General features: G+C 39.7%; 3 protein-coding genes across 3 annotated transcripts; 1 reads left to right on the plus strand and 2 right to left on the minus strand.

The window, feature by feature from the left end:
• Positions 1 to 1,419: 1,419 nt before the first annotated feature.
• Positions 1,420 to 13,012, minus strand: cnot8 (CCR4-NOT transcription complex, subunit 8). Its single transcript, XM_072445976.1, has 7 exons — positions 12,906 to 13,012; positions 11,143 to 11,352; positions 7,419 to 7,612; positions 6,078 to 6,239; positions 5,450 to 5,594; positions 4,342 to 4,452; positions 1,420 to 1,929 (listed from the first exon to the last, which is right to left on the minus strand). The coding sequence occupies exons 2-7, from the start codon at positions 11,257 to 11,259 to the stop codon at positions 1,801 to 1,803; spliced, it is 858 nt and encodes a 285-aa protein (XP_072302077.1). The 5' UTR covers positions 11,260 to 11,352; positions 12,906 to 13,012; the 3' UTR covers positions 1,420 to 1,800.
• Positions 13,013 to 14,595: 1,583 nt separating this feature from the next.
• Positions 14,596 to 27,112, minus strand: fam114a2 (family with sequence similarity 114 member A2). Its single transcript, XM_072445972.1, has 14 exons — positions 26,894 to 27,112; positions 25,730 to 25,993; positions 23,973 to 24,066; positions 23,768 to 23,869; positions 22,744 to 22,847; positions 21,813 to 21,947; positions 20,518 to 20,679; positions 19,000 to 19,123; positions 18,656 to 18,741; positions 17,743 to 17,835; positions 16,824 to 16,948; positions 16,683 to 16,755; positions 16,213 to 16,266; positions 14,596 to 15,862 (listed from the first exon to the last, which is right to left on the minus strand). Exons 2-14 carry the CDS (start codon positions 25,970 to 25,972, stop codon positions 15,770 to 15,772), a joined length of 1,488 nt encoding a protein of 495 aa, XP_072302073.1. The 5' UTR covers positions 25,973 to 25,993; positions 26,894 to 27,112; the 3' UTR covers positions 14,596 to 15,769.
• A 1,866-nt stretch (positions 27,113 to 28,978) lies between these two features.
• LOC140360312 (microfibrillar-associated protein 3-like) lies at positions 28,979 to 30,666 on the plus strand. Its single transcript, XM_072445526.1, has 2 exons — positions 28,979 to 29,194; positions 30,032 to 30,666. The coding sequence occupies exons 1-2, from the start codon at positions 28,987 to 28,989 to the stop codon at positions 30,649 to 30,651; spliced, it is 828 nt and encodes a 275-aa protein (XP_072301627.1). The 5' UTR covers positions 28,979 to 28,986; the 3' UTR covers positions 30,652 to 30,666.
• The last annotated feature ends 41,423 nt before the right edge of the window (positions 30,667 to 72,089 follow it).

The following is a 72,089-nucleotide window of genomic DNA, read 5'->3' on the forward strand; positions in this document are numbered from 1 at the left end:
GATGGTCTGTAATATAGCTAAACACTGCGGGAATCAATCAAAAAAACACTCTGGGTACATATATGAAGCACAAATAGCAATGTAAGAAGGTTAAAAGCTCTGAAAAGTCGATTTTGCATGTTATGGGACCTTTAATCTGCGGATCTAGTAGATATTTATTTGATTCTGATTAGGCCCAAACCACCGCACAGAACCGCCTGATAACAGCTGTTTACAGTTTCACTTGAAACTTCTCTTCTTTGCATCCTATTGTTAGCTGGCTGTCGCTCCCTCATCACAGAGGACCTGATTGATTTGTGAAAAATATCCAATGTTCATCTGCACGTCAACAATACAGATTGGGCGGCCTGAAAACACCTTTTTGCTTTGTGTAGAACTTGTTTTTGCTCGAGGTCGGCAGCCCTATGTTAACTAAAACAACTGGAAAAAGGATTATGTTGAATGGCGGCACCCGGACGGGTTTCTGGAATAAATCGGTGGAATTCCGCATTCGTCCAGGAGTGTTCCATTGTAGAAAAAGATTCAGTTGTTTCATCTGGACTCTGTTTTAAGAAGAAAACAAGTTTCGTACTTGTTTAAAGTTTCAACTCTCATCAAAGAGTCATTCTCAATCTGTGAATAGCGTCTGGGAAGTCAGATATTTATCCTAATCTGACTAAGCACCGCCCTCTGGGCGGACACTCCTGATAAACGGAGTATTTGGTTTCACTTGAAAATAAATTTTTCTTTACTAACAGCCCTGTAATGGGCCATCTACATCCTATTGTACACTGACTTTTCGCTCCCTCCTCACCAGAATGCCCTGGGCGGAAGACACAACTGAATCTTTTTCCATTCTGGAATAAGGTGAATAATTAGAAGGGGGGAAAAAAAATCAAATACTTCCAGAAACACAGCAAACTTTAAAGTGACTGGTGAACTTCTCTAGCGCTCAAGTGCCTATGACCGACTCATGCAGTTAAGAGAAATATATTTAGAATTTTCAGAATAGCAAATTTTTAAAGGTTTACAATTTTACTCCTGTGAAAGCTCAGCAGACACTGTGCAATTAGATGAGTTTTTAGCCAATTTGTTTTAATTTGACAAATAAAAATATAGGCGAGCACTTTTTTGTTGAATTAACGTTTAGAATACAAGTTGTGTAAATTCTGCATAAACTTTGACTAGTGCAATTCCAGTAATTTTACAATACAATACAACAATTTATCCACAAATATCTACTTGGTCTAATACACACTTGTAGTGTTCCATCTACATTGAACTACACTGCAACATAGTGGTGAGGGTGTATATGGAGGGCTATAGTGGCTTTAATCAATATTTCTACCCGTTTTGTGCCGTTTGTTAGTTATTAGGGCTTGGCCGCCATATATTGCAGCTTCTCTTGCTCCAATCCCAAATAATGACACCGACTTCAGGTTGGCACATTGAAAAATACAAAACAATTTAATATACAGCTGTTTAAAACAATGGAATATGTAAAAACACTGGCTAATGGTATTCATGCAGAGACAACAGAGATGGTTGTCTGTTAAAAGTTTCTCAAGTTTCGGAAAGGAAATAAAGCGCTAAAACGGTTTATTCTCATCAAAATCATACAGTTCATTTACAGGCCGTTCAGCGTTTGAACTTAAAAATAAAGAAAAACGTCACATTTGTGCTGGTCCCACAGAGTAAAACTGAAATAAAAGATTTGCGGTGGTAGATTTGGGTAAAAGCGAATAAAAGAGGCGTTTGTCCGAAGGGTTTTGAAGACGCTGCTGGTTGGTTTAAAAATAAGTGCGTTTCCACAGACAGAGGTCAGTGTTTGTTGTTGGGATCATCCTGGTTTGTTGTCGAGAGGCCGTTTTGAGTCTGACTGGTGCCCGATCCCAAGCCATACAATCTCCCACAATACTTTGCGTCGTCGATGTTGTCCTCAAAGAAAAGCTGAAAGAGACGACAAATGTTTAGGCTACAAACAATTATTTCGCTAATGGACTTTGTTGTTTGGATAGTGAAAGGCCAGTGACTGAATGACATTTCCCCAGATGAAGCTAATGTGATGTCGCTTTAATGGGGTACAGCAAACACTTTACAACAAACACAATTTACACGTTTCCCCGAGTCATGAAACCCCTTCTCTGTTTAGTCCAACTAATGCAGTGATAAAATAATTGTTATCTGATCATAAGTTGCAATCAGCGCGTGGTAGAGCTAAGAGTTCACAGAGCTTTACGTCCTCCGGACAAAAAGCCGACTCGCTCGCACACATCACTGGGGAGTTGTGTCATATCTCGGTGGGAAAAGGGCTTGTTTGAACAAAATCCACGAGCAGGCGCATCAACATTTGATAGGAGAGCGAAATATGAACAGCTAAAGTAAGAATCAGATGTTTTAAGAACATGTCATTAACAGCCTTCCCAGGACAGGGAGTGTGTGAATAAAGCCACTGCTCGTTCCTTCGGTTACAAGCTTGGTTTCCATGGTTACGCTGTACAGGAAAGTTCCATTTTAATTTAACACTTGTATCGTCTTTGAGGGACGCGCGGGGGTTAAATGATGAATACAGAAACACAAATGCCAGGCTAAAGCAATTCTGTGTAACATTTCACATTATAATTCAAGAACTGGTTTTGTCTTGAGGCTGAGCATAATATTGTCCGTTTGCCGTAACCCGACCGACCCGGTATAAAACTAGCCGACTGAAAAAAAAAAAAAAAATCAGCAGTTTGTTAAAGAAAACACCAAATTTGTTTATTTTTCAAATATTTCAGACTCACCGACCGTTCTTTCCTAAAGCGCGGTGTAGAATAACTTTATAGCGCTGGTAAATCTATCTTTCATCCCAAGGGACAAATGACACACTGCGCAATGCATGTGCATCTTCATTTTCGGTCCTCCATATGCCTCTGTATTAAACAGATGATGCAGGAGGGAATCAATATTGTCTTTTAGTTGTTGATTTGACTCATGCCGTTCTATGTCAGAGTGTGGCTTCATTTAAATTTGACTTGTGCTTTGCATTCTGCTAGGGAAACACGCCTAGCAGCGTCATCACAACAAACATGGCGGTGCCTGTGTTCCCGCATGTTCCCTCCACTCGCCTACGCAACCAAAATAAAAGGATAACGGCGTACAAAAGGTCGATTGAAATATCTTAAAATCGGGAGATTTAGTCTCCCGATCGGGTTGATAGATACATTTTCCGTAATTGACTGTTGAAGCCTGACCCCTGGAGGTCACTAGGAGTCAAAAAATGGCAAAGTTTTGATCTTTTTTTTGCCTTTAAAGTAAAAAAAATAAGAATTTACCTACCGACTTGAAAAATGTTGGGTCGGGTTACAGCAAACATTTATTTCAGGTAGCTTGAGCTTTATTTAGGAGAAAGAACCTGAACACACTAAAGCATTCCTTTCCGCTTCTCAGGCTCGAGCGCTCCCATAGACAGTCCTTTTCTCCACTCTCCCCTGCTCTCGTGTTTCACCTGACCCAGTGTTTTACTGACCACCAGCTCCACACTCACTATGTTTTTTTTTGTTTTTTTTTAAGAAATCAAAGCCTAATTGTAAATGGCTGGAAAGGTAACGTTGCAGTGTCAAAATGTAGCGTTAGCGGACCAAAACCAACACACGTGGTCCACAAGAGGCAGAGCAGTGGTGTGTTTTGACAGTAACGATTTCATGCAGTTACCGTGGCGACAAGTAGATGGCGTGTGACCTGGAACTTGAACAGTCTTGCTTTAAATGTGAACAGAGCAAACCTGAAGCATGTGTGAACTACGGGAAGCAGTGGGGGCGTCATCCTTTCATCGTTTCAGTCAATTCATAAACAAGTTTGTGGATTTGGACACCATCGACCCATTAGTTGACTATTATTATTGTTCTTTTATTTTGATTCCAAGCATTAACTGAACAGCAGAAGAAAAGAGTAGACATGGAATGAGTTGGGTTAAACTCATGGTCCACTCCCACATCTTCAGCCGCCTTTTCACAGAAATACACTTACTTTGTGTCTAAATAGTTGTTTTGCATGAACTTGCGTGTACGCGTTTGGGTCAGATACTTCGTCAGAATATTGTGTAGTTCATAGATAGTTAGCAGGGTTTATACATAAGACACAATCATTTGTTGTTTGCAAAGAGCCCAAATAATGAAATCATGGTTGCATATTTCAAAGACGGCTGGACAAAGTTGCTCGACTCGCCCGTCAAATCTTAGTACATTTCCCCCCCAATATTTCCTTTGGTCAGGTCGACTGCCCAAACAAAACATTGTCCATCTGCCTAAAAGCTTCTTCTACGTCACCGTGTGCTGAACGTTCAGATGTAACGGTCCAGTTGCAGTTGTGTTCTTTTTTTACCTCCTTCATCCTGAAGAAGGCCATCCCTGTGAGCAGAGAGTCTGACCCGGCCTGATGCTGTCGGCCGATCCTCTTTAATTCCAGCTGATCGGCCACTTCCTGTAACCCGCCCTGAACACAGCAAACACCACATAACACGTTTTAACTGTACATAGTGTATCTGTGTTGAAACGTAAAACAAAAAGTGAAAACTTAAGATTATTATTGGTTGAATGAGGTGGGTGATTTGAGCGGCTGTTGATGGAAATGTGCCGTACTTTTCGGGATATAGAGCGCTCCTGATAAAAAGCATCACAGGTCTCATTAGACTCATTTCCTGATTGTAATTAAACACACAGCATTTTGAATATTACAATATAGTGACCTCTGTCCACTGACATCTTTTACCGTGTGTCAAATGCTTGAGCTTCCTGCTTGAGTGCCCCCCGGAGGCAGTTTGCCCGTAAAAATCTATTAAAAGGTTGAATGGACGATTTTTTTTTGGCCCAAATCTGAGTCTTATTTCCTCGTGGCGTGGACTGCCGATTAGTCCTTCCACGTATCAATCATAAAACGCACCTACCGCTCACTAACGGGACAAAATGTGAGAGTGAAATGAAGAGTTTTGGAATTATTTTAGAGCTTTTCCAGCACTAGTAAAAGACCAAATGGAAACATGAAGATAGCCTTGTTATTTTGTGCTGAAATGTTGAGTTCATTGTGCAAAGTAGTACAAGTTTCAACGGTCTGGACAGTGAGAACAATTAATGTATAACCTCGAACGGTCATCGTGTGAGGAAAGGCAGGGCAGTTTAAGGTTATAACTCCCTTTAAAGTTTAAAATAGCTCAGGGCAGTATCACATTCAAGCGGTTCAGTCCAGCAGACAATGTTTTTTGGTTTCTTTAAAATCATCATTACAGCGTAGAATTCAGTACTGGGCAAACTGTTTTAAACGTCACCAACAGACATTGTAAAAAAGCGTGATGCGTCTTGCCCAGGACGGTCAAACCTTTTGCGTTTGTGCTGAAAACAACTGCTAATTGGATGCTTAACGGGTTCGAAGCCGCATCAACGACAATCCCATAGTATCCTTGATCATTAAAAAATGTCAATATCCGTTTTAGCACCTTGAGGTTTTTGCAGCTCTTCATGAGATATTTCACGTCATAAATGGCAGGAAAAAACAGGTTCAAGATTTGGAAGAAGTCGTGCTCCTCCTCGGGCAGCCGGGCGTCCGTGAGCAGCTTCACCAGGTATCCGAAATCATAACCGCTGCAACAGAGACGCAAAGAGGAGACCACCACAGATAAATGGAGCAGTTTGCACATCGTTGTGTATAATACGGGGAGACGGCCCTCTATCTAAAAGCCTGCGTGCAGCTATAGAAGCAAATCTAAAAAAGGAGGTACAAACCTTTACATTAATAAAGTCTACCTGATTTTTTAACCCCCAGTAAAAATTGTTTTGTCACAGCACAGAAATCTTCTAAAAGAATCTATTCAGGTGAAAATGCGCCTACCGTGCGCCCTCTACAAGAAATTTAGCGATTGTTCACGATTGTTGACGCTATGACCGACTTGACATCCAAACGTCTGAATTTAAACTTCATCTGACATAAACAGACATCTGGGTTTACGCTTTCTCCGGGTGCGGATCCAAAGGACTCTGGGTTTGGTTCTCTTTTCACGATCATAAGGCGCGACCCGAATAAACACAATCAGCGACTAGTCCCGGCAGCGGCGGCAGAAAACCGACCTGTGGAACGAGAGCCACTTGACGTTTTCACACAGGACCAGCCCCGACGTCATGAGCAGCTCGGCGAAGTACAGCGTCTCGATTCCCTCCTCCTCGTGTTTCTTGAACTGCAGCCCGGAGTTCTGCAGCAGGTCGATGGAGTCCTGCGAGTACATGTCCTCTCTGCACAAACACGGGGACAAAGTAGACGTCAGTCGGGCCGCGTTCGTGTTTTTAGATCGAGATGGAGGCTGAAATTGTGACTTTGTGGTTTATAGGTTTATATTTCTGTTTACTGGACAACATCTTTTAGTGTAATATGAACACTGATGCATTAGTCAAACCTAGATGCACTGTAATCCATTCGAATACAGCAAATATCAAGACACTAGATGTTTGCTTTCTGTATTTTTAATGCAGGAAGTAGGAGATGTATTGAAAAATGTGTAGTATTGCAGTTGTTTTTCAGGAAATGTGCAAAATTGGGTATGAGTATGGAGTACATCATAAAACTATTCAAATGTTCCTCAAAAAGAGCAGATCACACTAGAGGTCTGTGTTCATATTGTTTGTACTCTTCCAAACACAAGACAACCACAACCGAGATTTGCCCTTGTGTGGTGAATATTATGGTCTGCTCATGTACTGTGCCATACTTGAACCTCAACCATTTATATGACATTTATATTTGAGCACATTCCTGATTCATTGTCTGAGTATCATCGAGATATTATTGTTTGTCAATATACCCCACCACTATTTTTAATCTTTTTTGGGGGTAATTAATGTGTCCAATGTAATGGCAACAGCGCAGTTCAAAACATGATCTCAACAATCCAGTTTAAAAATCGAGCTGGAGGTACGATAGTGTTTCGTTTGCAGCGGAGAAAAGCAAATACTCTAAAACTTGTCTGCGTTGACGAGCCACAGCCCCAGTCACAGTAAATACATTATTTCAGTCGAAAAAGTTTTCTTTCTTTGTTTAATCGCTGCAATAATGGGGCAAAGATAACAATTAGTATGCCTATTGTTTTAATATAAAACAGACAAATGCAGCGCCCTCGTACCCTTGGTCACGTGACGTTCCCATAACAACATGGCTTTACCGTCTCTGCAATTACAGAGCCGGCGCAAATTCACCGAAAAGTCGTGGATTCAATCAAGACACGCGGGGCTTGATTGGCACCGTGGCAGCGAATTTGTGGAAGGTTCCCTAGTGTGGCTTTTCAGTTTGGCGTTACAGAGGCCCTTGCCCGCCATTTTAAATCACAACATTAAATTCACACTTGGCGCTGGTCTGGTTCTGGTCCGATCCCGGTGTCGTGCGACGGTTGAGGTGATGTAACGGGGCCGTTTGCTCACGTGAGGTTGAATTTGAAGTTGAACTGCCAGGTGGTGGTTCCTGCCGGATAGTCCCCGTCCTCGTTCATGAAGGACAGGCCGAGCTGGATGATCTTGAGCAGGTCCACGTTGCAGCGCAGGAGCTGGTACTGATAGTCCACTGTGCTGCGGAACTCTCCGATCGGCCGCACCACCACGCCGGGAAACTCCGTGTCCTGAGGAAAGTGAAGACGGAACAACGATATTAAATACCCGCTTCTTAACCCTGAAAAAAACGAGGTCATTGTGCTTGGCCCTAAGCATCTACGAGACAATCTGAGCAGATAGTCACACTGGACAATGTTAGTGTAGCCTCTAGTTCTACTGTAAGAAATCTTGGAGTCTTATTTGACCAGGAGCTCTAATTCAAAGCTCATAAATCAAGCTTGTAAAACAGCCCATTTCCATTTGCGCAACATAGCCAAAATCAGAAGAATCCTGCCTAAAAGTGATGCCGAAAAACTTATCCATGCATTTGTAACGACTAGATTAGACTACTGTAACTCCCTGCTCGCAGCGTGTCCTAAAAGCTCCATAAAAAGTTTAACTGGTCCAAAATGCAGCAGCAAACATTAATATAAAGATGACTAACAGAAACAAAAAGAAGAGAGCACATTACGCCGGTGCTGGAGTCTCTTCACTGGCTCCCCGTCGAGTTTAGAATCAAATTTAAAATTCTACTCCTGACCTACAAAGCCATAAATGACATGGCCCCATCCTACCTCAAAGATGCTATAGAACCATATCATCCAAACAGAGCTCTTCGCTCTCAGAATGCCGGCCTTCTGGTGGTCCCAAGAGTCTCTAAAAGTACTGTAGGAGGTAGAGCGTTTAGCTACCAAGCTCCTGTGTTTAGGAATCAGCTCCCGACCCATGTTAAATATGCTGACACAATCTCTTCATTTAAGTCCAGGCTTAAAACGTTCCTCTTCGAAATCGCTTATGGTCAGACTAGTTAGGAACAGAAATATAAACCCACAGCTGCCTAGGAGCAACTATGCTGCGGGAAGTATGACAGCTTGAGCACTATCTTCTTCTTCTGACTAATTATTCTATCAAACAATATTTATCTTTTTAATTCCACTTGCAAACTATTCACCGCCTTCTTTTTCTTTCTCTCACTCTTGAGGACCTGTGGACCCAGATGCCCCTCTCCTGGTGAAGTGGTCCCTGCCCCGTGTGGACGGTCCCTCATCTGCCTGAAGAGTGGGTCCAGCTCCAGTCTCCCTCGTGTCTGTCTGTGAGTCGGATCTCTCCTTCACTGGAACTCCTCCAGGTTTCTACGCTTTTTCCCCAAAGAGGTTTTTTTTGTAGTTTTTCCTGGCCGAGAAGGAGACCCTGGGACATCGTCCCTCGCCACCACAGACATTGTTGATTCGGCCCTCAGGAGGCGACTGTTGTTGTGATTTTGGGCCTTACAAAAATAAATTGATTTGATTTGAAAAGTATTGTATTATTATTGTAAGAAAAGAAAGATTTAGGGCCATATTTAATCCAAGATTCTTCCATAGATAATCTAAATAGAATGTATTATTTTCTTATACTTTTTCTACTCTTTTGTGGGTTTTAAACAATGAACAGAGGGAAATTAAGGACCAAAAAAAAAAAGCAAACATCAATGCCAGTTACAGGCTAGAATGCGAACTCATTTCCACATCCAAGTGTAATGAGTTTGCATTATTCTTTAATGACAAAGTTCAGGGCATTAAAAATGCTATAATTCACCCCAAAACCACCTAGACACTTCATCTACATGCTGCCTCGATGTGCTACCCACCAGATTTCTAAAGTCTGTGCTGAACAGTTTGTTAGCACCACTCACTCACATAGTTAACATGTCGCTTCAATCTGGAACATTCCCAATGTCTTTGAAAACTGCGGTCATAAAGCCTCTCCTAAAGAAGAGCAGTCTTGATGCCGCAGTACTGAGTAATTACCAGCCCATCTCTAATCTGCCATTTTGGGGCAAAGTCCTTGAAAAGGTTGTTTACCAACAGCTCACAGATTTCCTCTTAATAAACAACTCATTTGATGTTTTTCAGTCAGGTTTTAGACCTCATCACAGCACTGAGACTGCTCTTGTCAAGGTGACAAATGACATCCGCCTGAACACTGACACGGGCAAAGCCTCAGTCTTAATTCTGTTAGATCTGAGTGCTGCTTTTGACACTGTCGATCATGGGATCCTCTTACAGAGACTAGAGGACTGGGTGGGCATCACTGGCACTGCCCTAAACTGGTTAAGGTCCTATCTGGAAGACAGGAAGTACTTTGTTGAAATTGGTAGCTGTGTCTCAGACCACATGACCCTGACCTGTGGAGTGCCCCAAGGGTCAGTCCTGGGTCCCCTTCTGTTCAACCTCTACATGCTGCCGTTAAGTCAGTTGATACGCAGTGAAAATGTGTTTAATCACAATTATGCAGACGACACTCTGATCTATGTTTCACTGTCGGCAGGTGACTATGGACCAGTAGATTCACTCTGTCACCGCATCCAACAGATCAGTGTGTGGATGCAAAGCAACTTTCTCCAGCTGAACTCAGACAAGACTGAAATAATCGTTTTTGGCCCACAGAAACAAAGAGAAAGTGTTAGCGGTCACCTCCAGAGTCTCGCTCTAAAACCTACAAATCAAGTTAGAAATGGGGGTAATAATGGACTCAGACTTGAATTTTAACAGCCACATCAAATCAATAACATCAGCAGCTTTTTACCATCTAAAAACATTGCCAAAATCAAAAATATAGTGTCAAAACCAGATTTAGAGAAACTTATCCATGCGTTTGTCTCCAGTAGATTAGACTACTGTAACGGCCGCTCACTGGTCTCTCCAAACGAGCTGTAAAACAGCTGCAGTACATCCAGAACGCTGTTGCTCGGGTCCTAACTAGAACCAGGAAGTACGATCACATTAGTCCTGTTCTCAGGTCTCTGCACTGGCTCCTGTGGCTCTGAGAATAGACTTTAAAGCAGCTCTGCTTGTGTACAAGTCTCTCCATGGCCTAGCACCAAAGTACATCTTGGGCATGTTAGTGCCATATGAACCATCTCGGACCCTGAGGACCTCAGGGACCGGCCTCCTGCTGGTGCCAGAGTCAGGACAAAACATGGAGAATCTGCTTTTCAGTTTTATGCAGCTAAAATCTGGAACAGTCTTCCTGAAGATGTGAGACAGGCTTCTACTCTAACAATGTTCAAATCTAAGCTAAAAACTGTTTTGTTTAGCTGTGCATATGACTGAAAGGATTTTCTTTGCACTCTTCTCTTTTATGACTTAAATTGTTTTTAATTAGTTAATTTTATTGTATCTGTAATTTCTTTGTGATTTTAATGCATTTTTCCTGCTGTGTGAAGCACTTTGAATTGCCTTGTGTATGAAATGTGCTCTACAAATAAACTTGCCTTGCCTAACGTTTATTAGCTTTACCAAGGAAGACAAAACTCACTCGGAGACTCGTGTAAAAGTGCTTATCAACTTACTGCAGCGAATATTTAGGATGATGATAAAGCACATAAATAAGCTAGTTCCATTTTTCACGTTTAAAAACAGTCAAATCAGGTGCAGCGTTTCCAGCAAAACATGTGGCGGGCGTGGTACCATGACATACAAAGTAGATGATAAAACTATAATGGTGACCCTGGTTCTACGAAAGCTGCATTATGACGTGATGCAGAGGTTGGTAGCTCCGTCGGGCACGGCGTTACCATGGCGATGAAGTTGTAGTTCTGGATGATGGCCCTGATCTTGCGCATCTCGTCCTCCACGTTGCAGGCCCAGACCTCACAGATGATCTGGCTCGAGTCGGTGAGCGCCGCCGGCATTCTGATGATGTCGCCTCAGAACACGAGCGTCACCGCGGAAACCACCCTCCGATCAGAGAGCGAGGGCGGGGGCCAGCACACCCAAACGATTAACTGTGACGGAGGAATAAACGCAGGGATTTACTTTAAAGCCACATACACACTCCGGCGTCAAATTCGCGCCCGACGCAGAAGTTGGACGCCTGTACATTTGAAGACAGACGCCCCGGACTCACGTCCGTAAAATACACTCGACAGCAGACGTGAGTTTAGTCAATATCATTATTTAGCCGCGTCTTAAGGATTTTTTTTTTTTTATCTTGCAGGGTTTGTTTTGGGTCTTCTTCCGGGTCGTGCGAAGCACGTCACTGGGGGCGTCATCTGTGATTGGCTGCTGCTGCTCAGTTTTAAGACAATTACTGCACAACTTGCTGTGTTTTTTTTCAAGATTTACTGCAAAACAAATTACCTTAATCAGTGCTGATGATTGGTTTGGAATTGTACAGTTCGTGTTGCGTTAGATGGCGTTTGAGCAATAATTATACAAAAATACATTCTACACTGTAATTATCAAAAGTGTGTTGGATCTGAAATGACTGAATGAATGATACATCTCATACAATTTTGTGTCTTTACATTAAATAAAGCATTAAAGAGTTAATATTGTGATAAAGGGTTTTAATATTCCTAAATATTTAATGTTTCCCTATTCAAGAAGACTCTCAAACCATTCATGTTCTCCTTTTATTTTATGATTGCATTGATAGTTTTATTACAATCATTTTCTGAATGTCCTCCCTTCTCTCTTCCCCATTTCAGCTACACCGTCTGAAAAAAACCATCAGCAACATTTGTTTGATTTTGACCGTGCTGCAAGGGATGTCACGAAAACAAATATCAACGTTACGATTGGTGAGAAAAAACATCGATTTAATGATTGTTAACGACTGCCGAGACCAAACGGTGAAATGTCTTTTTATCATTATTAAATTTATTTTCAATTTTACTAAATCAAACTTCCTGAAAGACTAAATAAATGTAATGTGCCTGATAACAAAATAAATACAAAAAAAGTAATAGTAAATACGTGTTTTTGTGAGTTCACGCTTAGGTTTATTTTACTTACTGTTAAACTTTACGCAGAAACGCGTAGAAACAGCATTACTGGACAAAAATCTTTCAATGGACATTATACAAATACAACTGCGTCATGTTTATTGAAGTCAGAGATTACCACGTAAATAAATTCACACTAGAGCTTTTGGTTGGAGCAGGTTTAAGGGAAAAAAATGAGGAAAACTGTGAACATTAACACAGTTTGCAATTATTAAAAACAATGATGCAAATATAGGCTTTAAAATAAGCTGCAGGTGAGCCACAAAAAGACAAAAAAAACAACTTAAAACTTCAGGCTTGGATAAAAACCCCGCTATAAACAGACACAACTGAGTGAACCTTAGCTCATACGTAAAGTACGTTAGCTTTATTAACGATCAAAAGTTAGCTTTAGCGGCTAAGTGCTAACTACATGCTCACACTTCCACAAAAAACAACCAGTTTCATTTTAACCGAGAGTCAAAACAACGTGTAATGTACAGGTTAAAACGTGTAGCTCACTAGTTGGTGTATGCAGTCGGATAAAAACATGAGAATATACAAGATTTTACCTTATTTTAGCCGAACACGAGCCGCAAAGCTAAAGCGCCCCGGTGCTTATTTCGTCTTTCATTCGCTTTTTCCGGTTCCGCTTAGAACAAAGAAAGTAGCAATAAATGCGCACACTGCCACCTGCTGCCGAAAACCCGCACAAAAAGACAAATCCCTGCATTTCATTTGATAATTTATTATTTATTGACATCAGATCTAAATCCTAATTATATCAAGCGCTTATCACAAATAGATACATAAATAAATAAAAAATATACTTTGCAACGATATAAATGTAAGTTGGTTTGCTTTTATATAGATAAAAAAAAAAGATGAACAAATGAATAACCATGAATTTCCGTCTTCAAAATTCTATTTGAGCTTCATAAAAAACGAATTAAGTTAATACTTGTATCGGGTCAACAGTTAATTTGTCTTTAGTCCGGTTAAAACCTAAAAATCATGATTTAAAAGCTAAGCGTCCATCATTATCTTCCATTAAACAAATATGTAAAACCCAATTGTAAATGTCTTTAAAGCAGGCTCTGATATCGTTTCCATTAGTCGAAACCACTTAGATTGTTCATATTTTGTGATGTGTATATCCCAGTTCCATTCCTCTTCCCTTCGGGATCGTTACGGAATTTCGAAAGTATTTGTTTACCATCTTAAAGGATCAATATCCAAAACATTCACATCCTGAAAGCAATATTCATGAATAGTAATTGCTCAAATCTCAACTTGTTCTATCTCTTCAAATTAAAAAAAAAATCCCTTAATACTTAAATCAAACTTCTTATATTTAAAGTATTCAATGTTGAACCTTACAATTTATATTACTACTACTGGTTCTAGAGGAAGTACCAGTGATGGAAAATCATGTTCTTGGCTTGCGAGACCTTTAGTTGCTTCTGAGTTGTTTGAATTTGTCATGATGTGGTTTTTTGTATGTGGTTTTCAGCCTAGTACTAGTTAAGCCTCGCTGTACAGCTGGGGTAGAGTTGTAAAAGTACTTGAGTTCTTCTAGCATCTTAGAGAATGGACATCCAAGTTGTCCTGTCCTGTCAGAACAGTTTCCATGTAAAAGAACAACTCCAGTCACACTGAGCCGGGTGAGCCCCGGGACACTCGCAGCTCATGCCAAATGGGGAAAGAAATATTTCAACAAAGTGAGAAAGATGAAAAGCTTGCTTCTTCTGTTGAGGACCAAGCCTTTCTACAGATCATGGAAAGAGACTTTAATCAAGACAACACAAACTTTTGGATAGCGACACTTCCTTTCCGCACGCCAAGGCCTCGTCTCCCAAACGACATAAATCTAGCTCTCAGCTGCTTAGAGTTCATTTTCCGCACACTTAAGAAACTTTCTGAAATGCAGAAACACTTCATGGACTTCATGCAGAGCTAGTGGCTCTGGGGGAGAAAGAGGAATGCTGGTATATGCCCTTCTTTGACGTCCATCACCCGCAGAAACTGGGGAACATCAGGGTCGTGACTCGTGTTTGACTCACGCCAAGTTGACCACAGAGCTATCGTTGAGTACAGGATGAAAGTGCAATAGTCCGTCCCCAGCATTTGCAATATTTGGCCTGAGAAATGCAGCACAACAGCCGGACACAGAGTACCCTCCAGAAGCCAAACAGTTTGTTCAGACATCTCTACGTTGACGATGGCTTGAAATCTGTCCCCACCGAGTCCAAAGCAGCAAGCTTCAAGGGCAGGACAATGAACTTTATTAAAATAATTATGCATATTTAATATGAATTAACTTAACTTTTTCATGGAATTTTCAATACAAAGTAATAATATTGCCATGTTTATGCAAAACGCAAAATATTCCAGGTAAAACCTCATCTGTATGGGACTATAACTTTGTCTTTGAGTGCCCTCTAGAGGCAGCACTGTGACAACCAAGCCTCTCGCTTTTCCAGAAATATCCTTTTGAAACATTGGTATTTAAACAGTAAGAACACTTTAGTTTAAGGGCTAAGAACAAAAGAGTAAGAGAGAATTTGGTAGACTTACAGGTGAGGCAAAAATAATAATATTGTACATACAAACAATGATGACGCATAGAAAAAGAAGCACAACACTGAACTGACTTTTCCTTAACAAATTTGTCCTTAAGGTTTAAACATTTTTACATCCATCTACAGCCCATTATTCACATGACAGTTACATGCACTTTCCATGTTGGGGTGTTCCATATACCTTCCAGTATATGTTTTTATTATAAATTAGTATCTGTACATGATCAGTATCAGATACCTTTGATAATCCGATTCCGGAGATGCCTTTGCCTTGCCTGGAATGTTTCACAGAATGGCATTAAACTTACCCGCCCTGCATTTATTCAAATACAAGCGTTTGTATTGCTCAAAATTACCTTACAGGGTCACCTCTCCACAAACCTGATCCGTGACTGGCCCTGGTGGTGCATACAGGTAACTTAAATGCAATTCTATGGGACATTTCAGACAGAGAAATAACATTTCCATGGAAACAACCGGAAAAGCTCATTTCTCCCTGTGGCCCTCAGAGGCAACTGTTGTTGTGATTTTGGGCCTTACAAAAATAAATTGATTTGATTTGATTAGAAAAGCTACGTAGTGCACTTTTGAGAGAAAGGAAACGTTCTAAATTGTTGATTTGAATATTTTGCCCGTAAAAAGAGCATAAACTTTAATTTGATAACATTTTTGTCACCTGTGCCCTTTAGATACTCAGTCCACATTAGTTCCATTGACTCGACTTATCAACCATTCCCTCTGTTTTCCTTTACACATAATGGTAAACGAGATAACACTGTTTGGATGTCTCAGAAGGTTTTCCTGAGAATAGTGGATTTCTCCGTTAAAAACACGCTGCAGCGGAGAAGAAAGGATCATTTGTCAGCTCTTCTCTCGATGTGGGAAATCTCCAAAATTGGCATGAGGAGCTGGAAGGCGTCTTGGATGTATGATGCACTGTTGGAAGCCTGGAAAAATGCACATGAGAGCAGAGTTGACACTTGTATCGATACAACATTATTGTTCAAAGTTTACAAAGGCGGAGAGGACGGGAGAAGTGCACCGTATGAGTCTGGTAAAGATTTATGGACTTAAAAACAGCAGAGAGTTTTCAGAGCCACGCCACACATCGGGGAAATTGTGTTTTTGATGCTCGGAGGGGAGAGGAGTTTCTAAGCAGGATTCCTCAAACTAGTGTGAATGAAGCTAGTTGCAACTCCAGGTATGTTTTTAATGAGGGAACAATGATAGAACATGGTTTAAAGCTCCAAAAAGTGAAATACGAGTCGACAAAAGTCCAACCAAAATTGAGACAAACCTCGAGGAAAACTGCAGTAATAAGAGGATTGAGCACATCTCCCTTCTCGTTGCTCTGTGGACACACAATACAAATTAACATTTTAATTTGTATACAGAATTTGAACCTTAAAATTCTTATAAAATTCATCCGTAACATAGAACTAGTACGAAGAAAATCAACTGCTTCAAGTATTCACATTGTAAGTTAGACAAATGTGGGATAAAGTCAAACATTATCAGTGTCTTAAAGTGGTGAAAAACTAGATTAAATCGTTTGCCAAACACAATCAGTAAAGCTAACAACAACTAGCATGTTTAAGAGCTTTAGAATTAGATGCAGACAGCACAAAGCGGAGTGACTAAATGCTTTAATAATATATCTGCACAGGGCAAAAAGCTCTATTACATGGTCATGGTAAATCAGGTACAACCACTTTAAGCTTAAGAAATTAGATTCAACCAAAAACAAATTAATAAAATGTCCCTTACCCCTGTCGTTGTTAGACAAGAGGTGAACTTTTTTGACAGAAGAGAGATTTCTTTGCACAAAATGATGGTCAGCCTGAAGAAGAAGAAGAGGAAAAACATGAATAAATGACGTTTGACTCTGTGCAGTTAAAAGGCTCTTACTGTGAAAGGACTTGGGGCGTCGTGTTTCCGTTCAAAAACAGAATCATTTCGGCGAGCTTGTGGAAAAGTTCGATGGAGCGAGCCGTGAGTTCAGCCAAAGTCCGGATGGCAGCGGCGTGGACCTCCTGAGGAAAATATAAGAACAAAATTAAACGTTTTGTACAAATGAACTAAACAGAAGCCTTCTATACGAAGCTGGCTGAACTTAAGAACGCACGGACTAAGCCAGACATGAGCGTCTCCGGATAAGTTGTACTACGAAACAGAGCAGGGGGCGGGGTAACATAGCAGGGGGCGGGGTCACATAACAGGGGCAGGGTCACATTAATCAAAAACAGACTAAAGAACAAAATGTGTCGGGACAGATCATGCAGCGCCATGAACTGAACGGATCTGATGTGTGTTGCTTCGTAGCACAGGCCTCAGAAGTAGATGAAATAATAGATATGTAAGAGTAGATATGTTTTATAATAATAATAAATAATAATAATAATAATAATATGTATAAAACTGATGTTCACTTATGCTTACATCATTTATTCAAACAAAAATGAAGTAGCCACAGCTGATACATTGGACCTGGAAAGTTTTAGAATGTTCCAGACCACATGGTAATAATAAAGAAAGTACTGTTATTTTGTGTATGAAACGTTTTTGTATTCTTAAATGATCATTGTGGTATCAAAGGCAGAGTACACAGATTACGACCACCTGAGCCACTCTTTAGATTAAACACACCAGATTCAGTTTCATCCCAAAGTCCTATAATCCAATGAATCGAGATGAGGACGGCCTAAATGACTTGTATTTATCTGCATATTTTGCTGTGTTGTTTGATAAATATATAGGGATCTATATCTTGTATCTAATTTAAATAATAGAATTGAAGTAGATTGGAGATCACTTGTATTTTTTTTACCTCGATAGAAATGACCTTTGACTCTTCGTTCTCATCTTCTTGCTTTTCCGGATCGTTGATGGCAGTGATTTGAGCGCATGTGCTCCTACAGGCCTGAGGAAAGAAAACAGTTTATACAGATGGAGAAAATGACACATACACTCCAAATACACAATGCTAAATACAGAGATATTAGCATTGGCAGAAATGATTAAAATACCACAGCTACTCTTTATGGGACTGTCCAGTTCTACTTCACATTGAGATTTAAATATGTTTTGGAACAAATAAAGGTTGAAGTAAGACGATAGTAGGCTTTTGGACAAAGAATATCTACCAATAAGATGAAAATCAGAAATTGTTTAATCTTTTTGAGATTGTGATTTCCTAATGCGTCTCTTTATATATAAGACGTCTCTTGGCATGTCCAGATAACGATCATGATTATCAACATACTACGAGTCGCAATTAGAGGTGAGCAATATATTGAAATTTAGGTATTGTGTTTGAAATTTTAAAATGGTTGTTGGACGGTCCATGAACACGTGTAACGTTTTAATATTGAGCTGCTGTTGGTTCTACTTCAAATGAACTGTTCTTTTGTTTGTGCATGTACTGATCGTGCTGATGTGTGTGACTGTTTTGATACGCTGACAAGGGACTAAATAAAGACATAAAGACATAAATATACATAAAAGAAAATGGTTTTAGAGGTTATTTGAGAAAACGTTGAAATAACCAAATACTCCTACACCAAAAACGATGTGGAAACGTAAATGAAGCAGTGGATGGTCAGTTTGTCTAAAGGTGGAGTGTGTTTTTTTATGTCATTGCCTCACCGTTTCTGTACTGTCAATATTTGAATAATAGCCTACATAAAAGAAAAGCATGAAAGAGATACACCTGTGATAGTACTGCTGTTTCCAGTACTGACCTTGGCAAGTTTGTTCGCTGTGGCAGAAATGTTGAGCCCTCCCAAAGCTTCAGTCAGCTCGTTCTCAAACTCCGAGCCGTCTTCGTCTAAAAACACAAAACGGACACAATCCAATCACCTCGCCTTTATTCTGAGGACGTAGACGCCGCAGCGCATTTCAAAAGAAAACACCTAGGCTCTTTTATTTATCGTTTCTTTGTTTTTGACGAGGGCTGCAAAGATACAATCATTTAGGTAATCGAATGTCCTCCACAAAAAACATAATATTCTCCTTCATATCACTGTCACAAGCTTTTCTTTTGAAATTTTTGATATATGTATTTTGTAGTCCTCAAAAGAGTCACCTTTTTTCTCGTCCACGTCCTCGTCGTCAAACTCCATCAGAGAAAAGGCCTCTTTTATCTCCTCCAGCTCTTTCCTCAGATCCATCACTTCGTCTCCGGACAAAGTGGTCAGCACAGACTTGACCTGTAAACAACAGAATGCATACTTTTACTTCTTAAAATCTGGAGTTAGCAGATGTGTGTTCTCTTCTTCAAAAATAGAATTAGAGCTAAGTGCATTAGATATTCGATAGTATCCTTCGCAAAACAAAGAAAGAAGAAAAAAAGCTACTGTGTCAACCGAAATTTAGCTTTCCAATTACCGTATTTTCCGGACTATAAGTCGCACAAGCCAAAAAATGCATAATAGAGAAGAAAGAAACATTTATAAGTCGCACTGGAGTATGAAATGCAGTTGCAAGTGTGAAAATAACAAATAATATCACATATAAGTCGTTCCAGAGTACAAGTATATAAGTACAAATATAAGTATAAGTCGCACCCCGGCCAAACGTATGAAAAAAGGTGTGACTTATAGTCCGGAAAATACGGGTAATACTGATAATACACAAAAAAAAGTATAAACACTACTTTAAAGAAGAACTAAGTCATCATTTTCACCTTATTGAACATCTTTGTGATAGTTAAATGTGTATCGAAACGAAAACAACTCTCCTGAGAAACCCTGGCCCTTATTCTACGTTTATAACCTATAAAAGCTTTTGTGCCCATTTACTGGCAATGTCTTTTCACAAGGGAACTGCAGGGGGAGCTCTATCGCCAGAGTTACTTTGTTCTGCTTTAACTCACAGTACTGGATATATGGCTATTACGTAACCAGCTTTCTGAAATCAAACTCTCTAAACCGTCAAATCAGCCTTTATATAAAAGGTTTATTACTTTTGGACAGAAGATAACATATTGCAGATTTAGCCGATAACATTCTTGCAATTATTATATTTTGACATTTACGACTCACAAATGATTAATTCTGACGTCTCTTGTTCAGATTTAGATGGTTTGGACGTGTAGAGAGGGGAAGGATAGAGAATATAAACGGTTGAATGTAAAGGATGGAGCAGAAGACGCAGAGGAGAGTCAGAGCGATAAAGTCGGCATCCGAGCGAACGCCGTCTAACGCAAGCAGTCCTTTTAATGTAGAAGAGCTGCGATGTCACCCACTGTCCAACAAGCACAAACACAGACTTTAAACCAAATATCCTGCCAAATATGAAGACATGGCGAAAAATAAAAAGATCAAATGTATCTAAATAACCAGGACCGTTAACAGTAGCTGCGGGCTGAATGCTACGGTGATACTAGCGCCGCCTGCTGTATTTTTTCATCGACAGAACAATCAGTTTGCTTTTCTTGAGTAACATCGCGTCAACAACATCTTTTTGGACTGACCTGTGACTTGGTGTGAATTAGATGTGCTTGAAATGCACGTACTTCGCCAGGAAACATCGTAAAACAAAACAAAAAAAGAGGGGAAAAAGTAGCATTTTCCCATGATCAAGAGTGAAGTTCAAATCGCACCTTGGCTTCACTCTCCCGGGACAGGATCTCCAGCGCCTCCAGGTGAGACAGACCCTGGTACTCGTCGAACAGCATCCCGTAATGGGCCACGTGTTTCCCGTCCGCGTCCGACTCTGCGTCCGTGCTCTGGAGCTGCTCGCGCTCCTTCGCCTCCCGCAAGACCTGAGGAGCACGACACGGAGCGACGTCGTTTAACAGAGCGTTCTGAAAAATCAACACCTTCTGGGGCTATTGTCAACTAAAGACATATCCTGCCGGTCGTTAAAGTCAGCTACAAAGGCAAAAGCTCTCAAAACTATTGGAACAACTTTATCAAGAGGGCTCCTTTTATTCTTTTTTTAAACGCCCCATTTCAGAACACTCTGGAGCACAAGCCCAACTCTTTGTGAAGCTGAGACTCTGATTCTGATTCACCGTACTCTGATTATAAGTGTGGACGAGCTCCGCACAGAGGAACATTCGATTTTAAATTACGCCTAGATTTGTCAGTAAAGTTAAAGGTGGTATGGACGATTTTTTTCAGCAATTTTTTGTCATATTTCCTCGTGGAGTGGATAAATCATTAGTCCTGCCACGTATCAATCATAAAACGCACCTACCGCTCACCTGCAGCCGCGTCAGGCTCTTCCCCACGTTTCCGCGTGCCTAAGCGCATGGATCTATCATAATATAGTTCCCTCAGTGTACGGGGCAAAATGAAGATGGAGAAAGACAATTCGAGCTGACGCAGAAGTGGACAGAAATCTACGGGAGACGAGCGATGCGATGCGCTCCGTTGCGCTAATAAACAAACGCATGTGTGTGTTGTATCAGTCCGCACGAGTGCGCATGCGCACTTCCGCCTGCGTTCTCAAATCGCCGAAAAATCGTCCATACCGCCTTTAAGTTGCTTTAGGGACTGATTTGACTGTATATTGTTGTATGTGTATTGCTCACTTTAAGTTTTTTGTGTTTTTTATTGTTTTATTCTGTGTTTTTGTGAAGCACTTTGTGACTTCTGTCTGTAAAAGGTGCTATAAAAATAAAATGTACTTACTTACTTACTTACTAAAGCTGGTGTCTGGAGGACGGTCTGACTGACACTAGTTTAGGCATTTGTTGGTTTTTTTGGGTGCTATTCCTTCTTTAAAGAATAATTTGACTGACAATGTGCTAAAAAGAATTCCAGACATACTCCGTAGCAGCTCAAAGTCGTTTAAACATTGTATCATTCATCAAAATATCTTCAGACTGGTGTTTTGGCCGCACTCGTTGCTGGTTTTGGTTGTACACAGTATATGTAGATGCTATGGTACCTGAGAGAGAGTGGCGTTCCTGTGCATAAGTCCTTTGGTCTTCTTGAACCCGGGGTCTCCTTCAGCGATCACGTCCATCGTCTTTTTACCGATGAACTCTAGAGCGTCCAAACCTCCCGTTAAAACCGTCTTACCCTGAACGCAACAGCCGAGTTCAAGTCACATACATTTAAACACTCACAGCATATACAACGGATATAACATAACAAAAGGACGTTACAGTTTTATATTTGGATTCAAGATTTGTGGAAAAACTGGTATTATTAAAAGGTAAAACATTTTTGCACAAATATGTATCTTTTGATTTAATTATTTTTTTTCAAAGATTGGCGTGTTATTATAGCGTATATCGACAAGAGTAACTGTGACTATTCCAATATCATTACAATTCAGTTACATTCAATCTATACTCTAAAAAGGTGAAACTATAAGTGCTGTTTCATCTGACTGACGGGGTGGGTAATATTGACAAAAATGTATATCTGGACATATTTTTGAAGTATCTCAATAAAGATGTTCAGACGATATTATGTCAATTCAACAGAAATGCCTTATTAGAGGTTTGATTATGAGACTAGCGTTAAATGTGTGTGAAATCAATCACAAAAGTGCCTAAATATATCCATATAACCTTATTTGAAAGTTTCCAACATAATATAAAAAAAATAAAATTAAAATTGAATTACCGGTAGCTCTTTTTGCAGCATTTTTTTAAAAACTTTAAACGATATATTTATATAAACCCTAAACTTTCTAAACGATAAAGTAAAGCTTTTTCATAAAGCTGCTCACATGCCAGTGGAATTGTGACCTATCCGAACAGAAGAAAATTAAGGAGTTTTATGGGGTTTGGTCTTGGCGCCATAAATCGTACCACTGTAAAGCTAAAGTTATGACACGCGATTGTATTGTATGTGTAAACTCGGCTCACGGTCGTTTGGACGACGCTGCTGAGAGATGAAAACATTCCCATGGCTCCTAACACCGGGGATGATGCTTCTGCAGAGGCTCCATCTGGTTCAGCGCTGGATTCAACTGGACAGACGGGGAAAACAGAGCTAGTGCCACCGACCACCTGAATGCTAAACCAGATTACAGCCAGATTTTATTATTAAACTCAGGAAATGCCTAAAGAAATAACTAAAATACAAATGGCAGAAAATTGGGCGCGTAACAACACAACTCCCTGTGCGTTCACACCTTCACTTTTAATCAGCTCAAGACCAAACTTATCCATAGATCCTAACAAAAAATGTTGGTCCACAAAGCAATAAATGTGATGACAATAAACACAAAACAATCAAACACAAAAGCAATTATAAATATAAACTATGACTCAAAATATATATAAGCGCAATATAGAATAAGTCTGCAGCAATCAACTACTCGTGACTAGTTGACTGTGAAAAAAATAAAAATAATACGGTATTTTCCGGAGCAGCCAAAAAATGCACACATATATAAGTCTCACTGCAGTATGAAATGCGGTTGCAAGTGTGAAAATAACAAATAATATCACAAATAAGTTGCTCCAGAGTATAAGTGTATAAATAAAGTAAGTATAAATATAAGTATAAGTCGCACCCCGGCCCAAAAAAAATGAAAAAAGGTGCAACTTATAGTCTGTATATATAATATACAGACTCTAAAACACATGCGGAAATAACTTAAAATAAAAATAAATGAAAATAACAGTGACTAGAGTAAATAAAAATGTCCAAAAACAACAAACAATTTCAGATTTACTTTAGAAGCCTTCATTCAGTCACAATATTTTACCCTTTATTTGGTTGATAATGTATTCAAAAAGTCTCAATGTACAATAGAAATCAATGTTTAACTAGTTGGCAAATCAAAAAAATATCGGTTGCACAGTCGACTACTAAAATGATGTTTTTTTTGCACCTCTATTACAGAACTGAAGCTACAACAAAAAGGATAATATCCTGTTTTACCCTGTTGTTTCTGCTCCTCTTTGACTTGTGCGGATACTTCGGTGGGACTGGGAATCCCCAAAGACGTCTCGGCCTTCTCGATCGCCTGAGTGAGGCCTTGACCTGGACGAAAACACCGTCACGTGAATCAATTCGGTCACAGAAATGATATATCAGCCACATTTGTATCTCTCCCGCTTTGATGCGAAGCCGCGGCGGTACTGACCAACTGTTGCCACGGTCGCCGTTGCCGTGGAGAGGATGGACTTGCCCCAGTTGCCCCAGTAACCCCATCCTCCCTGAGCGACCGTCGACTCGCTCTGGAAAAACATGGACAAAAAGACATGGACTTGAAATCATTGACGCAGTGTTTGGAAGTGGTTTTAATCAAATTGCTTTAAATAATGATGAATTAAGCATATGCCCCTTGTTAGCTCAATAGCTTATTTGTGTAGAAATTAATGGTTTATGGCAAAGTTTTAATATGACCTAATATCTATCAAACATGTCTGCAGTAGAGTTGTCAAAAGAATTAATACCGTGAAACATACCAACAATAAAACGAGTAACAAAACTAGATACTCATTTTAATTAAACAAAAAGCACATAAATAGGACACATCTTGACTTTTCTGGAATAGTTTTACATGATCTTGATTCTATATTAGAGCTGATGCAAGTTATTACGAAATGTAATCAAGCCTTATTCTTTTAAATGGATTTGAAAGTGAGAACACTCGTCTGCAGGTCGGTCTTTACATTATAGATTAGGGATGTGACCCAAAATATGTCACTAATATCAATGACTACATGGTAACATATTGATATTGTGGGGATGCAAAGGGGAAAACACTATAGTTTACTCTAAACATGCCCCGATGCTCCAACTGCCTGATGAGTCTTCTATAATTTACATACATTTATTTATGTTGTCTGCATTGAAAAAGCCTTGTTGTTGTGAAAATGTGTTTTGTAGTTTCATCTGCTTTGTTGTTGATGTTTTTTCATTGTATGCAGTGCAGGACTGAAACTCGTATTTTAACATATTGTAATCATCCACCGTATTAGGGCTGCAACTAATCATCATCATGTCAGTTATTATTATATTTATTTATTAACAGGTCAAATGTAAATTGAGACTTTTTAAATACTCGTATCAGACAAATAAAGGCTGAAATCATGCGTTTAGATAGAAAATATTTATGAATAAAATGCATTTTTTAGTAATCATTATTATTTTAATTTTTAATAACACCACGGTTTATGTTATTTAAAAAAAATATACATATTTAAGTATACATCTAGAGCATAGGTGTCAAACTCTGGCGTTTTTACGTTTTTATCGCTAAAACTACGCGTCCCACAATGCCTCCCCACGGGGCTCTGCTGCACTGCTGTGTGAGCTGCTGAGGGAGAAGTGCACTTTAAGCACTTTTGAGCAGAAGTTTAGTGGTGTGTCAGTTCAGGTGTACAGATAACTACACAGACGTGGAAATGTTAGTTAGGACATTTAAACGTTTTTTATAGATCTTGAGAAGTTTATTTTGTTATAAAGTCAAATGTTTATCTCTGTGTAGAACTGTAGATTAACTCTGAAGTTGTAATGCACATAAACTGAAGCACAGTATTGGTGAAATAACACTTGTTTTTCTAAATACATTTCAGTTTATGAGAACAAACTTTTTTTTTTTTTAATCGATCCAGTAATTGCTTCAAAACAGCGTAGGCTATATAAAGCTACTTATTTCTTATATTTTTAATAGTTTTATGTTTTACGTTATTTTCGGCCCGCGACCCAGCCTGAGCGTCGAAATTCGTCCCGTCGAAATTCGAGTTTGACACCCCTGATCTAGAGGATTATTGCAATGATCAAAATACAACTATGATTTTTTTTCATGATTAATTGATGAATCGTTGTACTGTACTGAGACTTTTGACATTGTGTTATTGCTGTTATTGTGTGCATTTAAACGTGTCGCCGCACCTTCGCCGGCTGCTGCAGTTCGGTCGTTTCCTCCGTTTTCTCGGGGGGCTCTGCTGCTGGTGCTTTGGGCTCCGGTCTCCTCCTGGCTTTACGTGTCGGCGCTACGTCTGTGGCGATGTCGTTGGAGCCGCTGCAGTCGGGCGTGGTCGCAGGCGAAGTGGCTGGGGGCGTCTCCTCTAGACCCCCCTGATCTTCCACCGCCTCAAAAAACGTCTCGGCCTCGTTGCTCTCGCTGACCGACATCTCTTTATCCTCTGGACATAACTGCAGGAAAAGGACATTATATTAGAAAACTACACGTTGAATGTCGCAAATGTTTTCAGAATAACATTTTATCCGCGGCATCTCTCAGCCACACGCCACAGTAATGCAAGACAATGAGGGTGAAGTGTCTTGCCCAAAGACACAACGACAGTGTGCACTATCCAACTCTACTTAAGCGTCCGAGGTAAAACTGGTTCTGGTCCTCTTGGTCGATCTATGGCTTCGATCACGCTTTCACATTCACTGCATCAAAACTGAACTAAACCAAGTCTAAACCAAACACTAAACGTGGAACGTACCAGAACTAAACAACAACTAGAACAGCACCAAACTAAGCCCATATAAGGACTAAAAAATAGGCACAATTTAAGGACCAAATAACAAATCCCAGGTTGGTAATAACTAAGCTTTAGTCCTGCTTTAGTCCTGGTTTTGCCCTGCTTTAGACCTGCTTTAGTCCTGGTTTAGACTTGGTTTAGACCTGTTTTAGACCTGTTTTAGACCTGGTTTAGTCCTGCTTTAGTCCTGCTTTAGTCCTTTTTTAGTCCTGCTGTAGACCCGCTTCAGTATTGTGAGAAGACTCATTGCCCCCCCAAGTATTGCATGTACAGTACGTCTTATACGAGTTACAATAAGAAAAAAAAAACACGAATCTCAACTACAGTCTAATTTAGGGAAACTATTTTGTGATAGAATCATCCTCAATATCTCTGCATAATCTATTACATAACGGCTAAAATTAATGTGCATCATACTAGCAAACAGCAGCCCACATTTGCATTGTTTTAAAAGGCACCCCTTGGTTTTAAAGTCACTGAAAGCAGAACAAAAGCCTCATGTACTTGCAATGATCGGAAAGTGTGCACTAAACAAATATAGACAATTATGAGGGAAACTTGCCAATGCTGCGTGTAGCTTCTTCTTCTGCGGAGGCTAAATCCACCGAGGCAACGGCAAAAGCGATTCACGACAGGAAGTTCAAACCCCAAACACTGAACTGAACAAACTCGAGCTCTGATTCCACACAATAAACAATAATATGTACAGTAAAAGTAGAAATTGCCTCTGCTTTTGTGGATGTTGGATTAGCCACGTCACTTTGTTTACGACTGCTCCGTACAGCAAAGTCCGGTTTGGGTTCTTTCAAAACAAGAGGTGGTTGAATTAAATGTGAAGATTATTATAATTTTAGCCTTTCAGAACCCGGAACGCAATGCAACATGGAATTAACGGTTTTCATAAGGTTTCATTTGAATCAAATATATCCTTGGATTAAAACATTTTGTCGAACTGTTATTTTATTTTGAAGGCAATTTTCAAACTGTACCTTTTCCCAACACGTTGCTGCTCATTTGTTATTAGTAATAAACAAACAGAAAAATCGTACTTAATCTATCAGCAGCTCCAACTTGGCAGAAATAGACGAGTCGAATCTTTAACACAGATTCGATTAATACATTTTTGTCAACATGCGGGCATAGTCTATATCCAATTTTAGAGGCCAACATAATGAAACTGTATAACCACTTTATTTTTAGTATTGTCTTTATTTTACGAAGTGCAGAATTAATGCTGCCGTAGATATATTGCTTCTATCCTTTGTAAATACGAGATTGTGTGCATTCGTTCATATTTTGTTTATTGAATTGCAATAACTCAAATCACAAATCAGATTTTAAAAACGCATTTTACGTCCAAACTGTTACTCGGTACTCAAGTAATAGTTTACCCAAATACTTTTTCCTTTAACGTGAGTAGAATTATTTGGAAGTAATGTCACTCTTTAGACACGCCTCTGTTGGTGCGTCTTGCCCTTCCTCGGTCACGCGTGCCTCCAGAGACAGGTGTAACTCCGCCCCCAGTGCACCTGAACCGGGAAGTGCCGCGCCGATCCTGTTTGGTTGCTGTGGATATTCAGAGCAAAGGTTCTCGCTGCAAATGCACTGAGGAAATTACATTAACAGACTGAACAATTGGACCAATCCTGACACAGGTAACACAGTCTAGTTGCTTATTATCCGGACACTATCACAGTTTGAGGAGCTTTATCTTCGATAATTCTCTGTTTATTCGTTCAGATTTGAGGGAGTTGTAAGTCAGTCCAGCTTGTGATCAAACCAGTCCATCCACATTTGACAGAGTTTTGGAAAGTAACACTTCTTTCCGAATTTGTATATGTTGAGAAAGTGTTCTGTGGAGTATCTGAGTAAACTGACTACTATACTTATTTATTTTGTTTTAAAGTAATAACATTAAAAATAGGGCTCAAAAAATTATATTTATTTGATTTGAATCCCCAAAATTACTAGAAAGATAGAGTAAAGTCTGCAGTTGAAGAGATTCTGTTCTGCAAAGAAGTAACTTGAATTGTTGAAAAAGGCATTGAAATTGAAAATAGAAATTTTCCTTTTTCTGTTTAAAATGGTGCGAATCATTATGGTCATAAGGGGCAGGCATTTATGAGATTGTTTTCTTCTCTGCTCCTTTTCGATTGTGATGATAATGTATATGAATGTAATTAACACATAATGAATGAATAGTAAACGTATTCCAAATAGTTAAGATATAAAAGTGCTAAAACAGTTTTGTCTTCCTGTTTGTGTGTCTGTTGTGTCAATGCATAAGGAGCTTGTACTTCAATATACTGTGACAGCCCACGGTCTGAGACATGATTTGACAATACAATATCACGATTATTGTTGCATTCCTATTTGTTAGTAAAGGACATTCTGAAAAGCAAAAGTTCTACAGTTTTTAATTTGGTCGCCTCTTTCAAATGCTGCTAAACCGGTTTAAAAAGTCCATGGTGAACCGAACGTGGATGAAAACATAAAATACAGTTTGTCGCAATTTTGCTAATCTAATCAGACCTTTTTCTCCACTGTGATTACATTCAAATAAAATATCTATTGTTAAAGGCTTTTCAAATCCAAATACACATTCAGGGCAGTCTAAACTCTGACGATTCCATGTTTCGTCCCACAGTTCTAGTCATGTTTGGTCCTCATTTGCTGCTGGTTTTTCTCGGTTTCATCGACGGGAACTGGGCACTGTTTCAGAACATCACCAAGTACAAGAGCAGTTTGTTGAAGCAGGACATCTTGGCCGTAGAAGGCACTAGCATCCTCATCGTGTGCAACGTCTCCGGCGACAGCATCCAATGGTTTAATCCAAAGGGGGGTCTGCTGGAGCACAACCAAGGTACGTGTGTTTGAGCGCTTTTGTCGCCGTGGATCAGTGGTTTACTATGAAGGAGTAGCCAGAACGTTCTCCGGAGTTAGAGAAATAATACAAATCCAGACTAATGAACTCACTGATTTGAAGCGAAGTTGGTAAATGACTGAAATTGGGGAATGACATTCAGGTTATGTTCACGTGACAACATTCAATAGCTTAAGAGATCGAGCTGGAGGTCAGAATCCTTAGCCACACTACAGATTTTTTGACCTGGTTTATGGTTAATATCGCTACAATTTCTGGGCCAATCCATTCGAAACAGAATTGAATGTCGTCTCTGTCAGCATAAATGAACAACAGTTCAAAGGAAATTAACCTTTCACTACAACTTCAGAAAGCGGTGCCATTATTCAACCCTGAAGACGTGATTCTTCCCAGTTGAAAAGACTTCTGTGGAGCCAATCCATAATGATGATAAGGTTCAACAGCTTGGATATTTTTTTCTCTCTTCAAAAACAGTGAATCTCCTGCAGAGTTACAAAGGTCCCTGCCCTCCATCTGAAATAATGACGTCGAATTATTGAATGTGCTCGTTCTGGCGGAGTTCACGCTTCCGCCTGTCACTCAAAGGCTTGTCTGAGAGTGTAGACCTGCATTAAACAGAAAAACATCAATCGTCACAGGGATCAGATCACGTTTGGATTTGGATTTCCCAGCTATAGGGCAAATTTGAAAACAATACAGTTTACTTTACATTTGGAAACGACAATGGCAGAGGGAAAGTAGGGCAGAACAGCTACGAGGCCTTTTGCCATTACCATTTTGTCTTATGATTTTTGTGTGTTGCTTTTTCCTGTTTAGGCGGAAAGTGGCAAATCGAAGACAGCGGAGCCTTAAACATCACCGTCGTCTCTTTTTTGGACCGCGGCCGCTACACCTGCTCCTCAGACTCCTCAAACTTCACCGTGACCCTCCGCGTGGCTTACACCGACAGCGGCCTGGGCCTGTACTACGTCACCGTGTGCCTCGTGGCCTTCACCGTCACCATGATCCTTAACTTCGCCCGCCTCTGCCTGATGAGCAGCCACGTGAAGAAAACCGAACGAGTCATCAACGAGTTTTTCAGAACGGAGGGCGCCGAGAAGCTTCAGAAGGCGTTCGAGGTGGCTAAGAGGATCCCGATAATCACGTCGGAAAAGACGTTGGAGTTGGCCAAAGTGACGCAGTTCAAGACCATGGAGTTTGCCCGGCACATCGAAGATCTGGCCAAAAGCGTGCCGCTGCCGCCGCTGATTTTGCACTGCGCGTCGGTGGGAGAGGAGGCGGCGGTGGACAGAGCGCGTACGGAGAAAAAGGAGGACGAGCGCGAGCAAGAGAGTCTCCTGGACAAAGCGGAGAGTGGAGAAGTGATGTCGGTGCATACGCTCTCTGGAGAAACCCGGGACAAAGCAAAGACTAGTTCAAATAGGTCCGTGCTGTAGTAGATTAAGGTCATTGTGGATGACGAAAGACCTATTTTGCACGATATCTTTGTGTCTGTAACTAAAACTGCACTGAAAAGACCACGAGACAACAGGAGGTCACGCTTTTACAAATATTTATAGCAAAAAAAACTAGTAAACAGTGCGTTTAAAAGGAAAAGGGAAGATTGAACTCACAATTCACTCTCCAATCTCAAAGACTCTCACTTCATGCTTCCTCCTCTCAGCTGTTGTGAGTATAAATCCTTTAATATATATATATATATATATATATATATATTTTAAATAATTAGTTGAAATTCCTTGAAATTATTTTAGCGGCTTTCAAAACTAGAGGGTAATTATGCTTTTCAATTTGTTTGTTTTCTATCTGCTCTGATTGGTCATTTGAAGCGATGAAGTTTAGGAAAAAGGTTAAGATCAGGGGTGGAAAGTAACCAAAGTACAAAAGTAAAGTACTGATGCCTTAAAATTTTACTCAAATAAATTTTACATCGGATACTTTTTATTTTTACTTTGCTTCATCTAAGTATTTTTTTCTTATGGTTTTAGCACTGAGGGGTTTATATTTTAGCATGTTTATGAATTACATTTATGAGTTCCAAGTCTTGGTTTTGAGCAGACAAAATGAGGCTTTATGACCAGGAAAATTGCTTCTAATGACCAATAACCAAGATCTCAAATTGATGCTTTAATAGTTCAAAATCTCTGTGAATTACATGTATACAAATGTAAAGGTGTACTGTGATACTTTTACTTAAAGTCCATATGACAGGTTTTTGTAATTATGCCGTTGTTTGGTGAATTAGTCCCTGTGGTAAATAATTATCAAAGTTTTTCATCAGTCAAGTTGCAGTTTGTTAAGAAAATTTGATCAATACAAGTTGAAAATAACAGGAAGTAGAGCCGACTCTGTGATGCCCCATTCCACCAAAAATGAAGAAAATATGTGCACGAAACATTCCTTTTTACGACAGTTTAAACAATAATTTAACAAAATAAGTATGTTTTCAGGTGTAATTATTTGTCAAATCATAACTATAGTATGATTTAAATGGATGTTGGCCCTTGTCCACAATCTGGTTGCTAAGTAACAGTTGTGGAATTACCTCTACATGTCATATTTACCTATGTCATATTTTCTGGCCGTGTCAACATTATAAACGTTACCAAAATTGCCAAATTAGAGAAAAAACAAGCAACATATTTGGTAAAATCCTAATATATTCAGTATAATCTTAAAGTGTCATAAAGGCTTTAAGTAACAAAGTACTTTAACGTGATGTTTTTACTTTTCACTCCTATCTGTACTTTTACTTAAGAAACTAGATTGAGTATTTATTACACCACCGCTTGTTATGGTTAAAAGTTTGGCAAATTATTGATAGTTTGGATGAATTTAGCTTTAGGTTTGTGACGTTTTAAATTTGTTGAAAATAAAAATGAAATGGGAAAAACAATGGGACTTATACAATTTATTTTTATCTTCTTCCCTTTAGTAAATGAAGTAACTCTAATTTCTAGATTGCCTTTAGATGCATTTTCAAGGCATGTTTGACCTGCTTGTAGCTTATGGACGCGAGTCTAATTCATGTCTTATTTTGAAAGATCAAAGCCTCATCAATTCAGTCAGAGAGTTGCATCATGGGTTCTGCATTTGCAATAATTTCTGATCAGAGAGAGCTCTTTCAGGTTTGGTGTTATTCAAATGATCTGGCGACAACTTGAGGAGCACTACACGAAATGTCAACATAAGCAGCTTTCACATTTAGTCACTAAGACTTTATCATTTCAGTGAAAACAACAGTTGATCATGTTAACGTTATAGTGTCTACAACAAATGTCATAAAAACCCTTCACACCCTGTAATAAATATGTCCATGGGTTTCAGAATGTTCAAGAATTAAGACCGTTGCTATAGCGATTAGCAATTTACAACAAAATAATATTATACATTTTTGAAAAGGAAAAAGTCCTCAAATTGGTCAGTAAGATGAAACACTCCAATAGATTAAATGTCATTGTTTATTTTGTTATTTCTTTTGTGAGAGAGTCAAAGTGCTTTCTAATAAAACCAGAGTAATAATTAGTCCACTGAATATGATTTTAACTATTTCTCACATTCAAACAAACTAAATCAACCTCTGACCGTTTGAGATTGTCTGGCCTGTTTCTTTTTAACGCGATGTTATTTCTGCATTTGCCTTTCTTAAGCTTTCCTGTGTTTTTGTTACTCATAATCACAGTTTTTGACACTATAATTGTTCCTTTTGTTTATTTTGACACTGGAATGAGCTTGAATTGAACAAGTATAGCCTTTTATTCATTGTGTAATTGTCAGGCGTGCCTTGCATTAAACCAGGAATGAGTCAACAACACGTCAGTCTGAAAACATAATTACAACAATAAGGAGAGAATAGCAGTTGTTGTTTTTATAACAAGCATCAAAATATGTTTTCCAAAAAAGGCTCAAGAGGTAACTTTCAGAAACACAAATAAAACACCATTTCTGTCTGAATGATTGTATCTATATTACACAACTATGTAAAAATAAATGGAAGAAGTAGTAAAATGTTTGTCGTCCATGTTTATTCATCTGAATATTCTATCTTTATTTCTGTTCAAGTGAGGAATATTTACATGGAAAATCTTACAGTAATTACATAAAAAGCAGTGGTCCGCAGAGGTCGGCCAGAGGGGGGCAATGTTGTATCAGTAACCATTTATTATTCACACTCAGCTGCATTTGGTGAAGTAAAGTACATTACATTATATCATATAGTGAAAGAAGTAAAAGTATGCGTTTAAAAAGCTGCTTGAGTTGTTTTAAACTGTAATCTGAAAAAGCAAATAGGCCCTTTTCACTGGGCTGGGCTAGTTATGGTTGCTGTAAAAGTGCAGCTCTTCACTTCTTGTTCCATTCATTCTCTGTGGGAATTAGCCAAGTATTGATCTAATAAATCAAAATAACAAAGCTCTGACAGCGGAGAGCGAGGTACAGGTGGATAATCACCGGCATGTTAAGACTTTTACGTACGATGTAAAGATTTCACCGGAGGAAAGCCTCCAGTTTATGCAGTGCTGTGATGTGTGCTGAACTCCTGTCGTTTCAAATATGATGAAGTACAATTACAGGGTTAGAATTACTGTATCGCAATAATAAGTACACGTACATTTGGTTAAGTTCCATCTTTAGGTTAATTTATTTCCCCTCTGTGTCATCACGTCCTATAAGTAAGACTGACCACACTGACCACACTTCCAGACAAGTGAACTGTATTAAAACAACTATTCATTTATTAATTTAGTCATTTAAACTCTTCCATAAGTCAACCCCACAGCGTGTGTGAAATGGCTGTTTCGTAAAGTTCAGCATGTTCCTTTTAGATTATATTTGCCTCCCTTGTTGTTGAACAGATTTAGTATATTTTCTGGTTTTAGTTGATTTTTCTTGATTTATGTGTTACTTGTAGTGTTTTTGAATTCACAAAGTCACAACATTTTAAAAATTTGGACTTCAAGATCAGCACGTTGATGTGGACATTATGCAGAACTCTGTGCATTTTAGTTCAAACTGTGGTTTTAATGCATTGCAGTGAGAGCAGATAGAGCTTTATACCTGAAAACTCAGCATCAGTCAAATATGTCGCAGATCAATTTGTTTGGTTTAGCCGCTTGTCACGGAGGAGGCTGTTTGGAAATATGCCATCCCGAAATCTGTCTCTCCTTAAACGTCTGCAGAAAATGAACGATCGCGAGGACCAATCAATCCTATTTAGTCGAGCAGCTCTAAGAGTACAGCCGCTGCACTATAAACTACACTCCACCCAACAATATAAAGTTAGTTTTTTTTCGGATTTTGCGTTTTTTCTAAATGTGAACAGCTTTTGAAGGACAGACAGACTTGAGCACGTTATTATTAGGTGTTATGTGGTGTTATGTGGCGTTATGTGGCGTTATGAGGTGTTATGTGGTGTTATGAGGTGTTATGTGGCGTTATGTGGCGTTATGAGGTGTTATGTGGTGTTATGAGGTGTTATGAGGCGTTATGTGGTGTTTTGAGGTGTTATGAGGCGTTATGTGGTGTTTTGAGGTGTTATGAGGCGTTATGTGGTGTTATGAGGCGTTATGTGGTGTTATGAGGCGTTATGTGGTGTTTTGAGGTGTTATGAGGTGTTATGTGGTGTTATGAGGTGTTTTGAGGTGTTATGAGGTGTTATGAGGCGTTGTGTGGCGTTATGTGGTGTTTTGAGGTGTTATGAGGTGTTATGTGGTGTTATGAGGCGTTATGTGGCGTTATGTGGCGTTATGAGGCGTTATGTGGTGTTTTGAGGTGTTATGAGGTGTTATGAGGCGTTATGTGGTGTTTTGAGGTGTTTTGAGGTGTTATGAGGCGTTATGAGGCGTTATGTGGTGTTTTGAGGTGTTATGAGGTGTTATGTGGTGTGTTGAGGTGTTTTGAGGTGTTTTGAGGTGTTATGAGGTGTTATGAGGTGTCATGAGGCGTTATGTGGTGTTTTGAGGTGTTATGAGGCGTTATGTGGTGTTTTGAGGTGTTATGAGGCGTTATGTGGTGTTATGAGGCGTTATGTGGTGTTATGAGGCGTTATGTGGTGTTTTGAGGTGTTATGAGGCGTTATGAGGCGTTATGTGGTGTTTTGAGGTGTTATGAGGTGTTATGAGGCGTTGTGTGGCGTTATGTGGTGTTTTGAGGTGTTATGAGGTGTTATGTGGTGTTATGAGGCGTTATGTGGCGTTATGTGGCGTTATGAGGCGTTATGTGGTGTTTTGAGGTGTTATGAGGTGTTATGAGGCGTTATGTGGTGTTTTGAGGTGTTTTGAGGTGTTATGAGGCGTTATGAGGCGTTATGTGGTGTTTTGAGGTGTTATGAGGTGTTATGTGGTGTGTTGAGGTGTTTTGAGGTGTTTTGAGGTGTTATGAGGTGTTATGAGGTGTTATGAGGCGTTATGAGGTGTTATGAGGTGGTATGAGGTGTTATGAGGCGTTATGTGGTGTTTTGAGGTGTTTTGAGGTGTTATGAGGTGTTATGAGGCGTTATGAGGCGTTATGTGGTGTTTTTAGGTGTTATGAGGTGTTATGTGGTGTGTTGAGGTGTTTTGAGGTGTTTTGAGGTGTTATGAGGTGTTATGAGGTGTTATGAGGCGTTATGAGGTGTTATGAGGTGTTATGAGGCGTTATGAGGTGTTATGAGGTGGTATGAGGTGGTATGAGGTGGTATGAGGTGTTATGAGGTGGTATGAGGTGTTATGAGGTGTTATGTGGTGTTATGAGGTGTTATGTTATTACTGTGCAATTCATGTGCAATTACACATACGTGACACATGCAATGGTATTTATTTATTTATTTTTATCTTTATTATTTTTCCCCTCCATCCCTTGTTGGGAAATGGGAGGTTTTGTCTATAGGAGTTTTTGTTTATAAGAGATCTTCTATTGAGAGTGTTTTTCAAACTTCCTATAAGTGATCTGTTCTTTTCCTCTGTATCTACCTGCGTTGCAACTATGAAATTTCCCCATGTGTGGACAATAAAGGATTATCTTATCTTATCTTATGTGGTGTTACGAGGTGTTATGAGGTGTTATGAGGTGTTATGTGGTGTTATGAGGTGTCACGTAGTGTTACGTGGTGTTAAGATAAGATAAGATAATCCTTTAATATCCACACAAGGGGAAATTTCGTTGTTGCAACGCAGTAGAAACAGGAGGAAAGACAGATTATAGGAAGTTTCAAAACACACTCTTAATAGAACTCTTATGAACAAAAACAAAACTCTTATCAACAAAACTCCTCTCCTATCTTAATAGGGAATGGAGGGGGGGAAATAAAATAGATGAATAAAAATAAAAAAATAAAGATAACAATCAGATAATAATAATAAAATAAAAATAAAATAAAGTAAAAATAGCTAGCACAAGACTAGGTAATACTATTAGCAGGTAAGTAAACCGTTTAAAAAACAAAATAGAACACTCTTATTTACAAGTATTACACATGGTTGATTCAGTATTGCACATGAATATGATGGTATTGCACATAGTTACATCTGTATTGCACATGTTCAGGGCTAGCAGTGTTTGTTGTAGAGTCTGATAGCAGAAGGAAGGAAAGACCTCCGAAACCTTTCCTTCACACAGCGAGGGTGGATCAGTCTCTCACTGAAGCTGCTCTCCAGAGCGGAGAGAGTGTCCTGCAGGGGGTGAGACTCATGGTCCAGCATAGATGTGAATCTAGCCAGGACCCTTCTGTCCCCCACCTCCTGCACCGAGTCCAGAGCACAGCCCAGGACGGAGCTGGACTTCTTGATGACTTTGTCCAGCCTCTTCCTCTCCCTCTCTGTGATGCTGCTGCTCCAGCAGGCCACACCTACAGGAGCTGATGCCACCACAGAGTCGTAGAAGGTCTTCAGGAGTGGCCCTGTCACTCCAAAAGACCTGAGTCTCCTCAGGGGGTAGAGCCGACTCTGGCTCTTCCTGTACAGTGCTTCTGTGTTATGAGTCCAGTCCAGTTTGTAGTTCAGATGAACACCCAGGTACTTGTATGAGTCCACTCTCTCAAACTTATGTTGAGGGTCGAGGTGTTACGTGGTGTTATGAGGCGTTATGAGGTGTTATGAGGCGTTATGAGGTGTTATGTGGTGTTATGAGGTGTTATGAGGTGTTACAAGGTGTTACGAGGTGTTATGTGGTGTTATGAGGCGTTATGAGGCGTTATGAGGCGTTATGAGGCGTTATGAGGTGTTATGTGGTGTTATGAGGTGTTATGAGGTGTTACGAGGTGTTACGAGGTGTTATGTGGTGTTATGTGGTGTTATGAGGCGTTATGAGGCGTTATGAGGTGTTATGTGGTGTTATGTGGTGTTTTGAGGTGTTATGAGGTGTTATGTGGTGTTATGAGGTGTTATGTGGTGTTATGTGGTGTTATGAGGTGTTATGTGGTGTTATGAGGTGTTATGTGGTGTTATGTGGTGTTATGAGGTGTTATGTGGTGTTATGAGGTGTTATGTGGTGTTATGTGGTGTTATGAGGCGTTATGAGGCGTTATGAGGTGTTATGTGGTTTTATGAGGTGTTATGTGGTGTTTTGAGGTGTTATGAGGCGTTATGAGGCGTTATGAGGTGTTATGTGGTGTTATGAGGTGTTATGAGGTGTTATGTGGTGTTATGAGGTGTTATGTGGTGGTATGAGGTGTTATGAGGTGGTATCAGGTGTTATAAGGTGTTATACAAAACACTGGCTGAATCTCAAGGGCAAAATCTGCTTGTGAATTTGCCCTTTCTTGATGAGTTTACGGTAAAGCAAGTTCAACAAACATGATATATATAAGAAAGAAAGAAAAACACCTCCTTGTATGATTCAACCCCATTAGAAAGACTTAACAATAGACACAGTACAATACAAATACTGTTCTACCAACATACACCCAGTATGTTACCTGCCCCACCAGAGAGAATAGAACATTGGACTTGTTTTTTGCCAACACCAAGGAGGCTTATTCCTCTTCCCCCCTCCCTCCCCTGGGCAGCTCGGACAACAACCTTGTACATCTGAGGCCTGTGTATGAACCCATCGTGCGCAGGCAGCCTGTGGTGTCCCGTGAGGTGAGGATGTGGTCTGCTGAGAGCGAGGAGGCTCTGAGGGACTGCTTCAGCACCACTGTGGACTGAGCTTTATGACCCACATGGGGAGGACATCAACACCATCACAGAGTGCATCACGGACTACATCAACTTCTGTTTTGAGAACATTGTTCCCTCCCGGACGGTGCGGTGTTTTCCAAACAACAAGCCATGGATTAACCGTGAACTGAAGGCTCTGCTGAAGGAGAAGAAGAGAGCCTTCAGGTCAGGGAACAAGGAGGAGCTGAGGACTGTGCAGAAGGAGCTGAGGAGGAAGATCAGGCAGGCTGAGGCCGGCTACAAGAGGAGGATGGAGGAGCAGCTGCAGCAGAAGAACATTCAGGGAGTGTGGAGGAGCCTGAAAACCATCTCGGCTTCAAAATCCCCCCTGCCCAGACAGAGGGGGATCTACAGTGGGTGAATGATTTAAATGCTCACTTCTTGAGGTTTGATCGGTCACCCGCCCCTCCCCCTGCACAGCTGCATGCTCCCTCTTCCACAGCTGGACAATGCCCTGCATCTGTTCCTCTTCGCTTATCTGCCCCGGACCATCGGCTCCCCACTTCGCCTGGACTCACCCATCCCCCCAGCACACGGTCCCCCTGCCAACCACTGACTGTCACAGCAGCACAGGTGAGGAGTGAGCTGAAGAGGATTAAAGTGAGGAAGGCAGCAGGACCTGATGGCATCAGCCCCAGGCTCCTTAAGTCCTGCGCAGATGAACTGTGTGGAGTTATGGAGCATGTCTTCAACATGAGCCTGAAGCTGAGGGTGGTACCACAGGTCTGGAAGACCTCCTGTCTGGTACCTGTGCCTAAGACACCGCGCCCCAAAGACCTCAACAGCTTCAGGCCAGTGGCTCTCACGTCCCACCTGATGAAGACACTGGAGCGGCTAGTCCTGGACCACCTCCGCTCCACCGTGAGCTCAGCCATGGACCCGCTGCAGTTTGCATATCGGTCTGGCATCGGACTGGAGGACGCCGTCATCTCCCTGCTGCACCGCTCTCTCTCTCACCTGGAAAAGCCTGGCAGCTCTGTGAGGATTCTGTTCTTCGATCTCTCCAGCGCCTTCAACACCATCCAGCCGCTGCTCCTGAGGGACAAGCTGGAGACGGCTGGTGTGGAGTATGACCTGGCAGAGTGGATCCTGGACTACCTCACAGACCGACCCCAGTTTGTGAGAGCCCGGAACTGTGTGTCTGACACTCGGACCTGCAGTGTGGGGGCGCCCCAGGGCACTGTCCTCGCGCCCTTTCTCTTCACCCTTTACACTGCAGACTTCAGACATGACACTGACAGCTGTGTCCTGCAGAAGTTCTCTGACGACTCTGCCATCATCGGACTCATCACGGACGACGATGACGCGGAGTACAGAGGACTGGCGCAGGACTTTGTGGACTGGTGTCAGCGGAACCACCTCCTCATCAACGCGGGGAAGACCAAGGAGATGGTGGTGGATTTCCGCAGACGCCACCCCACTGCCCCCTCACCAGTGAACATCCAGGGACGGGACATTGAGAGAGTGGACTCATACAAGTACATGGGTGTTCATCTGAACCACAAACTGGACTGGACTCATAACACAGACGCACTGTACAGGAAGAGCCAGAGTCGGCTCTACCTCCTGAGGAGACTCAGGTCTTTTGGAGTGACAGGGCCACTCCTGAAGACCTTCTATGACTCTGTGGTGGCATCAGCCCTCCTGTATGGTGTGGCCTGCTGGAGCAGCAGCATCACAGAGAGGGAGAGGAAGAGGCTGGACAAAGTCATCAAGAAGTCCAGCTCCGTCCTGGGCTGTGCTCTGGACTCGGTGCAGGAGGTGGGGGACAGGAGGGTCCTGGCTACATTCACATCTATGCTGGACCATGAGTGTCACCCCCTGCAGGACACTCTCTCCGCTCTGGAGAGCAGCTTCAGTGAGAGACTGATCCACCCTCGATGTGCGAAGGAAAGGTTCCGTAGGTCTTTCCTTCCTGCTGCTGTCAGACTTTATAACAAAAACTGTTAGTACTGAACACTCGCAATACTGACCTAACCATGTGCAATTCTGTCATATGTGCAATTGCTGTTGGAATTCATGTGCAATTCATGTGCAAACTATGTGCTGTCGTGACACATATTCATGTGCAATTACTGTCGTGATCACATGCAATGGTATTTATGTATTTATTTATTTATTTGTCTATGGGAGTTTTTATTTATTTATAGGAGATCTTCTACTGAAAGTGTTTTTCAGACTTCCTATAAGTGATCTGTTCTTCTGTATCTACCTCTGTATCTACCTGCGTTGCACCAATGAAATTTCCCCATGTGGGACAATAAAGGAATATCTTATTATTACTGGCTTCTTGCGGCTCAGAGAATGGACACATCGGACAAGAAAAACATGTTGAAAGCTGAAGACGCTTTGTGAAAATGTTAGAGGCAGTAGAGCAGACTAAAGAGGCCCTCTGGTGTACGCAAGTTAAACATACTTTATTATTACATGGACTAGGTTTGTGTTTAATGTGTTGTGTTGACTAGAACAGAACATTTAGTCGTTTGTGTGGAGGTGGGACCTGCTCTTCTGATGAGCCGGCCAATCGCGTGGGAACGTGTCGTGGTGAGTTTTTTTGTTGTTGTTTTTTTAACCTCTCTGAAGGAATCTATCTTTGATGGCTCAACATTGTGCCTTATAGATTGAAAAAGGTGACACACTATTTTTATTATTATTCAAATGTCATGTATTTCTCTGATTAAATGTTTACCCTGGAACATTAAATTAGTATTCTTCTGTATCTACCTCTGTATCTACCTGCGTTGCACCAATGAAATTTCCCCATGTGGGACAATAAAGGAATATCTTAACTTATCTTATCTTATCTTAAACCCTCACCTCACAAAAGGATGTGAAGTCACTGGTTAAAGCTTTCCATTCACCCACATGTGCAGGGCAGAGAATTCTGATGCGCATCCATCATTATTATTAGACTTTATTAAATCTCGTCTTTGAGTTCATTAGGCTTATTACGTTTTGTTTATGAGGCAGTAAATTAGAGCTTGTTGAACATAAAATTCCTCATAAAACAAGGTCAGCATTAAACATTTGCTAATTTCCTTCGTGAAAATATCCCCAAATCAGGATAGAGTGGCGACAAGATGGATTAATGATTTGGAGAAGTGGCTCTGAGTCTTTCTGGCTCGGCCTCAAAAGCTCTTTATTTTCGGTTGAATTGTGTGAAACAGCGAAGGACAAACAAACACTTAAGAACTCTTTTTAGAGTAATTGGTTTTATTGCAGCAGAGTGTCCTTCCAAGTGTGGGGATCCTGCACACGGAGAACAAAACATGCAGTAAATTATAGTTCCCGATAGGCTCTGTTTATGCATGCTTTAATCCAGTATGACTGTTAAAATAAGATAAGTTAAGAGAAAAGAAGAGAAGCTTTATTTGTCCAACAATGGGGAAATTCTAAGTTTGAGTAATGCATAGTTCAAGAACATTAGAAGAATAGAGACATGCAATCAAAACAAGTTAAATAACTTTAAAAAAAGATATCTGAATCAAACACAGTGTGCAGGTCGAGCAAAATATAAAAACTTGTATGTACAATAAGTGGCTGTGACCATGGATGTTTGCAGTGCAGTTAATGGACAGAATAAACAGCATGTTAAGTCCAATTGAAGTGACTTAAGTGTATTTTAATATTATGAAGTGGGTGTGGCTGTGATTAATGGCACTGGGCAGTGCAGTATAAAGAGTAAATGACTTGTACCAGTATTGCACATAATTACTGTAGATGGATGACACATGTTCAGGGATGACAGTGTTCTCTGTACAGCAGGAAGGAAAGATCTCTCCTTCACACAGCGAGGCTGGTATGACAGTAGTATGACAAATTAATTGACACGAAGAAAATTGAAAAAATTACATTCAGACTTGATTTGTAAAAGGACAGACTTTGGACTGAATGGACGTCTTGTGCTGCCGTTGTGCTATTTTGTTCTCTCTTTGTGATATATTTTGTGTTTTTTTTTTGTTTTGTTTTAAATATTGAAAAAATAATCTGGTGAAAATAACTTTCAGATGGAAGTCTTGATTTCTCTAAACATTGCCACTCTAAAAAAAAAAATGTCCAGTTTACAATTTGAATTAGTTTTTCTTTTGCAGAATTTAAGCAATACAAGTGTTCTGTCTGTTTATATTATCCAACATAAGCCAACATATAATTTTTCCATCTGACCTTGTGCTCTGTGCCTCTTCAGCGAGTCCATCTCCTCACTGTCCATCCTTAGTCCCTCTGCTGCTGACCCTGCCTGTGTCCAGCCTGTGTGTGGAGCTAATGGGGAATAATGGCTTCTGTCTTTGTGAGTTCTCTGGAGGAAAGTGGAGGTGGAAGTGTCACGTCTCGCTCAGACAAACTGCAGCCGAGAAAGAAAAATCAGCACAAGTCTGAAGGTCAAGAACAAAAAGGTCAATGAGACAAATGTACCGAGAAACCCGGAAAACCTTAGATACAGGAACAGAGAATCATATTTAAGAGCTTTAACCCTTCTTATGCATCCACAGCTTTCTCAGAGTTGTATTTTGATTGATAAATACATCCTTGAAGTAATCGTCAGTCTAACATCTCAGTTTTCATAGCTTTTTACTTGCGATTCTTTGTAAAATGTTACATAATCATGAAAAAAACACTGTAAATCAAAATCATCCTCTTGCTATGGTGAGAAGAGAATCAGCTTTGCAATTTTGAAGAGGACGTCAAGGGGCCTGTCTCTTTTATACTATGCATTTCATTGTATTTTTGGCCTTTATACAAGCTCTTGAGTACTTTTAGTTTGGCATGCATTCATTGAGAATTACACACTACGACTTAATCAGCCAGGTGTAATGTAAGCCAGGAACAACATTATAATGGGGTTAAAAGCTCAGAAATGCCAATAGCAATAGCAGTCAGTGATTTTGCTAAACAATATTTGAGTAATTCTACATCTAACCTTTCTGGTAAAAGGTCTGCACCTGCGTATCTTCCTGGAGATGGTTTTGCTTTGCCTAAAATGAGCTCTATATGGCATTAAAAATCATCTATCAGCAAGTGATGTCACTAGGCCTCAGAAGTGACAATTTTAGGGCGATAAAACACTCTAGGTTTAATAAATGCAATATAAATATGGGTAATAACATACTGTGGAACTTCTAGGCAAATAAATAACATCTCCATATAGACAAACAGGCAGACCCCCCCAAGTGAAATCATCCATTTAATTGTCCTTCCTGTGTTCCAGTGGCTTTTCACCTCCTCCCATCGTCTGAAGACATGACCGCAAGTGCCATAGTAAAACTTTCATTTAGAAGTTTTAGAAGCAAAAGTGTAGGTTACACAAGGACGGACAATAAATTATGGCGAGCACTTGGTCGGGGACAGGGCCAAAATGAAAAGTGCATGCGTAAAATAGGAGCATCTAGTATGAAAATAGGTCAAAATCTGACTGCTACTGATAATACGGACGGCAAGGCGAGTTTATTTGTAGGGCACAATTCGTACACAAGGCAATTCAAATCACAAAGACATGTCAAAAATCACAAAACCTTCATTTCTATTCATTCAATTTAAGGAAGAATGGACTACCGCTACTAAAAATGTAGACATATTGTAAAATAAATGAAAACCCATGACCTGTATCATATCAAATTTGGGTCGCAGCACGTAAACCTTTAAATGCTTCATGTACAGGCTTTACTGGAAGATGACAAATGTTTGAGTCAAATGGAAGACTAAGTCTGTGCTTACGAACTGGAGGGAGCTGATCAAAACATATAAACTGAAATGTTAAAATCTTGAACTGGGCGGCTCATGGAAAAGGTTTTGTACTAAAGAACACCGAGCTGAGATTTAAGGTCTGGATTACCAAAGGTATAAAAGGTTTTCTACCAGATTGTAAAAGAAAATCACATGAAAATCTTTGATATGTTGAAGGAGTTGTAGCCAGGAAATTAATGCATATTTCAGTTAGAAGTTTACAATGGTCGTTGCTTTGTTTAAGGCATTTAAATCATAACTTTCAAGAGGGATGATATCGAAATTATATAAATGCATTAATAATCTGGACAGCCATTCTACTAAATAAATTTAAAAATAAATGGGAAAGAAAAAAGGATTTTCGCTCTGACCAATAAAAAAGGGGGAAATCTATATACATCCCAGTGGAGGACCACAAGGTCACATGTCCGGAGGGAGTTTTGTTGGAAAATAAAAGTGCTCACTATTCACAAGGAAATGCAAACTGCTGGAGAAACTTTGTCAGCCAGGAGCCCCACCATCACCATGTGTTCTGGGACTGTCCTGTTGCTCTGAAATATTGGACTGAGATTAACAATGCGCTGAAAATGTTATTTGACACTGGCATCTCACTGGACTTCAGATGTATTTGGACCTCAGAACTTGCCATGGACACAATAAATGGATACCTTTGGAACATACTTTTGGCTGCAGGAAAAAAAACCTGCTGCCCCACAGGTTTTCAACAAGGATGTACACTGCATTCATATTTCTGTTGATCCTGCTGCGGAAAAACATCCCCACAGCCTGATGCTGCCACCACCATGCTTCACTGTAGAGATACTACCGGCCAGGTCAGGAGCTGAGCCTGGTTTCCTCCAGACATGACACTTGCGATTCAGTCTTTGTTTCATCAGACCAGAGACTTTTTTTTTTTTTTTGAGAATCCTTCAGGTGCCTTTTTACAAACTCCAGGCAGGCTGTCATGTGCCCTCTTTCATACAGGCCTGACTGGTGGAGTGCTGCAGAGGTGGTTGTTGTTCTGGAAGGTTCTCTTCTCTCCACAGAGACACATTGGAGATCTGTCAGAGTGATCATCAGGTTCTTGGTCACCTCCCTGACTTGTTTTCTCATTTTGGCCAGGCCCAGCTCTAGGAAGAGTCTTGTTGTTTCCAAACTGTTTCCATTAACGGATGATGGAGGCCACTGTGCTCATGAGAACCTTCTATGCTGCAGAATATTTTAGCATTTGCAGCAATAACATACCAATAAATTATTTAAAACTGATACAATGTGATTTCTGGATTATTATTGTCTCTCAGAATGAAAATGCAACTACAATGAACATTTCAGACCCTCCATTATTTCTAAGTGAGAGAACTTGCAGGATTCAAATACTTCAATGTAAGTGCACGTGGAGCCATTTTCCTTCCTTTGTTAGACTCCAGCGCTTTTTTTAGCCACTGTGAGGCAGAAAGAGTGGAGAATTGCCTTGTGGTCCTTTCTGAAGCCAGCGCGTAACACTCATTTGGTCCACTTATCTGGGATCTTGAGTGTAGCAGAACGTTAGCCTGGAGGAAAAGTGAGGTGATTTAGACCAACCCTAAAGCGAACAGTGATTAGAACTAAGGCTACATGGTATGGGAGAAAATACAATACACGTGTTTTAACAGTGACAGTATAGTAAGGTATGACCAAATTTAATTTTGTTGTAATAATGTTTATTTTATAGAAGTAACACATGTTATGTGTGAACACTGACAAAATTGTATATATTTTGACATATAAGTTTGAAAAAGGGACAAAGCCAGGTTAGAATACCTTGGTTTATTTTGTTTGGAGTTTGCATATCTCGTACATTTGAAAAGTCATTTTTGAGTAAACTAAATCTGAAAAAAATTGCTTAAAACTCTAATTTCGCCCAATTTTTTAGACTTAAAACTTGAATAAATCAGGATAAGAATTAGATATCAACAAACGCTTCTATACGTTTGGTCAAAATCCTGTTAAGTTCAGTATTGTAACGCCTTGTTCCAGTTCTCATCAAGGTGCTCTGGTTCCCCAGCAACCACAGTTTTCTTTCTTCTTTTTTTAATGTTTGGATCAGATTGGAAAATGTTGTTTCCACATGAAAGCCTATGTTGAGAAAGAAGACAGACCAAAAATAAAAATATAAGTTTTGCCTCTAGTGTCCTTATATAAGCTACATAATTGAGAATGTTATAAAATAAAGGGAAAAAAAGCTTCACAAAACATACTAGTCTATGAATGTTTTTGATGAGGTAACATGACATGAAATTAATTGTACATTTTTCAACTCATCCTGTAAATGATGGTGCAATGTTTCCATATAAACACGCCAACAACTGCCAGAAAAAGATACATTTGCCTTGCTATAAATGTTGTAGTGTGACACATGTTTATTGTACACACTTGTCCCTTTCACGATAAATACACAAATAGCTTAAACTTTGGTATCTATTAGCTGAGTGTGGTCATTAAAGCCACACGTCCTCATGTAGCTCAGAGCAGAGGATAAAAAAGGTAAAAAATAATAATAATTGGAATATCCAATTGGTTTAAGCCTGCTTCTCTCTCCTGAGTCTAAATCTCTCCTCCAAATCACACGTTCTCATTAAAACATGCGGAGTGGCTGCTTCAACACGACAGTGACAATTTATGTAACATCTTATTTAGCAGTGAGCGGTGAACAAAGACTGCCAAGCTTTCAATTAACGGCCAGCAAAAAGGGAAAGCGGCACCGTATGGAAGTCTGTTTCAGTAATGCTACACTTACTTTGCTACACTTACTCTTATGACACTAGACTTTTGAAAATACCTGGACAAAGATGACCCTTTAAATTCTAAACCAGAAAGGAACACAAATAAACAAGTAATAAACAGATAAACATGTCATAGCAGTGTCTAAACTGCATTTTTCAACTCTTTTTTCAACTTTTCTTCACCGTGTATTTGTGGGTTCAAGGTCAGGAGCACTGATCTTGAGTCAGAGTTGTTTCCAGTCATTATTATGTCAAATGTCCGAACCCAAGTAATTAGTCCAGTCCATTTAAATCCATCATTTGAAAACCTGTTAATAAAAGCATGAGGTTGAGTTTCAAGCACCTGAAAGCTGTAACTGCCGTATTTTCCGCACGAAAAGGCGCACTGGATTATAAGGCGCACTGTCAACGAATGGTCTGTTTTGGATAATTGTTCATATAATCGGATCGGACTATAAAGCGCATTAAGTGAAACAAAACCGATGGCTAAGTCGGTCAGTTGAGCTTTATTAAAGACTTTCAAACTCGTCCAGCTCAACATTGTTCAAACGTTAATGAGCGTATTCACAACAACTCCCAGACTCGTTCAGTTGTAACACGTAAAATATAACACAATACAGTAACTTTTTCAGTTCATTCCTCGTCCACAAATCCCTCCGATTCTTCATCTTCAGTGTCTGAGTTTAACAGTTGGGCGATTGCAGCATCCATCATCCCCTCGTCCATCTCGTCATTATCCGAGTCAGTGGATTATAAGGTGCACTGTTGTTTTTTGAGAAAATTAAAGGCTTTTATATATGCCTTATAGTGCGGAAAGTACAGCCCAACTTAAGCAGGAGGGGATACTAACTAATACTAAACTAATACTCATGTTACTGTCTTTCATTTTTAAACATGTACTGTAAATGTCAGTGTGGCAGTATAACCTGCAGGCGGGCTCTACCACTTTTGGTTCAGACTTGCTATTGGCTGGCAGTGACGTTGCACTTCCTTTCTTACCTTTCGCCCTCTGACCTCTCGCTCTGACCTCTCGCTCTAACCTCTCGTTCTGTCTCCCTGTGTTTACGCCGCCTTCAGGTAATATTCAAACTTCGGACTTCATGTGGGAGCTTTAGCGTTATTTGCAGGGCTGATTGTAACCGTTTAATCTAGTGCGATATGCCCCATATAAGGACTGACTGGGGAAAGAGAGCATTTTCCTAAGCTGCTCCTGCAGCTTGAACCACCCTTCAAGTGCACTTGAGATTAGGGGAACTGGTCTCAATTAAGAGTTCTTCAGTGATTTATAAATAAAAAAAAAAAACAAATGTAAATGTATCTAATTAGTTTAATTGTTTTGTATGATGTCTTTCACTTGGCCCCTGGTTAAAAAGTAAAAGAAGTAAAAGAAGTCTAGATCTCAATGGAATCTTACCTGGTTAAATAATGGTTACTAAATAATGTGATAAGTTGCCCTCGTTGTCTCACTTCTATGTCAGCTTCTTTACACACCTACAAACACACAAAACAACACTTCATCACTTGCTTTGATTACACAGAGCTCAAATGGTAATTGTAGTTTAAAACATACATATATTTACATATTTATATGTAAAATGTTAATTAATATTTGTTGTCCCTTTACAAATAAATAAATGCAGAACAACGTCATTAAGGACCCCGAAAGGGAACAAGCGGTAGAAAATGGATGGATGGATGGATCTAAATGCTACTACTATTACTCCATAAAGTAGTATTATTTTTCATGTGTGCTTTCTACTTTTACTTAAAGGAGAACTAAGTAAAATTTTTACCTAATTAAGCGTCTTTGTAAGTCCCTGTGATGGTTAAAAATGTATTCTCGGTGCGTTTAAGTGGCTCTCGTCGCCCCCTGCTGTCTCTGGGCAGAAAACCAGCCTTGCAACATTCGCCCACACAAACCCAAAGACAGCTCCAGTGAAACCCAGGAGCTTTTTTAAAAAAACTATTTGGCAATGTTGAATGAAAGGGAGGAGTACATTATTAGCTATGTAACATGTGTAACATTTACTTGAGTACAATTTTGCAGTACTCTTTCCACCACTTCAAATAAGTCACGATTTACTAGTTTCTATGGGGGATGAATTGGATGGGCCCAATGAGAATGACCATGGCCGTGATGTCGTTTCCATGGCACCAGGCCTAAAGAATCAGCATGGTTGTGGAAGGATTGCCGCAACTTAGATAAGGCAAGGCAAGGCAAGGCAAGTTTATTTGTAGAGCACATTTCATACACAAGGCAATTCAAAGTGCTTCACAGCAGGTAAAATGCATTCAAATCACAAAGAAATTACAGAAACAGAAATACAATAAAATGAACTAAATTAAAAATTATCAATCCAACTGATTTTCTAAACTAATAAAATCACAAACAAAAGAGAAGAGTGCAAAGAAAAAATCCTTTCAGTCATATGCGCAGCTAAACAAAACAGTTTTTAGCTTAGATTTGAACATTGTCAGAGTAGAAGCCTGTCTCACATCTTCAGGAAGACTGTTCCAGATTTTAGCTGCATAAAACTGAAACGCAGATTCCCCATGTTTTGTCCTGACTCTGGGCACCAGCAGGAGGCCGGTCCCTGAGGTCCTCAGAGTCCGAGATGGTTCATATGGCACTAACATATCCAAGATGTACTTTGGTGCTAGGCCATGGAGAGACTTGTACACAAGCAGAGCTGCTTTAAAGTCTATTCTCTGAGCCACAGGGAGCCAGTGCAGAGACCTGAGAACAGGACTAATGTGATCATACTTCCTGGTTCTAGTCAGGACCCGAGCAGCAGCGTTCTGGATGTACTGCAGCTGTTTTACAACTCGTTTGGAGAGACCAGTGAGCAGGCCGTTACAGTAGTCTAATCTACTGGAGAAAACGCATGGATAAGTCTCTCTAAATCTGGTTTTGACACTATATTTTTGATTTTGGCAATGTTTTTTAGATGGTAAAAAGCTGCTGATGTTATTGATTTGACGTGGCTATTAAAGTTCAAGTCTGAGTCCATTATTACCCCCAGATTTCTAATTTGGTTTGTAGGTTTTAGAGCGAGACTCTGGAGGTGACCGCTAACACTTTCTCTTTGTTTCTGTGGGCCAAAAACGATTATTTCAGTCTTGTCTGAGTTCAGTTGGAGAAAGTTGTTTTGCATCCACAAACTGATCTGTTGGATGCAGTGACAGAGTGAATCTACTGGTCCATAGTCACCTGCCGATAGTGAAACATAGATCTGAGTGTCGTCTGCATAATTGTGATAGGACACATTTTCACTGCGTATCAACTGACCTAACGGCAGCATGTAGAGGTTGAACAGAAGGGGACCCAGGACTGACCCTTGGGGCACTCCACAGGTCAGGGTCATGTGGTCTGAGACACAGCTACCAATTTCAACAAAGTACTTCCTGTCTTCCAGATAGGACCTTAACCAGTTTAGGGCAGTGCCAGTGATGCCCACCCAGTCCTCTAGTCTCTGTAAGAGGATCCCATGATCGACAGTGTCAAAAGCAGCACTCAGATCTAACAGAATTAAGACTGAGGCTTTGCCCGTGTCAGTGTTCAGGCGGATGTCATTTGTCACCTTGACAAGAGCAGTCTCAGTGCTGTGATGAGGTCTAAAACCTGACTGAAAAACATCAAATGAGTTGTTTATTAAGAGGAAATCTGTGAGCTGTTGGTAAACAACCTTTTCAAGGACTTTGCCCAAAAATGGCAGATTAGAGATGGGCCGGTAATGACTCAGTACTGCGGCATCAAGACTGCTCTTCTTTAGGAGAGGCTTTATGACCGCAGTTTTCAAAGACATTGGGAATGTTCCAGATTGAAGCGACATGTTAACTATGTGAGTGAATGGTGCTAACAAACTGTTCAGCACAGACTTTAGAAATCTGGTGGGTAACACATCAAGGCAGCATGTAGATGAACTCAGACTGGTGATGATCTCATGGACAGTTTTGTCAGTTACTGGTGCAAAGTGAGTTAGCTCTAAGTGTCTTGGTGGTTTTAGGGTAATTTTTTGCATTGTGGGATTTATAGCATTTTTAATGCCCTGAACTTTGTCATTAAAGAATAATGCAAACTCATTACACTTGGATGTGGAAATGAGTTCTAACGGCAGCTGAGCTGGAGGGTTTGTTAATCTGTTTACTGTGGCAAACAGGACACGCGAGTTGTTACTGCAGCTTCCAATTATTTCAGAAAAATATCTTTCCCTAGTTCTACATAAGATTAGGTTGTACATGTTCAGCTTTTCTTTGTAAATCTCTTTTTGAACCTGGAGCTTTGACTTGCGCCATTTCCGTTCGGCCCTGCGGCACTCCCTTTTCTGTGCCCTGACCGAATCATCATTTCTCCACGGCGCCTTCTGCTTATTTTTAACCATTTTAGCCTTTATAGGGGCGATGGTGTCCAGAACATTCAAAACACTAGATGTAACAGAGTTCAACAAATCATTCACATTAGAACATGAGACATTTTCAAAGTTTATCATTTCCATAAACAGTGCACCTGTGCCATCACTTATGTGTCTCCTCTGAACAACTGCAGGACCAACCGGAGGTTGGGGAGAAACAGACAGGTCAAAGAAGACACAGAAATGATCAGACAGAGCAACATCGATCACATTAACATTTGAAATATTTACCCCCTTTGTAATTATGAGATCTAGAGTGTGTCCTTTGCTGTGGGTGGGCACTTTGTTCTGACTTTTCCACAATGAACATCAAATCAAGTTAGCTTAAAAGACCCTCTTGCTTCTGTAGATGTAGAGTATCCCTGGCTGTCTCAGTGGTGCGTCACGTTCAAGCGTCCATCTTTGTTTTATGGTGAGACGCAGACGAAGGAGCCGACAGCCTGTTTGCTCATCTGGAAAAGATTAAACGCCTAACGATTTTAGACGAAGGGAAACAGAAACGGTGCCACACGGGAGCGGCAGATTGTGTAAACAAAATGTGAACCAACGGCGTCAACAGAAAAACATACTTATGAGCTAATCACTGCGGAACAGCTGAGAACAACAGATGAATGCATTCTGTCAAATGTATGTGCAATGGACATTTCATTCTAATGTACTTTTTATGTTGCATTTTTTATGAAAGGACACATATTTTAGTATTGAATTATAACATAGATTGGCGATTCTCAAACTTTTCACACCAAGTATTACTTAAGATAGTATTTGGCTTTCCAAGTACCACCAGATTTAAGCCAGATTTAACATTATACAATTATACTAAACCATGGATAAGGTAGTTCTAAATTATGAGTAACCCAAAAGGAGACAAATTTGCCTGTGTACCACCAGTAGTACGCGTACCCTAGTTTGAGAAACACTGACATAGATCATCATTTTACACTTTGTTCTCTGTAAACTGCAAAATATATCTAAAAGTACGTTATAGAAACAGATTCATTGGCTTCCTGTTCAAAACTTGACAACTGATACCGAAACAAGCAGCAGATTGACAATTACGTGTTTCTATTTTAGAAAAGGTTTTTACTTTATTACACAAACACAAAAGGGTACAACTCCTTTAATATACATAATATGCCCATATACTTATTTTTGGCTATTTGTCAACATTTTCACATGACTTAACACTTTAGATCCTCTTAATTTAAATAATCAGACACATTAGTCAGTTTTAGTTTGGCTCACATCTATAGTAAGTCTGAACTCCGGTCCCTTTTGTCTGAGTCAGCGCTTGTCTGTCTAACTCAATCTGTTTTAGTATTCACAGCCTGGAGTTTCTCATAAATAAATAATGTCCATCCTGATACATCTGTGCATTGAGAGTGATCGGGTATAAATAATGAGGGAGAGACTGGAGTCAGTGATGGACGTGACCAATAGAGATCAAGATGGTGGTGTCGCGACTCATATGTGGCAGTGTGTTTACATGTGTGTCATTGCAACTGTAGTAAATGTTCATTGAGCCTGCAATGAAACTTCTTCTTCTTCTTCTTCTTCTTCTTCTTCTTCTTCTTCTTCTTCTTCTTCTTCTTCTTCTTCTTCTTCTTCTTCTTCTTCTTCTTCTTCTTCTTATAAAGAAAAATAAGAGAAGAAGAGCGAAATTATTCTTCTTTGGTGTTTTATGGCGGTTGGTATCCAAGTGTTTCATTACCGCCTCCTCATTACCGTTTGGTCACATGGACTCTGCATTTAGAACTGCTAAATGTGGCAGGGTATCAAGTGTGTACATGCAAATATACATTGAAGACAATGTGACGTGGATGGGTTATGGCATAAATACGCCTGTAAACACTATATATTATGGGGGACCTATTGCCTCTTCTTTTTGGTTCTGACTTTGAATGAAGCTCAAGAACAAACTCCTGTCTGCAGTATATTTTTAGGTAGCATCAAAGTCGACATTAGCCATCACATTTTTACTTTCTGTGCGTTTATTGTTTTAATTTGATTATTTATCAGATTTCGAGTGCCTCTCTAAACGTCTCCAGTTCAGTGTGTCATCATCGTGTCTCTCCTCCTCAGACACTCCGTCTCTTCTTCTTAAAACCTCTCACACTAAAGTTATTTGGAGGAAACATGTCCAAACCGATTGTTCAGGAGGAAAACTTGTCAAATAATGTATGAAAAAACATTGTGTTTATCACAGGTGAATTAGTTGCGCTTATATTTAATAAGTTTTGTCTAAAACCTTTCTAAAGCTTTTAAAAGTCTGTAACTTTGTCATTTTTGGCACTTTTGGCTCAGAATGAAAACTGGAATAAAGTTTATTCTGTCCACGGAGCTGTTGTTTTCTTCCTTTTTCTGAAGTGACGGCAGATTTAACTCTTTCATTACTAAGGCACAACTGATATCTGTGGTTTTGGACTGAACCGATATTACTCAATGATCAGCCGATATCGGCCCGATATATCAGTCCACCACAATAATGAATACTGGTGTTCATCAATATCATATACTGCCTTTTAAGTGTCATGACACAAATTTGTATTATTATATTGTGTGCAAAAGAAATGTAAGCTAAGCTAATATAGTTGGTATGGTCCTGTTTGTTTTAACAGTCCAGGTGCCTTTAAATGGGGTGTGAAGTCAAGCTGAGTCTGAAGCTGGAGCAGGAAACTGACTCACGTCCAACACCCACATTGCTGCTCTGGTAAGTTTGCTCTCTCCCTACATACCACAACCACACCCACAGTCTACTACAAATCGATTACGGGCATAATGCGTTTCTCATATACTTTTGAACAATACAACAATACAACGTCGGTGTAATCCCTCATTCGTCCAGGCGTGTTCCATAGTAGAAAAAGCTTCAGTTGTAGTCATCTGGACTCAACAATACGACATTTTAAGGGGCAATTCCCTTAAATTTCCCCATGTGGGACAATAAAGGATTATCTTAATTCACTTCACAAGAGACCCGAACCGCTAGGACATTTAACTCTGTTTTCACATTATACACTACTGTCTGGGCCATGGTTGTGTGTACACCCAATCAATGACTGTAAATACTTGTGTGGTATTGTTGTATTGTTTCTGTCAACTCACTGTTAATACTTACAACACCAACTGAAACCAAACTCTCTGTAGTGTCACTATTTTCTGCTCTCCAGTAGCTGTTCTTAAATAACACTGTAATTCCACACAATACTTTATATCTAAAACCAGAGACTTGGACACAGTAGCTCACACATTGCAATATATCGACAAACATGAAAATAATTAAAGTACCATAAAAGATGATAATTAAAAAAGTATGTACAAGAAGAATAAAAGTAAATAGAATATACACATGGATCCGATGTGACATGACTCTCTCCTTGCTACTGTCATCTTGAGGACAGTAGGGCTGTGCTAACAAGCCGCAAAAGAAATAATTATTATTCTATAATATTCCCAAAGCACCATTTGTTGCCAGAAATTGATTACTGTTAGCAGTTAGCATCACGTTCAGAAACACGTACAAGTTCCAATGTTTGTGAATTATGTTAATTAGCAATGGCAATAACCCTTTTCTGATTCTGATTGTATGACTTAACCATGTTGTGTCTCCTCATAAAAAACATAGTCAAAAAAAAAGTCAAGCCTTTATGAGAGTGTTTTTATTGTCTCTATATAAGAATGTACAATACCAGTAACAATATCTTAATATTACTCTATATGTCCTGTATGTTTTCAGGTGGGCCACTCTAGTCATGCCATCGATGGACTCCACTGCAGATAACGGTGAGTGGAGGAGACTACACGTGTCAAAGCCCCGATCTTCTGATGAAAAGTTTGTGGAGGAAAAAAGCAATTTGTAAGATCAAAGCCGCGGTCCTGGTTCAGCATCCACGTCCGTGAGGCCCGGGCTTTGTGAATTAAGAGGGAAAGTGTTGAGATCTGAGCAGAAATCCACTGATCAAAAGACACGTTCAGCGACCCTGATTGAAGTACGACAAAGCGACCGCGGCGACCGGCAGCCATTTAGACACACGGACAATCTGTCGAAGTGTAATGATGACACTCAAGAATGAGAGTAAAGAACTACAGAGGGAACCGGAAAATAATGCAAGGGATTTTATTTTAAGGTCAGTAATTTGCAGACGTTGACAGAGTTCGTTATTGCAAACAAAACATTCATTCTGGGTTTTAACAGTTTCGTAACGTTTCGCCGCTCGTCCACTGTAATAGAGTAGCGTGTTTTACAGAAAGACTAGGACCCAGGTAGATGGTTAGAGGTGTTTACTGATTGATCAGGATGCTCCGCTTCGTGTCGAGGCTTTGCAGTGGTCACAGACAAGGGAACAAAGCAGATATACTTCCATGCAAATAAGTACAAAATGGGTGTACATAATGAGTTACAAGGGAAAGAAAATGCGTTTACCAGATGCGTAAGAGCAGACAAATATCTCATGTAAAGAAGCGGCCTTAAATACAAGGCCATGAGGTATAACTCAACTTAAAGTCAACTTATGGCTGGACATTAGAGTTTATTTACTACTTGGACTGTGACCCTAAACAGATGTGGCTTGCCAGAGAAGTTACGAAAACATACTTTCATCCATGTAGCTTCTCCAGTTCACTTTTGTTGTTAAGGCTTTATGGCAGGTCACAAAAATGACTCGCGCCACAGTTGGAGCCGTGCGCTTGAGCGGTAGATGTCGGTGGAAGGTCTTTGCTGCTGGTTTTCACAGAGTGGCGGACGATCATAGACACGTCGCGGTTCTGTCGAGTTTGTTTTGCTGCTGGAGCTTCTCGGCGGACAGTTCCAGGTTCACACAGAGACCGTCGTTCATAAAACATTCATGTGTGAGGGGACATCTGTCAGAACTCCGTACAACCGCACAGGGAAACCAACAAGCAACACCGAGAGAGTTTAAACAGCTGAGTAAAGCTTCAGAAAGATTTTAAGACATACATTTTTAACATGATCTTATTTAAATGTGTTTGATTTTGTTTAATAAATTGCATTAGAATATACTTATACAGTAAGGATATTGTAAACCTTAACATTTATGTCTCAATTGCTGAAGCACTTTGAATTGATTTTGTTCATTTGGCACAGAAAACCCAAAGCAATACAATATTGAATAACTGTTCCATTTTGTGATAATAATATTTCTGATATTTGAATACACTTTTTGACACACGTTCAGTTAAAAGTGCACGATAACATGTTTTGGGTCGGCTTATCTTGTACATGGAATAGTGAAGAAGAAAAACAAGTTCCAAACAAGATTATTACTATTTTTTTTGCAATATATTGTGCAGCGTAGCCCATCTGTGGAATAGAAGTACCATACTAGTGAGTGAATGAATAATGCATGACAGTTAAGTTACTTTGAGTGTCTGTGAGAGGGATTTCCGAGGGTTTCAAGTGAGAATTGTTATCATAGCAATGAACAATTTCACACCAAAATATTTATATACATTTTTTTTCCCATCAGAGTTCATCAAATATAATGCCAAACAATGTTCATTTTGCTTTGGTTCAATGTTAGAAATTAGAAGCACATTCAGGATTATGTGAAACAGTTGGATGTAAGGCACTATGGCAGGACACAGTTTTGAAGCCAGCATGAACGCGACAAAGCTCTGCTATCCATGGGTTTCAGTCACTCTGGACATTTACATCCAGACTTCCTCATCCACTAGCCCTCAAAGCTTTCAAGCGCACAGGCTTTGTGTCCAATCCTACAATATATAGATATACAGTATAAGTTGGAAATGAGGCTTGTTAAAACTGTCTGCAAGTAGGCTAACGTTTATTAGCATAGCCCCGCATTGATATGTAAACTAGCATTAGCCCGCTGCTAACGACTTGAAACAAACACGTGTGTCTTTGCGTTTCACCGTGTCTAGATTCACTTTCTTATTAGGCTACTTTCATCCTGAATATGAGTCTTATTGTTATAAAACACACAGCGTTTTGTGCGCTTCCTGCTCCCCGGTGGCCGTAAGCCAGTAAAAATCTATAAATTAGACGCACTGCTGTAATGACCATAGGGTTCAAAGCGTGAGGAAAAAGTAGTGATTTACTTTAGAAATTTCATTGCAAAAGTACTATGCAACCAAAAGGAAAACCTGCCTTTTTGTCCCCCCCCCCCCATCTGATGAAGTAGTGTTGTCACTGTCGCTGAGAATCAAATGAATTATTGTCAAGATATTTGTGAAACTTTGTCCTGAATGTCACTTTAACAAATTGTCGTTATAAATGTGTATGTTTCAAATTGAGATATTCAGGAAGAGACATTGGTGATTGCCTGCCAAACAGACTTATGAGGACGTGCCGAGCTGTGTGGGCCGCCGGGGAGAGCGACGCTTTCAGAGCGCACAGAGATGAGTCGGGCAGAGGTCGGCGCTTACAGGACGGACAACTAATTGGCGCGTAACGAAGGAGCAAAGGTTTGTGACTCTTCATAAAACGTGTCCGATACAATCAGGCAGCAGCATCGCCGTGAGGTTTTACAGCTCTCATAAATCCAACTTCACGCTGGTTTCTAAACTGAAGCCCATGGACAACGACTTTATTCATGTGAGGGTTCTGGAAATATGCAGACTCAATAATCCATCATGGTTCTGGAGGTGTGCATCTCCAAGAATTTCATGTTAAATTGGTTGCGTTAACATCTGGTTTGCTCCCAGTTTGAGTCGTTTAACCCTGAGGTAGACCTTAGTCCTGTTCTCTTTAAAGCTTGGAACAGACTCCAGGATATTTGGCCCATGTTTGCTTCTCCCCGACTTCGGCGAGGCATGACCCGAAGTTAGATCCGTGTAAGCGATTGTTAAGCCGCTGCGCTCTTCGTGTTTGTAGTGTGAGCGCGACTGCAACACTGCAACAGCTGAACAGAGCGTCAGGAGCAAACAGCGAGCTCGTTTTAGGCGTCAAAAAGTGAAAAACAAGTAGGTCATCCGACGTGTCAGTGTTTACGGAGCGTGATCCACGTTTTACGAAATAGAGCATTGCGCTTCCAGTTTATATGCAAGTCAAATATGGGCTGATATCTGGGTCAGTGTATTTATAGATATTCTCTTCTCAGAATTCAGGATTGAAAATCAAATGTTAAGTTGTATTTTAAATTTGATTGAAAAATACCAAAAATCTGAAATAAAACACCAGACATATTTTATTTAAATGTAACAATAATTATTTAAAAAATCAGCTATACTCAACATACATACAATATAAGCACAAACACACCAGAAATGAGAAGGGAGTTATTTGATTTTCTGTTTTCTGAGATGTGTTTTGGACATTTCAGTATTTGGACAATGTTCTGCAACGTTAATACATCAAGTCAAGTCAATGTTATTTGTACAGCAATTTTCATGCACCCAGACAACTCAAAGTGCTTTACATAGACGTTGATAAATGAAGGACAAATTTGTGAAGTATCAATCCACATGACGGACACATAGAAGGTGCAAAGATATTAAAGCACAACTCAGATGAACGAGCTCAAGCGCTCTGACTCTGTGTCTGGTGCATCAGTCATAATCACGCTTTAAAAATATTTTAGAATATTTATTTATTTTTTTCAGATTACATCATTTTCTATAAAAAATATTTTTCTCTTGAACATTGAACAACATCAATCATTGCCATTTAGCAGAATATTTTCAAGTTAGTTTCATCTCATGCTTATACTGACTGACGATCGTGGCTGTGGAACTCTCAATTAAAGGTAATTACTGAATAAGATCAAAAGAGTGAAGTTGTATTTGTCCCACATAATTCCAGTTTACTCATTCAATCGTCGTCTCCACAGCTTGTATTTCCCACATCATTAGCGTCACATTGTTGTAGCTGAAGTGTTTTGGACCATCATGTAGTGTTGTTGATTAAAAGTATTAGAGGTTTTTTTTGTAGTTTTTCCTGGCCGAGAAGGAGAGTCTAAGGACAGAGGACCCTGGGACATCGTCCCTCGCCACCACAGACATTGTCTGACTCCATCGCCGCCACAGACATTGTTGATTCATTTCTCCCTGTGGCCCTCAGAGGCAACTGTTGTTGTGATTTTGGGCCTTACAAAAATAAATTGATTTGATTTGATTTGATTTGACTCCAACCTGGCCCAAGCCATAGCCTCTTTTGTGTGATTGATTCTGGGCATCTCGCACCGCTCTGAGCTGCATTAGAGATGAATAGAGTCGTGATTTAATGCTACCTCGTTTAAGCGTTTGGCAATCAGCTCATTTTAGAAACAATACGACAAGCACCGCCCATGAAAAAGTGGCATCGCTGACATGAAGCCAGAAGACGTCAAACGCACCGTTCGGAAGGAGATTTAATCATCGTAAGGATTTCCAAAGATATAGAACAAAAGCAAAGATGGTCTGTTATGTCCAGTTCCATTAAATATTATCCATAGATTTAGCCTACGACATTAGAATGATTTACAGTATATTTAATAACACGTCATCTCAAAACATCTTTCCTTTTTCTTGTATGCACTGCTAGTTTGCCCTGTTGATTCTGTATTTATATTTATTTTATTGTAACACTTAGTTTTGCATGTCTTTTATTTGACTTACTTACTTATTTCATGCTTACTATTCATATTCACTGTTATATGCACCAATCATCAAATCAAATTCATTTTTGGGGATTTTTTTTCACTGGCTATGCAATAACTATTTAATTAAAACAAAACTTTTTCCCCCCTCAGTATTGATTTAATTTAAAAAGTCCACACCTTTTTATAGCCGCTTTTAACCTTTAAATTGCATTACTCCTTGGTGTTCTTCAGGTACGAGGATGCCCTTTTTTGCTAAAATAAAATTGAACCATGCATGCAAAATCTTTAAACAGTTGTGAGCATTTCTGAAAAAAAGTATTTAAAAAAAAGTATATCTTTCATCATTCCTCCTAAAATAGTGGATCCAAGGGCACAGCGTGGAGTCAAGATGGGATTTTATCTTTCTAATTAACACCACTTGAGACCAGGGCTCTGCTGCGATCACGGGGCAGCGGGCCGAATAAATCAGTCTGTTACGAGCTTGACTTTATTATATTTTACGACTGGATGTGCTGATATCATTCAATACATCTGCGGACTAAGGGCACACATTGATCCTCACTAGTTTGAACGCTTTAAAAAAAAGGCCATTGAACCAGAACAATTCAACTGTGCCTTTTTACTCCCAAATATACACAATTCCCCCCAATGTCTTTGATTTATTCTAATGATGAAATTCAATTAAATGTGCATAGTTGTAGAATTTGTTTAAACCATACTTCGGAACTTTATCCGTGCTATTTTGTGCCATAGTATGGAACATTTCAGCTAAAAGAACAACATTTCCAAGGAAACAAGTGGTAAAAGTTGCATGATAGGGTTTAAGGTGAATGGTATTTTTTAAAGGTGCACTATGTAACTTTTCTGGTGGCCTTCTGCTTTCACCATGAATCACCACCTATAATAAAAATGCAATGGAAGATGGCTATAGTTTGGAATATTCCAGCAAGGCATTATAATCTAATTAGTGCATCTCTAAATCTGAACAAACGAGCCTCCAAATGTGAAATGTTTTGCAATGTACTAAAAAAGAAGTTTGGTCCATTGTCCTTTATCAGTGCCCAACATTCACAAGCTTACATTTTTGGTCCTAATTGTAAAAAAAGGGGGGGAAATAAAAACTTACATAACAACTTTTGATGTGCAAAATTTTGTTCCCGAAAAAAATACTAATATTGTGTTGAAACTACTTCCCGCGACACACAGTAACGCAAACATCTCAGTAGAAACCAGATATGTATTGTATGAACCGTAGTGTATTGTAAAACTCACGAGGTGTAGTAAATAAAGCGCAGAATGAATCACTGAGTACAATGAGGTTCTTTTGGACTTAATTAAGAGTCACAAATGGTAATTATTCAACCATTTACAGCTGAATTGTTCTAATAAATGGCCAACGGACAATAATAATGTCCTGTTAGTGCCAATAAAAGACACAAACGATAAATATTGAGCCCCAAAAATGTTGTTCCAGCTTTATTGAACTAGTGTTATTAATGATTGTGAAAGACCATCATGATTATTTAGACCAAGCGGAATGGTTGGTCAGTGTCTAATGAACTTCTATTCTATTGTAAGCTGTCAAAGTTTGTGTTAAAAGGTAAAACAAAGAACGTTGGTGGATTTCTACGTTTCCCTGTCCATGCCTGAAACTGCTGTTGGACTCCTGGTGGGTGTGTACTGTGAAACACAACACAAAAAACACAACACAGTTTCTGTTCTCAAAGGCAGACGAAAGTTACACGTTCTCTCGGCACAGCTTGAAGTCCGGAATGTTGTTATACAAGACAACACTTACTACAACTCATTTGAAGACGTTTCAAACCAAGCTGAGTGTGACCCGAGTGGATTCATAATGAAATCCCATCGACCAGAGAGACTGTGGAGCCAATCGGTCCCACTGAGTCTTTGACGAGCACGGAAATACAAACAGAACCGTCTCAGAACATGTTTGTTTGCAGACCACAGTTTGCACACAAACTAGATCAAAGGCTTCACAGAAAAAGAAAAGTTTCAGTACAAAATATATAACTTTTTCCCCTTTACAGAGTTTAGTACAGCGCTTTTTTATTCTGCAGAAATACACAGTTTCTCAATCCTCATTATTTCCCCCCTTTTTTCCTCATAAGGATCGACGTGATTGACAGGCCATGATTCCAGATGTATTTGCACAATATTGTCAAAACATTTGGTCTTGGCGGGCTATTGTCAAAGATATTTCCATTATTGCTAGTTACTACACACCGAGCCATCAAATGCTATCTGACAGCATCAATATGTGTTTGTTAATGTCAAATATTATGTCCATTATAGTAAAAAAGTAAATGAAATTAATGTCAAATCCGCTTTGCATTATTTAAAAATTGGTTATGTGCCTTGACCCTTGACTGCACTGTGCACAGCCTTTTACGAGTTTGAGCCACGCCTTGTTTTGGCGAGAGAACTGTCGAGAACTGTCTTTCATTTAATTTAAAATGAAATACTTTGTTTAGTTTAGAAGTACTTTTAAGCAGTATAGTCGTGCACTTTCATCCTCAAACCACCTCACTCTTAACAGAACGTGGCCTGCTGCTGGCTTTTGCTTCACCACATTACATCTATCTGCATGTTTGTGACTAACGTTCTCTTAATGTTATTTTGTTTTTCGCATCCACGCCTCTCTGAGCATACAACCACATGTTGAGCCAAACTTTGTCCCCAAATTACACTCGCAGAGATGGAAGGCTAATAAAACACAGATGGCATGTAATCTAGATGAAAAATGCTCCCAAATTAGCTGTTGCTCCGTGAGTTCTGAACCGTTAGTCACTGTAAACAGATTTAATCTCTGCAATGAGAAGTGATGTTTGGTGTAAATTGATAGTCGGCCAGTTGTGAGTCATGGAAACATTGGTGCAGTGGAGCAGACGCTGGAGTTTTACTGTACAAATGTGCTGTTGGGTTCAAATGACAAATGCCACATTAACTGCGTTTTCATCACCTTATTTTGAATGCACATTGTAAAGTATCTCATAAGTAACTGGAGGTGGAAATGCCAAATATTGCATTTCGAACCCTTAATTTGCATAAAAGTGTATACGCTGATTTGAGGCAGATGTAGTTTTGAGAGAATAACAATGAAAGCGAATTTTGAAAGGCTGAAACTCTTTTAGTCGAATAAACTCATGAAGCGATTATTGAAACTCACATGAGATGTACAACGGATGCACCGGAGCAGACACAGGTGATAAACAAAGCCAAAATGATCCACATGATCCAAATGATCCATGATTCAGGTTGTTTGCCTCAGATCTTCACAAACACTGCTGCTCCACACATGGCTTGAAGCTCAGGCTATACACAAAACGCATACACGCGCTCTGATATTCATTAGAGGAGAATCTAGATTGTTAGTCCAACATTAACATTACCGTGCTCCAGTTCGGTAGACTGTTTCCTGACACTTCTGTAAACAAAACCCAGCGACCAATGAAAAATGAGTGGAGGTCACACTAGAAATAGCATCTGGGCTAAAACTTTCTATTTCTATCTTTTTAGAAGAAAGATTCACAATCAATGGCAACAGCGAGGCATATAGTGATATTTCTGCCAAATGTATAATGCTAAAAATACCAATACAAGCTATTTTTTACTCTTACAACCAAAGCGTTTCACACATAAATGATGGCACGAACTGTGTAAATCAGTCTGTCGATCTACATGGGTTCTTACCTGCTTAAATATAAAGGTTAAAACATAAATACATATGTGTGGAGTGTTTTGTGCCTTAGCTCTGACTGGGTGATAATATAACATTTATTGTGTAAACCAAAGATGAGAAAATAACACATGTATGTGCTGATTCTAGCAATTTCCGCATAACTTTGTGTTAAAGCTGTTTGAGACATTGTGTTGTTTTTGCAGTGTGTTACAGTGAGGTGGGCTCGCTGGTGGGTCCTCTGACTTTTACACACCTCCTTTTATCAGACATGGACAAAAAGGAATAGATTATCAAGCTGCTGGACTGTTAGAAGTAAAAAGAAAGCTGTAACCCATTTATTTTCAGTCAAATCAAAACTCACCAAAACAATTGCATAGGACTTTTCTATAGATTCTGTCTGAACTTGAAATTATTATTATCATTATTATTATTATTTTGTTGTACAACTCCCTAAAACTATTTTTTATTTGTCGGATTAGCTTTATTGTTAAAACCCAACAAAAGCCCAAACTCATGTCAATCAGAACATCCTCCAGACTCCAGCTTTACTGCTCTTTAAAGTTACCAAAGAAAATAGGTGGAATCTGATTTACCTCTGGGCGGAGCTTGTTTCCATTTGTAATCAGAGTAAATCAAGAGCTTCACAAAGAGTCCAGCCAATTGTTTGTGTTCCAAAGAGTTCCAGAACTACTTGAAACAGTTGAGATTGAAATGGGATCAGTTTGACAGACTTTATGGGCGAGAGGGGACTTTGCACAATACGTGTTATGCCTTCATTTTCATTGGATGTCTGTTGTCTTGCTCTGTATTGATTTTACAATCGGTTATATATATATATATATATATATATATATATATATATATATATATATATATATATATATATATATATTTTTTTTTTTTTTTTTTTTAAAGGAGCTCGACTTGTTACATAAAACAACATTGATCTTGTGGTGAGTGTCTTGGTGATTAAAGTCTTTGTTCACCAGCCTGAGGGTTTCGATTGCACTTTTGCCCATTGCAAGTGTTAGTTTATGAAATGTGCAATATAAATAGTTTCAAGAGTGCTGCGCAATACAAATAGGAAAATACAGAAACCAATATAAACTGTAGCTCTATTTAACTCTAGTCCTTAGAAAATTAACTTCTAATTGTGTACATGGGCAAGACAATTCAACTACTTTGTTTTGAGCGTCTGTGTGCATGAATATTGATGACCAATTACCCTGAATGATTAAAGGTGCAGAATCTAACTTTTCTGGTGGAAGGTTTAGGTCCCTGGAGAAGTAATTGTTTTGCCTGGAATGTTCCACAGTATGGCATTAAATGTAGCTAACTCCTCAGACAAAACCACACCGCCAGGCCAAGTTACAGGTCATATCTGTGGAGACTGCTCACAAATCCTGTTTCTCTGAGTTTTTTTGTAGCAATAATAACATATGTAATTGTACAAATGTGTGATGGAATATTGTGGAACATTCCAGGCGAAGCGACAACATCTCCATGGAGACAAGCAGGTGGCGGACCCCTCAAACAGGAAAATGACACAGTAAAAATCAAAAGAATCCAGGCCGTCTTCAGTCTGCTGCATGTTCAATTAATCCCGTATTGACTTCATTATTCATTCCAACTAATTCTTCCCACGAATTAGCTGAAAACCTGTTGCCTACTGATTTGTGTTTTTTGCTGCAGATAATTGACAGATGCTGAGATTCTGAGCTTCCGCCTCGCGCTCGCATCCCCCCAGTGTCCCCCACACTCTTCATTATCTTCACTTTCTCTTAGTAGCCCCCAAAATCCACTGAAAACAGGAGCTAAAAATGGACGGGCAGATGTAACCCCGATGCACAAGCGTAAACAGTCTGGGATAGATCAAACCGCGCTCCTGTCTGACGAACAGGAAGCCATGTTTCTCTGCGGCGCCGCTGCTCCAATCTCAAAACCCTCAAAGGTATTTTCTGCCTTTGTTCTCACCGAATTCGCCAATTTACTCAGTTTCCCTCAAATGATCCAAGTTCGCAGCATTTCAGATTCTCTCTCTGAACAAATGAAACAGTAAGTGCAGTGGAGCTCATTTAATGTATGTTTATAAGTGCAAGTGAATTAAATTAATTCAAATATTCATGCATTCATTTGAGAGAGAAAAAAATATTTTTGTTTAGAAAAATGTATACAGCGTTTTGGACCATCCCGCTCATTTCCACATCAAGTGGTCTTTTTAAAACTTTGGCGTTTTTGTTTTGTTTTTCTCTAACTTTTAAACTATTATAACAATTCATCAAAAAGCACCTGGATTGGCTCATTTGTGGCATTTTGCGTGAGAAAAATTATTAATCTAGTTACAAAAAGAACAGGCTTGGATGCCTTCATCTGACTGCCTTTTACAGTATATTTAAGGTTCACTTTGTAAGTAATTTCCGCCTGTATTCTAAAAATTTACGTTTGAATTGAATTGAATTCAATTGTGTCCACAATCAAGCTCCTGCAAGGCAAATATCAAACCCACTTATTTTCAGTCAAATCAATCATTCTGGGAAGAATAAGGTTGTTTGTTCTCCAAACTCACGAAGTCCCTGAAGCAAATTCCCAGCTAATGTTTAATCTACTGTTAGTCAGTCCAGAACCTCCAACAGCAACATTCCATATATTTACCAAAGAAAAATCTAGTCAGGATTTAAACTCTGATTTTCCTCTGGACAGAGCTTGCTTCACTTACACTTCAAGTAAATCAGACAAAACTACAGAGTCTCAGCTTCACAAAGATTCCAGACTATTGTGTGTCCTCCAAAGTGTTCCAAAACAGCTTCAGTTTGAATTGGGAGACATTTTATCCAGACGAGTCGTAAGTGTTCCTGAACCCAGCCCAAACGCTCTCTGGCTTGTGGGTGTTGAATGTCTTCTCCACATCCAATAATCTAAAGTCACCATTTGTGTGTCCTCCATGAATCCCTGCAGAAGGTTTAGAACTGGCCCAGTGCTCTGCTTCAGCTTCACCAGGATTTAATTGACACTTCTAGTCCTCAGTGGAAGGGGAAGTATTTTCGTCATAATTTTCTTTTACAGCATTATGACAGTTAGATAGTTAACAATGAGTGAACGCTTCGCCCATTCCCTCATTGTTAACTCTTATCTCATACCAAGAGTAAGTACGCATGTCCAATGTCTTCGGCAGGGGTTCTTTCCTGCTTATTGCCAGGGGCGCATGTTCAACAAGACAGTTACGGAAGCAATAGGCCCTCCGCTCTGCTGGGGCTTGAGCTTACAAATAGGGCTTTATGTTTGAAAAAAACATCACAAACAACGCTTTTAAATGCATTCAATGTCATAACAAATTGCCCAATTATGTCACGAACGTACAAAGTGGCACAACCGACGCTAACGGTGATTAAGGGTTTTAGGGTTTTTGACTATTTAGACGAGCCCACATAAATATGTCGGGACCCATTACAAGCCAAAAATATTTACCTTGAGTACGTTGCTGACCCTTGAAATTGTGAACTGCTTCAAATTTTGTTTTTTATTTTATTTACCTTTTCATCACCTCGACATTATTTATCACCAAACATAAGATGGTGTCAGAAAAATATCTCACTGCCGTTTTCCCTGCGATTGCAACAGGAAGTTGAACGTTGCACCATACAGACACAATTTGAAAGCGTTATTTCACTATATTATACATTATAATTTCATCTGACAACACAGTTACATCAGTGGTTTGACAATACTCCCCCGAAGCTGCATTTACCCCCTGTGTGGAAATGAATGAAAACCGGGCCTCTAATTGACCAGAGGAGAAAGACACTGACAATAAAGGGATGGTTGTTACCAGCTCGTTTGTCCCGGTCTCTATGGAAACACTCTGAAAGCTATGCATCATGAGTATGTTTATTCAAAGAGGATATACAATTAATTTCACCAAAAAGGTAACATGATATTAAATATTGTACTGAAAGTCGTATTAAGGCGAGGCAAGTTTATTTGTAGAGCACATTTCATACACAAGGCAATTCAAAGTGCTTCACACAATAGGAAAACATGCATTAAAATCACAAAGACATGGCAAAAATCACAAAACAGTTTAAGACATGAAAGAGAAGAGTGCAAAGAAAATAATTTCAGTCATATGTGCAGCTAAACAATGCAGATTTTAGCTTAAATTTGAACTTTGCCAGAGTAGAGGCCTAACACCCCTCAGCTGATGATATTCAAATCTACTTGTGATTCTGAACAACACCACAGCCATTTTTATTCCCATTCCCACCTCTCCTCCCAGTGCTCCCAGCGTCGACCCTGCAACAACACATTTCTCTCCTGCTGTGTGGTTTTGACATCAAGGCAAGTTTCTCTTGGCAAAGGTAAAATAATATCTGTCTCGGACTGACCTTGAAAAAGCTTTTTATAGTTCATACATTTTGAGGCTTGGCTACTGCAAGGCCCTTTGCATTTGACTAAATTAGTCCCTCCTCCACAGACTTCAAAACACACTTGTGCTTCTTTTTGCCACGGATCGTCAGTTCTGTTGTAATGGCATCTCCGGCCGAGCGGGAACTCCATTCACTTAAATGGAGAACGGGGGAAAAGTCTAAAATATGCTATAGAGTAGATTGATTTCTGTAAAATGTCCAGTGTTCATGTGACTAACAAGTCAACATTGCACTGATTACTTGGGCTTGAAAACAACATTTTAGTTTGTGTAGAACACTCTAAGAAGGAGATCTCTCCGGGATCTCCGGCTTCCTCCCACCGTCCAAAGACATGCATATTTCAGGCAAAATTGGCAACTCTAAATTGGCCCTAGTGAATGAATGTGAGAGTTAATGGTTGTCCGTGCGCTGGCCCCTCTCCAGGGTGGGCCCCGCCTAAGGCCCAAAGTCACCGGGACAGGCTCCAGTCACCTGCGACCTCGAACGGGAACAAGCGGTAGAAAATTAATCAACAATAACTGTACATTAGGCGCGTTTTACCCTTTGATTACAGTATGGTTTCTCTGTAAACTATCAAATGGCTTTTCACAGAGTTACAACAGTGTTTATTAATCCAAAAATAAAGTTCAACAAAGATAATTTGATATTTACGACTAGAACCAAAATAGCGGCGTTTGGCACTTTTGTTACGTGGCTGGCAAAAACATAAAAGCTGAGTGAACATGAATGTTTTGCTTTCTTAAAATGTTCTTTTGTTACGTTTTTTGATGTGCTTAACAGACATCTGTAAATCACCTTCACTTCAAGATAAATGACAGAGATGACATTGGTTGCAAGACTGACCATTGAATTCAAATCCAAATGTACATAGAACATACACTATTTTCCGGACTATAAGTCGCACCAGCCAAAAAATGCATAATAGAAACGAAAAAAAAACATTTCTAAATTGCACTGGAGTATGAAATGCGGTTGCAAGTGTGAAAATATCAAAATAATATCACTTGTACGTATACTCTGGAGCGACTTATAAGTATACAAGTATAAATAATTATACGCACCCCGGCCAAAACTATGAAAAAAGGTGCGACTTATAGCCCGGAAAATACGGTACATTTGCTTCGTAACTTCCATTTCCAATCCACAGACAATAACTATGCTCTATATTTTCTCTTAAGTAAAATCCTCATTTGCACACAAGGCCCTCTCCTTCAGGAAAATGTGTTCTCACTGTTTCAAAACCTAAAATAGAACCATGTCCTACAAAAGGAGCCGTCCCTCTGGAGTTGGGCCAAGAATATCTCCAACACACAAGGCTTTCATCTTGGAGTTTAAAACCAATATTATCACATTATTTAGGAAAGATCTGTGCAGAGACAAACCTGATGGTTTATAGGATCAAAAGTAACAGAGCTGCTTTTGAATTGACTTTACGCCGTGTTGAATCTTCACTAGCAAGGACCACGCCACAATAATGGAATATGAAAGAATGTTTATTGATAATAATGACGATGGATCGACGATAGAGCAACGATGAAGCGACGATGGCGCGACGGTGGAGCGACGATGGAGCGACGATGGAGCGACGAGAGTTGACTGGGTAAAGACTCAGGATGGGGGCTCTGTCTCGGGTAATCAGCCCCGCCCCCTCCATAGATGGTGATGTGTTAAGGTGGAGATAATAGAGACATGTGGTGTGAGGGCGGGGCGAGAGAGCAGAGATGACAAGAGATGCTGTGAATAGGCCTTATAATTAGGGCTTCTGGGTAATTAGAGGTGTGGTTAGAGAGTGGGGCGTGTTTACTGGAGGAGTAGAGGTTGAGGCGTGGTCCCGCTCCTGAACCCACGTTGACAATTAACATCTCCAACTACACTTAATCAAAAACATGCCTTTGGTTACATTTGCCCGTGTGAAGACAGGATACAACATGAACGTGAGCACACCTGATTGCAAGGGTCACAAAAGAACCAACAATCAAATAACAATAAAAGTTCACATTATTGCATCACATTATCAGTCCACTTTGTATTTCATTTTGACATTATTGCGCCATAATTCTTCTTGTACAGCGGTTTGTAAATGTGCTACATAAATAAATAAACTTTACCACGTTATTGCGCAATCAATACACACACCCCATTCATATCCAGTCATACATTTCACACCAAATTACAATTATTGTGAGAGGAAACATCACTATTGACACCACGATTAAACATCAGATTTGACATGCTCATTCTAAACCCTGACATGTTTAAGTTGTATTTACTCCAAAGTTCAGAGGCTGAATCCTGAAGTGTATTGTGTTTTCTCAGTTCAGAAATTCAACGGTTTAAATTCTAGTCTAAAAGTTGTTAGTCCATTGCTATTGCCTTGCTTTGCTAAATTCACTGGGAATTTTATACTCTGAATTTAGGCTATTGAATTTGAAAGATTAAAAATGTTTGCATTGAATATTTAAGAGTGGCATTTTTCATTAACAAAACCAAAGGGAAATATGCGCTGCAAAATTCAAAATGTGATGAAATAGGGTTCTTGGGAAATCCAACTTTTTGAACAGTAAAGTTAATGTGCAATAAAACCACACAGGACATTTGGGTTTACGATTGTATAGATATTGTGTAGATTTAACTGAAATTCCCTTTTGTCATGGTTGTTTCTTCAGTTCTTAATCATATTGTGAGGTTAATAATCACATTTATTGATAAACGGGATCCGTCAGTACGTCATGAAGCTCCTCTGCGCTGTTTAAAGTCCAATAATTAAATGTATGGCTCACATTTGCTGTCTACTCTCATTCCTTACAATGATAACAAAGGGAATCATTTTAGTCCAGCAATGTCTTTTGAATGTGTGAAACTTGGAGCTCGTCTCATAACACGTTCAATATCAGGGAGCTTGGTATTGTAAAGGTTATTTATCTATCTTTTCCCTGAATGCTTTTGGCGAGTAATGAAGGTCAGTGTGCGTTTTCTGGCCCTGTTTACTCGGAGGATTGGAAAAGACGCGGCGGCAAAAATAAGGTCGTGCTGTCGGGTCAAACGATAACGCACCACAACGAAACACATTAATCCACCGGCGTAACACGATGGAGTCAACGTTGTTGTCTACATTCCTTTTTCAGACCAAATGGCTGTTTTTTTCACTCAAACAACTATGAGGAATGGCTTGTTATTCAATTTAATTCGGGAAACATGTCACCAAAGAACCATTTTCAGGGATCATTATGTTGCTTTTTTAATGGTGCACTATTGCTGCGTTCTCGTGGACCTCGGATTTCTGAGATGCGAAGTTGGGATTCCGACTTGTGGTTTTTATCTTGGAAAATAAAACTGAAGAGTCCGCTCTTTGACAGCGTTTAATAGAGCTTATCAGTACGTTTGGTTGTTTTTAGCATCACATCCTACCCGCTGTCCTTTAGCTAGCATTATTCAACTCAGAAGAACACTTTCCCGTGTTCCCGAAGACCGCATGAACCCAGCATGTACTTTTTAGTCGGTCCAACACCTGCTTGTCTCCTTGGAGATGTTATTGCTTTGCTGTGAATATTCCACAACATGGCTTTAATACATGTACCGTATTTTCCGGAGTATTAGTTGCACCAGCCAAAAAATGCATAAGAGAAGAAAAAAAACATATATAAGTCGCACTGGAGTATGAAATGCAGTTGCGAGTGTGAAAATAAGAAATAATATCACATATCGGAGTATAAGTATAAATATAAGAATAAGTCGCACCCCGGCCAAAACTATGAAAAAAGATATGCGACTTATAGTCCGGAAAATACGGTATTCGGCTTTACTGCAAAATAATCATGGATGAATATATCTGTCTAAAAAATAAAAATAATACATTTAAATCAATAGATAAATTGAAAACTTGGCATGACGTGTCACCTGCTCTTCTCTATGGAGATAGACAATATTGAGGCAAACAGACTGCGAGAGGCGAGGATCGTTCTCAAGGTCTTTATTTGGTGCAAACACACACTTTAATTGTGTTTGATAAAGATTTTGCTTGGGTCTGATATAATGTTCACAGATAATGAGAAAGTACATAGAAAGTACAATGTTATATGATAAATACGACACAGAAATATAATATAAATGCATGACAATTACACATTCACTCTGTGGAACATTCCAGGCAAAAGGAGGAGACG

This window comes from Eucyclogobius newberryi, unplaced genomic scaffold, assembly GCF_026437365.1.
Source record: "Eucyclogobius newberryi isolate DKJ021-1_F unplaced genomic scaffold, fEucNew1.0.hap1 SCAF_15, whole genome shotgun sequence".
NCBI lineage: Eukaryota > Metazoa > Chordata > Actinopteri > Gobiiformes > Gobiidae > Eucyclogobius > Eucyclogobius newberryi.

Excerpts from the sequence above, each read along its gene's own strand:
- LOC140360312 (XM_072445526.1), top strand. The coding sequence starts at position 28,987 with ATGTTTGGTCCTCATTTGCTGCTGGTTTTTCTCGGTTTCATCGACGGG. Across the intron at positions 29,195-30,031 it reads TCTGCTGGAGCACAACCAAG|GCGGAAAGTGGCAAATCGAA; the intron begins GTACGTGTGTTT and ends TTTCCTGTTTAG.
- fam114a2 (XM_072445972.1), bottom strand. The coding sequence starts at position 25,972 with ATGTCGGTCAGCGAGAGCAACGAGGCCGAGACGTTTTTTGAGGCGGTG. Across the intron at positions 22,848-23,767 it reads AGAGGAGCAGAAACAACAGG|TTGAATCCAGCGCTGAACCA; the intron begins GTAAAACAGGAT and ends CCGTCTGTCCAG. Across the intron at positions 17,836-18,655 it reads CAGCGAACAAACTTGCCAAG|GCCTGTAGGAGCACATGCGC; the intron begins GTCAGTACTGGA and ends TTCTTTCCTCAG.
- cnot8 (XM_072445976.1), bottom strand. The coding sequence starts at position 11,259 with ATGCCGGCGGCGCTCACCGACTCGAGCCAGATCATCTGTGAGGTCTGG. Across the intron at positions 7,613-11,142 it reads ACTACAACTTCATCGCCATG|GACACGGAGTTTCCCGGCGT; the intron begins GTAACGCCGTGC and ends CACTTTCCTCAG. Across the intron at positions 5,595-6,077 it reads AAGTGGCTCTCGTTCCACAG|CGGTTATGATTTCGGATACC; the intron begins GTCGGTTTTCTG and ends TCTCTGTTGCAG.